Consider the following 61,674-nt stretch of genomic DNA (forward strand, 5'->3'; position numbering starts at 1 on the left):
GAGAATGAGAGTGAGAAATAAATAATGAGATGGTAATAAAGAGAGAAAGAAAGAGAGATGGTAGGAAAGAAAAGGGTAAGAAGAGCACACACATAGGATTAAATGCTATAGTATCAATGGAACCTAAATTACTCAATTGTTATACTGAGTAAAAGTAAAGATTCCTAAATAGAAAATGACTCAAGTAAAATGTGGTCACCAAGTAAAATACTACTTGAGTAAAAGTTTAAAAGTATTTGTTTTTAAATATATGTAAGTATCAAAAGTACAGGGAATTGCTAAAATGTAAAAGTATGAATCATTTCAAATTCCTTATATTAAGCAAACCAGACAGCACAATTTTCTTGTTTTTAGTTATTTACGGATAGCCAGGGGTACACTCCAACACTCAGGCCTAATTTACAAATTTGTGTTTAGTGAGTCCACCAGAACAGAGGATGACCAGGGATGTTCTCTTTATAAGTGTGTGATTTGGACCATTTTCCTGTCAAAATGTACTTTTGGGTGTCAGGGAAAATGTATGAAGTAAAAAGTACATTATTTTCTTTAGTAATGTAGTTAAGTAAAAGTTGGCAAAAATATAAATAGTAAAATAAAGTAGATATACCCCCCCCCCCCAAAAAAAAACTCTTAGGTAGTACTTTAAAGTATTTTTACTTAAGTACTTTACACCACTGTCAATAAGGCCAAGGTTATTCATAAGGGACATTGGCAACATCCAGAAATGACAAAACTCATATCATGCAACATGGTATACTATATTGTGTTAAGTTGATCAAACCTCACCACTCAGCTAATGCTGTAGGCTACGCATCTACAGTATCTCACAAAAGTGAGTACACCCCTCACATTTTTGTAAATATTTTAGTATATTTTTTTCATGTGACAACACTGAAGAAATTACACTTTGCTACAATGTAAAGTAGTGAGTGTACAGCTTGTAACAGTGTAAATTTGCTGTCCCCTCAAAATAACACAACACACAGCCGTTAATTTCTAAACCGCTGGCAACAAATTTGAGTACACCCCTAAGTGAAAATATCCAAATTGGGCCCAAAGTGTCAATATTTTGTGTGGCCACCATCATTTTCCAGCACTGCCTTAACCCTCTTGGGCATGGAGTTCACCAGAGCTTCACAGGTTGCCACTGGAGTCCTCTTCCACTCCTCCATGACGACATCACAGAGCTGGTGGATGTTAGAGACCTTGTGCTCCTCCACCTTCTGTTTGAGGATGCCCCACAGATGCTCAATAGGGTTTAGGTCTGGAGCCATGCTTGGCCAGTCCATCACCTTTACCCTCAGCTTCTTTAGCAAGGCAGTGGTCGTCTTGGAGGTGTGTTTGGAGTCGTTATCATGTTGGAATACTGCCCTGCAGCCCAGTCTCCGAAGGGAGGGGATCATGCTCTGCTTCAGTATGTCACAGTACATGTTGGCATTCATGGTTCCCTCAATGAACTGTAGCTCCCCAGTGCCGGCAGCACTCATGCAGCCCCAGACCATGACACTCCCACCACCATGCTTGACTGTAGGCAAGACACACTTGTCTTTGTACTCCTCACCTGGTTGACGCCACACTCGCTTGACACCATCTGAACCAAATAAGTTTATCTTGGTCTCATCAGACCACAGGACATGGTTCCAGTAATCCATGTCCTTAGTCTGCGGGCTTTCTTGTGCATCATCTTTAGAAGAGGCTTCCTTCTGGGACGACAGCCATGCAGACCAATATGATGCAGTGTGAGGTGTATGGTCTGAGCACTGACAGGCTGACCCCCCACCCCTTCAACCTCTGCAGCAATGCTGGCAGCACTCATACATCTATTTCCCAAACAGTTCTTGCCATTATATGAACTTGGTCTTTTACCAAATATACTAACCCTACCTTTATAGCAACCCTACCTTGTCACAACATAACTGATTGGCTTAAACACATTAAGAAGGAAAGAAATTCCACAATTGAACTTTTAACAAGGCAGACCTGTTAATTGAAATGCATTCCAGGTGACTTCCTCATGAAGCTAGTTGAGACAATGTCAAGAGTGTGCAAAGCTGTCATCGAGGCAAAGGGTGGCTACTTTGAATAATCTGTTTTCCATTTTTTTGGTTACTACATGATTCCATAAGTGTTATTTCATAGTTTTGATGTCTTCACTATTATTCTACAATGTAGAAAATACTAAAAATAAAGAAAACCCTTGAATGAGTAGGTGTGTCCAAACTTTTGACTGGTACTGTATGTTTAATGGATTTTCAACCTCTGACGTAATGTGGATTCAGAGCTATCTATCTAATAGAACTGAGAGGGTTTTTCTTTAATGGAAGCCTCTCTAATGTCAAACATGTAGGGTGTGGTGTACCACAGGGCAGCTCTCTACTCTTCTATTTTTACCAATGACCTGCCACTGGCATTAAACAAAGCGTTTCAGCAAACACAGCTAATGAAGTGACTGAAACCCTTAACAAGGAGTTGTAGCCAGTTTTGGAATGGGTGGCCAGTAGTAAACTAGAAATGAACATCTCCAAAACTAAGAGCATTGTATGGACCCCAGAAAGAGTAGCTCCTGCTTTTGCAACAGCAAATTTGGATCCTAGTAACATACCCCAAAATAACTTAATGTATGTCGACACTCTAATCAAACAAGGATGTGGTTTTTGGATGATCCCCTACTTTGCATGTCATTGATTCATGTCTTGCGTGACAGATCTTCATCATCATCATTGATCCACCATCAACATTACAATTCAGAAAACATCTCAGATAACCCCAAGGGATTGTTGTTAGTAATGAAACAGTGGTTTCGTTATGTTTATTTGTCAAAGAAAAATACATTTAATCTAATATAGTAATATATAACTCAACACACCTACTCAGTGCAGCCAGAAGATCAAACAAACAATTGTTAAAGTTATGGTAATTCTAAGGTAATTGTTTTTAAATCTAAACAGCAGTCAACAACATGGTAGACTCCTAAGTCTTGTACGTAGTGGTGTAGTGGAGGGTAAGCACTATTTCCTCACATTTTGTATTTTACACAAAAATGTAGCCACCAATCATGGGAAAATAATAAGGAAATATAGGGAGCGTTACTTTATTCCCAACGAATGGCGTTTAACCACCTATTTTTTTTAACCAGTACATCACTGGTTGTACGAATTACACCAGATGCTGAGGATGACGATGAAGCTGAAGGTGATGAAGATGCAGTAAGCGCCAAAAAGCAGCCGGTCGATGATGTAGCCCACCTGCATCCAGTCCTGGGAGATCTGGTTCCCGTCCACATGTTGGGCCACCTGGAGGCGGATGGACTGCAGCTCATTGCCCAGATTCTTCAGTTCCGCCAGGGTTGGATCGCCTGCCTCTGCCCACATCTCACCTGGTTCTCCTTTTTGAACATGTCTCTCCACCGTCACTGGAGGGCAGACTTTCAAGTCTGTTTCTTAGAGAAAAGAGGGAAGGAAGGGAGAAAGGTGAAATTATGAATATACCTCCTAAAGACAGAAAAGATTGACTTACATGGGAAGTACAATTCTGTCTAACGTCAGACCTAGTCAAGTGGCTGGAAAAATGTATCAGAGTGATTCCTGCATTTATGATACTGTTCAAGCCTGTGATTGAATGCTTTCACTATATTGCTTTGGGTTGGACAAAATAAGGTTCTGCTAATTGCATGAAAGTCTGTGTAATTGTAACTCCCTTGAGGGATCAGATCAGGGGTACCTCGTGCAACTGGATTGAGGATGATCTTGTCCTCTCTTGATTTCTGAGGCAGCCAGACGAGGTTGCCCATGAAGCGCAGGACGAGCACTCGGACCCAGCCAGGCACTGGGTGGAAGTTACTGGAGCCAACCAGGAGGTTGGTGATGAGAATAGTCTCCAGCAGGCTGGCCACCATCAGAGCCAAGCAGATGGCGAAGAACACATCTGCATGGGCGGGAGGAGGAGGAGGGAGGTGAAGAGAGGAACATATTCAGCCACACTTAGGAGGACAAAGGAAGTGGACTTCAAAATGATACTTGACCTAACCAGCTAATCCAATAACACAAAGTAAACATTTACCTATACATGTATTATTTACGACAAAAATGGTGCTTCCAGTACACATGTTTTCATACTCACTTATCAGTGGGATGGTGCTTCCTGTAACGGGCAGCAGGTCATTCACGATGAGCAGGAAGACCGAGTAGCCCAAAATTAGGGTCATCTTGAAGGAGGAGCGGTCCACGTTCTGGGGAGGCAGCAGGAAGCTGAAGAGATCCACAGTGATGAGGAAGCAGCTGGGGATCAGGAGGTTCACCACGTAGAGGGTTGCTCTGCGCCTCAGGACAATCTACAGTTTAGAGATACAACAGTGAATGACAACCTTGAAGTGTGATCTGGCTTGGTGCAGTAGATTCCCATATCAGACAAGACAATGCCATAAATAGCGGGGTTAGCATCCTATGTGTGAAACAGGAAGTACTCTCTGAAACAAAAGTAAAGCTAGAAATATAGAGAACTCAACGTTCGGTAGTAGTATAGCCAAATTACCGGCGTCTGAGTAATTGCAGTTCTTTGGGTTCTTACATAGAAGCAGAGCTCATCATAGGGGTTGCCTTCTCCCTGATTGAATGTTGATAACTTGAATTTGCTGGATTTGATGTCCATTAGCTCCCACTCCCCTTCAGTGGACAACACGCTCCTGGAGCGTTTCAGGATGTCCTCCACCTCCTTCCCTAAGATAATCTTTATGTCCGACACTGCAGGGGAGAAAAAGGAATGGGTCATACTGGGATGAATGGGCTGAACCTATATGGAAGCAAAACATGATCTGAACTGAGGGGATGGTAAACTTGGGCCTAATAGCAAACAGATCCCTTGGTTGACACCGAGTAATATATAAAAAACTTCAATGGACTCAGTGGACAACCCTGTCTCATACCTATCATTTAAGATTGCAAGGGAAAGTCAGGATGTTTTTTTGGGAGAGAAGGAGCGATGGGTTTGGTATAGGATCCTTATGTTCAAGTAAGTCCTAAAGCGTGGTTGCGTTGACGTCTTACCGTGGTGGATGTAGGATCTGAAGGTGAAGGTGCAGTTCTGGACGTCAAAGGGGAAGGTGTAGATCTCCAGGTTACAGGAGCTAACCACTCTGACAGGGTTGGCGTCTCGCACTTTACCAGTGTGCTTAATGACCACATAAGGGACGATGGGAGCTCTGTTTTCATCCATACTGTAAGACAGGGTGAAATAGGGGGACAATTTCAAACCATGGGCATGATATAAATCATATGTTTTATATTTCTTCATCTGGACTGAATCAGTCACTAGTGCAATAAAAAGTGACAGAGTTAGTGTTTGTTAAGATGTCCGCTCCTCTGCCGGAGTCTAATTAGAATAATACAAACATCCCTATCAAAATCTGTCTGTTTAAGCTATGGATTTATATGGCCTATGTCTCAATCCACCACATCTGCTAATGACGGCCTTCCGCATCTGCGGTGGAAGGTTGCTGAGCTACAGTTGTGTTTGTCAGACCATTAGACATCCAGAAAATCAGTCTTTTCTCGAAAACGTCTGTAGAGTCCAAACAAACTAAAATGACCACTCCATGGAAAGATGAGACTATCACAAATACTATGGTGTCCTCCATTTTGCTCCATGCACTCCATAAACATCACGAGACTCGTTTGAAGAAGTTACCAACCTCTGCCCAAAAGGCGAGACTATCACAAACACGTACATCTTTCTTCTTTTGCTCTAGGACAACCACAAGCCTCACAAGACTCGTCTGAAGGTAGCCTGGTATCAGTTAAAATAAATTATAGAAGTACATGCAGTTCCAGTCAAAAGTTTGGACACACCTACTCATTCCATGGTTTTTCTATTTTCTACATTGTAAAATAATAGCGAAGACATTAAAACTATGAAATAATACAGATGGAATCATGTAGTAACCAAACATTTGTATTTTATATATTATTTGATATTTGAGATTCTTCAAAGTAGCCACCCTTTGCCTTGACGTCAGCTTGCACAAATTCGTTTACATCCCTGTTAGTGAGCATTTCTCCTTTGCCAAGATAATCCATCCACCTGACAGGTGTGGCATATCAAGAAGCTGATTGAGGAGCATGATTAATACACAGGTGCACCTCATGCTGGGGACAAGAAAAAGGCCACTCTAAAATGTGCAGTTTTGTCACACAAAACAATGCCACAGATGTCTCAAGTTTTAAGGGAATGTGCAATTGGCATGCTGACTGCAGGAATGTCCACCAGAGCTGTTGCCAGAGAATTTAATGTTCATTTCTCTACCATAAGCTGCCGCCGACATAATTTTAGAGAATTTGGCAGTATGTCCAACGGGCCTCACAAGCGCAGACCATGTGTATGGCGTTATTTGGGTGAGCGGGTTGCTGATGAAAACACCGTGAACATTGTGAACAGAGTTGCCCATGGTGGCGGTGGGGTTCTGGTATGCTCAGCCATATGCTACGGACAATGAACACAATTGCATTTGATCAATTGTCAATTTCAATGTACAAAAATACCGCAACGAGATCCTGAGGTCCATTTCTTTTTAGGTATCTGTAACAAATAGATTCGTATCTGTATTCCCAATCATGTGAAATCCATAGATTAGGGCCTAATGCATTTATTTCAATTGACTGATTCCTCCTATGAACTGTAACTCAGTAAAATCGTTGAAATTGTTGCATGTTGCGTTTATATTTTTGTTCAGTGTATATTGAAGTAGTTTTAGTGCCAAAAAAAGTTGAAATATTGGTCAAAAAAATTATACATTTCCTGATCTTTCTTATAGCTCTCAGATATACTACAGATACTTTAAAGCAAACTTCCTTTTCATAAAGTTTTTGACTATGTGTTTTTCCATGTATTAATCTATTATTCAATGTGTTTCTATGGGCTAATAGCAGTAAGACCAAATTCAATGTTTCATCAAAAAAATAAGTATATGGTATCTATATAGACTATAGAGATGTTTAACTCACAATTCATTGATTACCACATCTGGTGACCAGAACCTTTCCCTGGGGAGAGAAATATTGGCAGAGCCGCATTGGACTGGGTCCCAGCTGAAAAATTCATTCTCCCATTCCTGAAACAACACATTAGCAACAATACAATATGTTTGGAAGAAGTCTGGAAGCAGCACTCAAAATGATAATATAATGTTTAGGATTGTTCTACAGTCAAAGATAAAATATATTTTTTTGTTTTAACCAAATATATATCACTATTGCTATTCAGTACATATTGGTGAATGGATGTTGTGTGCCCTAACAAATATGTAACATGAAGTAACATTCTGTAGGAGAATGAGAAACCAAAGAGCAAAAATGACGCCCATACACTGTGTACATATATTTGCAAAAATAATCCAATAGTAAGTTTACCTTCACCAGCCAAATGTATGTGTTCAACAGTTGTGCTTTTTCTTCCTGAGAAGAGAATTACTTTTTGTTGTAGGATACAAAGTAAAGGAAATAAAGCCACATTTTACATAGGTCTACAAAACATGATGTGGAGGAACATTCAGAACAATATAGCACATGTCAAACACATTGATGGATTTAATGGTATGTCTCTTCAGGTGAACTAGTTGAAAGGGATACCATGCTGTCCTACTACTCCTTACCACACCCAGGATGCCGTAGAGAGTGAAGTACATGCTGATGTTGGTGGGGGTTGAGAGGTTCATGACAGGTCGTATGGAGTACAACTTCATCATGTTCTCCAGGGCGGCCAGAAGGGATATGGTGTTGGGGTTGGTGCAGTTCACCACTATCTTACATCTCAGGCATGGTGCTGGGGGAACAATGGTAACCATGGTGCTTTATATTGTGGTTTTGATATGGTCCTGTGTTCCTCAGTTAGAAGAACATGGCAGTTGCAACACCAGCGTTGTGGGTTCAATTTACACGGGGGACCAGGATGAAAATGTATTCACTCACTACTGTATGTTACTCTGGATACGAGAATCTGATAAATTATGTCAAATATCTGAACATCTTAAGTGAAAAGGCTTTACTTTTGCCAACAAATGGGGATCTAGCATATTGTAGATATAATTATTAGAGTCTTGTTTGAATTATGAAGACCTTATGAAGACCCAGCACACCGACATAGAAATATGATAGTGAAATGAATTGACTGCAAACTACAAATACATTATGTTATGAACTTGATCGTTAAGGTATCAGATACCCCAAGTAATATCAAAAAGTAAACATAAAACTAAAGAATAAATGAAATCAAACTATTACGCAAATATAATATTTTAAGTTTACTTAAATTAGTTGACTTTACTCCTTTTTTCCCCGTGTACAAGCTGTACCTACCCTGTACCATCATGCAGCAGATGATGAACAGAATCTGGTGGGAACTGACCGACCATCGTTGAGACTGAAATAGTCATTAAAAGAAATCACTGTTAGGGTCAAAGGACAAATTGTATTTTAGATGTATGGTCCATTGTTAAGTGTATGTGTCACGCCCTTGGTTCTCTATGGTATAGTAGGTCAGGGCGTGACTATGGGGTGTTCTAGGTTTTTTATTTCTATGTCGGTGTGCTGGGTATGGTTCCCAATCAGAGGCAGCTGTTTAGCGTTGTCTCTGATTGGGGATCTTATTTAGGCAGCCATTTCCCCACTGTGTTTTGTGAGATGTTGTTTTATGTGTAGTTGCCTGTGAGCACGCCATAGCTTCACGTTTCGTTGGTTCTTAATTTTTTTTTTTTGAGAGTTTAATTTAATAAACATGTGGAACCCAGATCACGCTGCGCTTTGGTCCGAGTACGCTTCCAACGACGATCATGACAGTATGTTTGATAAATAACACAATGTGTATAACACCATGAATTACACTAAGAAATCACACCTTAATTTACCACAAAAGAGACCTAACAAAAGCTTTGAGCAGTTACAGTAATGCATTGAAGCACAACACACAGACACACAACTTAAGTAATGTAAAACCCCCAATTGTCACGAAAGGCATTAGAATGAAAGATATTTACCTCCATTTTGGAAAAATCCTTGGCTGCCATCAAACAGCAAGCTGCAAGTTTGGCTGAAGAACTGTCTAGAGCATAGCTTTGTTACCTCACTCCCATAACAATGGCATCTCTTCACCAGCTGGAACAAATTTTATATATACAGACTAATTTGCATAGTTAACCACTTATGTTGATGTAATGTCATGGCATAACAAATCAAAAGTTACTTGTTACATGCGCCGAATAAAACAGGTGAAGACCTTACAGTGAAATGCTTACGTACACGCCCTTAACCAACAACACAGTTTTAAGAAAAATACCTCACAAAAAAAGAATAGCGAGGCTATATACAGGGGTATAGAGTCAATGCGCGGGGGCACAGGTTAGTCGAGGTAGTTGAGATTAATATGTACATGTAGGTAGAGTTATTATTAAAGTAACTTTGCATAGATAATAACAGAGAGTAGCAGCAGCGTAAATGAGGGGAGGGTGGCTCAATGCAAATTGTTTGGGTAGCCATTTTATAAGATGTTCAGGAATCTTGTGGTTTGGGGGTAGAAGCTGTTTAGAAGCCTCTTTGACCTAGACTTGGCGCTCCGGTACCGCTTGCCGTGTGGTAGCAGAGAGAACAGTCTATGACTAGGGTGGCTGGAGTCCTTGACAATTGTTAGGGCCTTTCTCTGACACCGCCTGGTATAGAGGTCCTGGATGGCAGGAAGCTTGGTCCCAGTGATGTACTGGACCATACGCACTACCCTCTATAGTGCCTTGCGGTCGGAGGCAGAGCAGTTGCCATACCAGGCAGTGATGCAACCAGTCAGGATGCTCTCGATGGTGCAGCTGTAGAACCTTTTGAGGATCTGAGGACCCATGCCAAATCTTTTCAGTCTCCTGAGGGGGAATAGGTTTTGTTGTGCCCTCTTCACAACTGTCTTGGTGTGTTTGGACCATGTTAGTTTGTTGGTGATGTGGATACCAAGGAACTTGAAGCTGTCAACCTGCTCTACTACAGCCACTCCTTTTCTTGTAGTCCACAATCATCTCCTTTGTCCTAATCATGTTGAGGGAGAGGTTGTTGTCTGACCTCCTCCCTATAGGCTGTCTCATCATTGTCGGTGATCAGGCCCATCACTGTTTTGTCATCAGCAAACTTAACGATGGTGTTAGAGTCATGCCTGGCCGTGCAGTTATGAGTGAACAGGGAGTACAGGAGGGGACTGAGCACGCACCCCTGATGGGCCCCCGTGTTGAGGATGAGCGTGGCAGATGTGTTGTTCCCTACCCTTACCACCTGGGGGCGGCCCATCCGGAAGTCCAGGATCCAGTTGCAGAGGCAGGTGTTTAGTCTCAGGGTCCTTAGCTTAGTGATGAGCTTTGACGGCACTATGGTATTGAACGCTGAGCTGTAGTCAGTGAATAGCCTTCTCACATACTGTAGGTATTCCTCTTGTCCATGTGTGAAAGGGCAGTGTGGATCGCAATAGAGATTGCATCATCTGTGGATCTGTTGGGGCGGTATACAAATTGGAGTGAGTCTAGGGTTTCTGGGATAATGGTGTTGATTTGAGCCATGACCAGCCTTTCAAAGCACTTCATGGCTACAGACGTGAGTGCTACGGGTCGGTAGTCATTTAAGCAGGTTACCTTAGTGTTCTTGGGCTCAGGGACTATGGTGGTCTGCTTGAAACATGCTGGTATTACAGACTCGGACAGGGAGAGGTTGAAAATGTCAGTGAAGACACTTGTCAGTTGGTCAGCGCATGCTCGTAGTACATGTCCTGGTAATCCGTCTGATCCTGCGGCCTTGTGAATGTTGACCTGTTTAAAGGTCTTACTCACATCAGCTAATGAGAGCGTGGTCACACATTCATCCAGAACAGCTGATGCTCTCATGCATGTTTTAGTGTTGTTTGCCTCGAAGCGAGCGTAGAAGTAATTTAGCTCGTCTGGTAGGCTCGTGTCACCGGGCAGCTCGTGGCTGTGCTTCCCTTTGTAGTCTGTAATAGTTTGCAATTCCTGCCACATCCGAAGAGCGTCGAAGCCGGTTTAGTGCGATTCGGTCTTAGTCATGTATAGACGCTTTGCCTTTTTGATAGTTCGTCGGACAGCATAGTGGGATTTCTTATAATCTTCTGGGTTAAAGTCCTGCTCCTTGAAAGCGGTAGCTCTACCCTTTAGCTCAGTGCGGATGTTGCCTGTAATCCATATTTTCAGATTGGGGTATGTACGTACAGTCGCTGTGGGGACGACCTCATCGATGCACTTATTGATGAAGCCAGTGACTGAAAAACTGTCCTGTAGCTTAGCATCAGCTTCATCTGAACACAATTTTACTGACCGAGTCACTGGTGCTTCCTGCTTTAAATTTAGCTTCTAAGCGGGAATCAGGAGGATAGATTTATGGTCAGATTTGCCAAATGGAGGGTCGAGGGAGAGCTTTGTACTCGTCTCTGTGTGTGGAGTAAAGGTGGTCTAGAGTTGTTTTCCCTCTGGTTTGACATTTAACATGCTGGTAGAAATTAGGTAAAACAGATTTAAGTTTCCCTGCATTAAAGTCCCCGGCCAGTAGGAGCACCGCCTCTGGATGAGCATTTTCCTGTTTGCTTATGGCCCTATACAGCCCATTGAGTGCGGCCATAGTGCCAGCATCGGTTTGTGGTGGTAAACAGACAGCTACGAGGAATATAGATGAAGTTGCGTTTGGAGAATCCTCAGAAAATCACAGCTCCAGACTATTTTCAACTTTGAACACAATTCTCCAGTCACAAATATCTCTGATACCTTAGAAGTGACACAAGGATTCAATGATATTCTTGATTGTGCAATCAAACCAAAGTGTTGTAGAAATGTGGTAGAAATATTCCTAGCAACAGAGAAGACCATGAGTGAGATCCATAAACCTTGGGGCAAATGAGGTGGTCAGTAGAGCAGATGAACTCTTGTCGTACAGAGCTACTTTACCTGCAGGTGGTTGGATACAAAACAGGCGTGAGCCACAGTAAATGGCTGGGGTGGGGGGTGAAGTTGCCCATAGATGCTGATCCTGAGTCAGTTTATCATTTTCCACACTAATGGTTAAGGTTAGGAGTGGGGGAGGAGAAGCTGATCCTAGATCTGTACCTAGGGGACATTTCACCCCAGAGCTGTGGTGTACCAACCTATGCAACAAGTGCAACCAGTGGGCATCGGACGATAGTGTACCACAGCTCTGCAGACTACACGTACTGGGCTATGGAAATGAGCTGGGGGTTCACCTCAGCACACAAAGGAACAGGTGTCCCAACGTCCCCCCATTCAGCTCTCCCACCCAAATCATTTGTTGTATAAATTGAGTTATTTTTTAAATTGAACTTTTATTTCACTTTTATTTAACCAGGTAGGCTAGTTGAGAACAAGTTCTCATTTACAACTGGGACCTGGCCAAGATAAAGCAAAGCAGTTCGACACATACAACAACACAGAGTTACACATGGAAAAAACAAACATACAGTCAATAATACAGTAGAAAAAGTCTATATACAGTGTGTGCAAATGAGGTAGGATAAGGGAGGTAAGGCGATAAATAGGCCATGGTGGCGAAGTAATTACAATATAGCAATTAAACACTGGAATGGTAGATGTGCAGAAGATGAATGTGCAAGTAGAGATACTGGGGTGCAAAGGAGCAAGATAAATAAATAAATACAGTATGGGGATGAGGTAGTTGGATGGACAATTTACAGATGGGCTATGTACAGGTGCAGTGATCTGTGAGCTGCTCCGACAGCTGGTGCTTAAAGCTAGTGAGGGAGATATGAGTCTCCAGCTTCAGTGATCTTTGAAGTTCGTTCCAGTCATTGGCAGCAGAGAATTGAAAGGAAAGGCGGCCAAAGGAAGATTTGGCTTTGGGGATGACCAGTGAGATATACCTGCTAGAGGGCGTGCTACAGGTGGGTGCTGCTATGGTGAACAGTGAGCTGAGATAAGGCGGGTCTTTACCTAGCAGTGACTTGTAGATGACCTGGAGCCAGTGGGTTTGGCGGCGAGTATGAAGCGAGGGCCAGCCAACGAGAGCGTACAGGTTGCATGAAATGTATGGTAATGTTTATTCTCTGTCCCGCGTCTGATATAATATTTAGGCTGATCATTTAATTCTAGAATGGCGATATTTGAGCCCTGGAATTAGTTCATGACCTAAGGAAAGATGGATGGAGAAAGAGGGAGAGAGAGAGAGAGAGGGGGATGGAGAGCAAAGGAAGAGGGAGATAAAGAGTGAAAGAAAGAGAGAGAATGAGAGTGAGAAATAAATAATGAGATGGTAATAAAGAGAGAAAGAAAGAGAGATGGTAGGAAAGAAAAGGGTAAGAAGAGCACACGCATAGGATTAAATGCTATAGTATCAATGGAACCTAAATTACTCAATTGTCATACTGAGTAAAAGTAAAGATTCCTTAATAGAAAATGACTCAAGTAAAATGTGGTCACCAAGTAAAATACTACTTGAGTAAAAGTTTAAAAGTATTTGTTTTTAAATATATGTAAGTATCAAAAGTACAGGGAATTGCTAAAATGTAAAAGTATGAATCATTTCAAATTCCTTATATTAAGCAAACCAGACAGCACAATTTTCTTGTTTTTAGTTATTTACGGATAGCCAGGGGTACACTCCAACACTCAGGCCTAATTTACAAATTTGTGTTTAGTGAGTCCACCAGAACAGAGGATGACCAGGGATGTTCTCTTTATAAGTGTGTGATTTGGACCATTTTCCTGTCAAAATGTACTTTTGGGTGTCAGGGAAAATGTATGAAGTAAAAAGTACATTATTTTCTTTAGTAATGTAGTTAAGTAAAAGTTGGCAAAAATATAAATAGTAAAATAAAGTAGATATACCCCCCCCCCCCCCAAAAAAAAAACTCTTAGGTAGTACTTTAAAGTATTTTTACTTAAGTACTTTACACCACTGTCAATAAGGCCAAGGTTATTCATAAGGGACATTGGCAACATCCAGAAATGACAAAACTCATATCATGCAACATGGTATAGTATATTGTGTAAAGTTGATCAAACCTCACCACTCAGCTAATGCTGTAGGCTACGCATCTACAGTATCTCACAAAAGTGAGTACACCCCTCACATTTTTGTAAATATTTTAGTATATTTTTTTCATGTGACAACACTGAAGAAATTACACTCTGCTACAATGTAAAGTAGTGAGTGTACAGCTTGTAACAGTGTAAATTTGCTGTCCCCTCAAAATAACACAACACACAGCCGTTAATTTCTAAACCGCTGGCAACAAATTTGAGTACACCCCTAAGTGAAAATATCCAAATTGGGCCCAAAGTGTCAATATTTTGTGTGGCCACCATCATTTTCCATCACTGCCTTAACCCTCTTGGGCATGGAGTTCACCAGAGCTTCACAGGTTGCCACTGGAGTCCTCTTCCACTCCTCCATGACGACATCACAGAGCTGGTGGATGTTAGAGACCTTGTGCTCCTCCACCTTCCGTTTGAGGATGCCCCACAGATGCTCAATAGGGTTTAGGTCTGGAGCCATGCTTGGCCAGTCCATCACCTTTACCCTCAGCTTCTTTAGCAAGGCAGTGGTCGTCTTGGAGGTGTGTTTGGAGTCGTTATCATGTTGAAATACTGCCCTGCAGCCCAGTCTCCGAAGGGAGGGGATCATGCTCTGCTTCAGTATGTCACAGTACATGTTGGCATTCATGGTTCCCTCAATGAACTGTAGCTCCCCAGTGCCGGCAGCACTCATGCAGCCCCAGACCATGACACTCCCACCACCATGCTTGACTGTAGGCAAGACATACTTGTCTTTGTACTCCTCACCTGGTTGACGCCACACTCGCTTGACACCATCTGAACCAAATAAGTTTATCTTGGTCTCATCAGACCACAGGACATGGTTCCAGTAATCCATGTCCTTAGTCTGCGGGCTTTCTTGTGCATCATCTTTAGAAGAGGCTTCCTTCTGGGACGACAGCCATGCAGACCAATATAATGCAGTGTTAGGCGTATGGTCTGAGCACTGACAGGCTGACCCCCCACCCCTTCAACCTCTGCAACAATGCTGGCAGCACTCATACGTCTATTTCCCAAAGACAACCTCTGGATATGACGCTGAGCACGTGCACTCAACTTCTTTGGTCGACCATGGCGACATTTTCCAGATTGACTGAGCTTCATGTTTTAAAGTAATGATGGACTGTCGTTTCTCTTTGCTTGTTTGAGCTGTTCTTGCCATTATATGAAGTTGGTGTTTTACCAAATATACCAACCCTACCTGTATAGCAACCCTACCTTGTCACAACATAACTGATTGGCTTAAACACATTAAGAAGGAAAGAAATTCCACAAATGAACTTTTAACAAGGCAGACCTGTTAATTGAAATGCATTCCAGGTGACTTCCTCATGAAGCTAGTTGAGAGAATGTCAAGAGTGTGCAAAGCTTTTGATGTCTTCACTATTATTCTACAATGTAGAAAATACTAAAAATAAAGAAAAACCCTTGAATGAGTAGGTGTGTCCAAACTTTTGACTGGTACTGTATGTTTTATGGATTTTCAACCTCTGACATATTGTGGATTCAGAGCTATCTATCTAATAGAACTGAGAGGGTTTTTCTTTAATGGAAGCCTCTCTAATGTCAAACATGTAGGGTGTGGTGTACCACAGGGCAGCTCTCTACTCTTCTATTTTTACCAATGACCTGCCACTGGCATTAAACAAAGCGTTTCAGCAAACACAGCTAATGAAGTGACTGAAACCCTTAACAAGGAGTTGTAGCCAGTTTTGGAATGGGTGGCCAGTAGTAAACTAGAAATGAACATCTCCAAAACTAAGAGCATTGTATGGACCCCAGGAAGAGTAGCTGCTGCTTTTGTAACAGCTAATGGTGATCCTAATAACATACCCCAAAATAACTTCCTGTATGTCGACACTCTAATCAAACAAGGATGTGGTTTTTGGATGATCCACTACTTTGCATGTCATTGATCCTTGTCTTGCATGACAGATCTTCATCATCATTGATCCACCATCAACATTACAATTCAGAAAACATCTCAGATAACCCCAAGGGATTGTTGTTAGTAATGAAACAGTGGTTTTTGTGAAAGTATGTTTATTTGACAAAGTAAAACACCTTTCCTCTTATGTAGTAATATATAAGTCAACACACCTACTCAGTGCAGCCAGAAGATCAAATAAACAATTGTTAAAGTTATGGTAATTTGAAGGTAATTGTTTTTAAATCTAAACAGCAGTCAACAACATGGTAGACTCCTAAGTCTTGTACGCAGTGGTGTAGTGGAGGGTAAGCACTATTTCCTCACATTTTGTATTTTACACAAAAATGTAGCCACCTATCATGGAAAAATAATAAGGAAATATAGGGAGCGTTACTTTATTCCCAACGAATGGCGTTTAACCACCTATTTTTTTTAACCAGTACATCACTGGTTGTACGAATTACTCCAGATGCTGAGGATGACGATGAAGCTGAAGGTGACGAAAATGCAGTAGACAACAAAAAGCAGCCGGTCGAGGATGTAGCCCACCTGCATCCAGTCCTGGGAGATCTGGTTCCCGTCCACATGTTGGGCCACCTGGAGGCGGATGGACTGCAGCTCATTGCCCAGATTCCTCAGCTCCGCCAGGGTTGGATCGCCTGCCTCTGCCCACATCTTACCTGGTTCTCCTGTTTGAACCTGTCTCTCCACCGTCACTAGAGGACAGACTTTCAAGTCTGTTTCTTAGAGACAAGAGGGAAGGAAGGGAGAAAGGAGAAATGATGAATATACCTCCTAAAGACAAAGGGAATTGATTGTCTAACGTCAGACCTAGTCAAATGGCTGGAAAAATGTATCAGAGTGATTCCTACATTTATGTTACTGTTCAGGCCTGTGATTGAATGCATTCACTATATTGCTTTGGGTTGGACAAAATCAGGTTCTGCTAATTGCATGAAAGTCTGTGTAATTGTAACTCCCTGGAGGGATCAGATCAGGGGTACCTCCTGCAACTGGATTGAGGATGATCTTGTCCTCTCTTGATTTCTGAGGCAGCCAGATGAGGTTGCCCATGAAGCGCAGGACGAGCACTCGGACCCAGCCAGGCACTGGGTGGAAGTTACTGGAGCCAACCAGGAGGTTGGTGATGAGAATAGTCTCCAGCAGGCTGGCCACCATCAGAGCCAAGCAGATGGCGAAGAACACATCTGCATGGGCGGGAGGAGGAGGAGGGAGGTGAAGAGAGGAACATATTCAGCTACTCTTTGGAGGACAAAGGAAGTGGACTTCAAAAAAGACACTTCCCTTAACCAGCTAATCCAACAACACAAAGTAAACATCTACCTCTACATTTATGACTTACGACAAATATGGCATTCCCAGTACACATGTTTTCATACTCACTTATCAGTGGAATGGTGCTTCCTGTGACGGGCAGCAGGTTATTTATGATGAGCAGAAAGACCGAGTAGCCCAAAATAAGGGTCATCTTGAAGGAGGAGCGGTCCACGTTCTGGGGAGGCAACAGGAAGCTGAAGAGATCCACAGTGATGAGGAAGCAGCTGGGGATCAGGAGGTTCACCACGTAGAGGGTTGCTCTGCGCCTCAGGACAATCTACAGTTCAGAGACACAACAGTCAATGACAACCTTGAAGGGTGATCTGGCTTGGTGCAGTAGATTCCCTTATCATACAAGACAAAGTCATAAATAGCTGGGTTTGCATCCTATGCGTGAAACAGGAAGTACTCTCTGAAACAAAAGTAACGCTAGAAATATGGAGAACTCAACGTTCTGTAGTAGTTCAGCCAAATTTCTTGCGTCTGAGAAATTGCAGTGCTTTGGGTTCTTACATAGAAGCAGAGCTCATCATAGGGGTTGCTTTCTCCCTGATCAAATGATGATAACTTGAACTTGCTGGATTTGATGTCCATCAGCTCCCACTCCCCTTCAGTGGACAACACACTAATGGAGCGTTTCAGGATGTCCTCCACCTTCTTCCCTAAGGTAATCCTTATGTCCGACACTGCAGGGGAGATAAAGGAATGGGTCATACTGGGATAAATGTGCTGAACCTATATGGAAGCAGAACGCGATCTGTATTGAGGGGATGGTAAACTTGGGCCTAATAGGTTGACACTGAGTAATATATCAAAAACTTCAATGGACTCGGTGGACAACCCTGTCTCATACCTATCATTTAAGATCACAAGGGAGAGTCAGGATGTTTTTTGGGGAGAGAAGGAGCGATGGGTTTGGCATCAGACCCTTAACTTCAAAGACGTCCTAAAGCGTGGTGGTATTGACGTCTTACCGTGGTGGATGTAGGATCTGAAGGTGAAGGTGCAGTTCTGGACGTCAAAGGGGAAGGTGTAGATCTCCAGGTTACAGGAGCTAACCACTCTGACAGGGTTGGCGTCTCGCACTTTACCAGTGTGCTTAATGTACACATAAGGGACGATGGGAGCTCTGTTTTCATCCATACTGTGAGACAGGGTGAAATAGGGGGAGAATTTCAAACCATGGGCCTGATATAAATCATATGTTTTATATTTCTAAATCTTGACTGAATCAGTCACTAGTGCAATAAAAAGGGACAGAATTAATGTGTTTGTTAAGATGTCTTCACCCTCGCCAAATTCTAATTAGCATAATAAAAACATCCCTATCAAAATCTGTTTAAGCTGGAGTATGTATGTATGGCCTGTGTCTCAATCCACCACATCCGCCAATGACGGCCTTCCGCATCTGCGGTGGAAGGTGGCTGAGCTACAGCGGTGTTTGTCAGACATTTAGACATCCCGAAAATTGGTCTTCTCTCAAAAATGTCTGTATAGCCCAAACAAACTAATATGACTCTGACAAATACGATGGTGTTCTCCATTTTGCTCTACGACCCCCGTAAACGAGACTCGTTTGAAGTAGTTACCGCCGATCTCCCAACTTCATTTCTAACTTCACCTCAGGAATTTGTTTACATCCCTGTAAGTGAGCCTTTAACCTTTGACAAGGTAATCCATCCACCTGACAGGTGTGGCATATTAAGAAGCTGTTTAAGGAGCATGATTATTACACAGTTGCACCTTGTGCTCGGGACAATAAAAGGCCACTCTAAAATGTGCAGTTTTGTCACACAAAACAATGCCACAGATGTCTCAAGTTTTGAGGGAGCATGCAATTGGCATGCTGACTGCAGGAATGTCCTGTGTTCATTTCTCTACCATAAGCTGCCTCCAATGTCATTTTAGAGAATTTGGCAGTACAACCGGCCACACAAGCGCAGGCCATGTGTATGGCGTCGTGTGGGCTAGTGGTTTCCTGATGTCAACATTGTGAACATTGTGAACAGAGTTCCCCATGGTGACGGTGGGGTTATGGTATGCGCAGGCATAAGCTAATGAACACAATTGCATTTTATCAATTGTCAATTTGAATGCACAAAAGTACCGCAACGACATCCTGAGGTCCATTTTTTGTATTTTTTTGTATGTATCTGTAATCAACAGCCAGTCATGTGAAATCCATAGATTAGGGACGAATGAATTTATTTGATTTACTGATTTCCTCATATGAACTGTAACTCAGTAAAATCGTTGAAATTGTTGCATGTTGTGTTTATATATAGATATAAATGTCACGGGTATCGTCGGTGAAGGAGGACCAAAATGCAGCAGGACTGTGTTTGTTCATTTTGAACATTTATTAAATCAAAACGAACACGAAAACAACAAACAAGAGCACGAACGATCCACTGACAGTCTGGCAAGGCACAAGGCTAAACACAGAACAATTTCCCACAAACACACAGACAAACACACCCAACTAATATAGGACTTCCAATCAAAGGCAACACCGCACAGCTGCCTTCAATTGGAAGTCCACCCAAATTTACTCTACATAGAAACACACTTACTAGACTACACATAGAAATACATAAACATAGACCATAAACCAAAAACCCGGAAATACTAAATCAAATACCCTTTTACCAAAACACCACCCCGGACCACATAAAACAAATACCCTCTGCCACGTCCTGACCAAACTACAATAACAATCAACCCTTTTACTGGCCAGGACGTGACATTATAAGGAGTTTTAGTGCCCCAAAAAAAGAGTTTAAATGTGGGGGGGAAATAATTACACATTTTCTGATCTTTCTTAAATCTCTCAGATATATGACAGACACTTTAAAGCAAATTTCATTTACATGATTTTTTGACTATGTGTTTTTCCATGTATTAATCTGTTATTCACTGTGTTTCTATGGGCTAATAGCAGTAAGACCAAATCCAATGTTTCATTTAAAAAAATAAGTACATCGTATCTATATAGACTATAGAGATGTTTAACTCACAATTCATTAATTACCACATCTGGTGACCAGAACCTTTCCCTGGGGAGAGAAATATTGGCAGAGCCGCATTGGACTGGGTCCCAGCTGAAAAATTCATTCTCCCATTCCTGAAACAACACATTAGCAACAATACAATATGTTTGGAAGAAGTCTGGAAGCAGCACTCAAAATGATAATATGATATTTAGGATTGTTCTACAGTCAAAGATAAAATATATATATTTGGTTAAAACAAAAAAATATCACTATTGCTATCCAGTACATATTGGTGCCCTAACAAATATGAAGTAATGTGAAGTAACGTCCTTAACACAGGTGCTGTAGGAGAATGAGAAACCAAAGTGCACATTGAAAATGACACCCATGCACTATGTACGTATACTTCCAAAAATAATAAAATAATACGCTCACCTTCACCAGCCAAATGTAGGTGTTCAACAGTTGTGCTTTTTCTTCCTGAAAAGATCATTCATTACTTTTTGTTGTCGGATATAAATGAAAAGAAATAAAGTAACATTTTACATAGATCTACAAAACATGATGTGGAGGAACATTCAGAACAATATAGCACATGTCAAACACATTGATGGATTTAATGGTACGTCTCCTCAGGTGAACTAGTTGAAAGGGATACCATGCTGTCCTACTACTCCTTACCACACCCAGGATGCCGTAGAGAGTGAAGTACATGCTGATGTTGGTGGGGGTTGAGAGGTTCATGACAGGTCGTATGGAGTACAATGTCATCACGTTCTCCAGGGCGGCCAGAAGGGATATGGTGTTGGGGTTGGTGCAGTTCACCACTATCTTACATCTCAGGCCTGGTGCTGGGGGAACAATGGTAACCATGGTGCTTTATATTGTGGTTTTGATATGGTCCTGTGTTCCTCAGTTAGAAGAACATGGCAGTTGCAACACCAGCGTTGTGGGTTCAATTTCCACGGGGGATCAGGATGAAAATGTATTCACTCACTACTGTATGTTGCTCTGGATACGAGAATCTGGTAAATTATGTCAAATATCTGAACATCTTCAGTGAAAAGGCTTTACTTTTGAGGTTCTTGCATTTTGTAGATATCCTTATTAGAATCTTGTTTGAATTATGAAGACCTTGGTACTTTTTCATATGATAGTGAAATGAATTGACTGCAAACTACAAATACATTATGTTATGAACTTGATCGTTAAGGTATCAGATACCCCAAGTAATATCAAAAAGTAAACATAAAACTAAAGAATAAATGAAATCAAACTATTACTCAAATATAATATTTTAAGTTTACTTAAATTAGTTGACTTTACTCCTTTTTTCCCCGTGTAGAAGCTGTACCTACCCTGTACCATCATGCAGCAGATGATGAACAGAACCTGGTGGGAACTGACCGACCATCGTTGAGACTGAAATAGTCATAAAAAAAAATCACTGTTAGGGTCAAAGGTCAAATGGTTTATTAGATATACGGTCCGTTGTTAACTGTATGTTTGATAATTAACACAATGTGTATAACACCATGAATTACTTTATGAATTCACAACTTAATTTACCTCAAATGACACTTAACAAACGTTTTGAGAAATTACAGTATTGCAATGAAGCACATCAGACGGGCACAAAGCATGTGTTAGGTACATCCCCCAAATGTAACGAAAGGCATTAGAATGAACGATATTTACCTCCATTTTGGAAAAATCCTTGGCTGCCATCAAAAAGCAAGCTGCAAGTTTTTGCAAACTACTGTTGACTGTTTCAATCCTACAGTATGGCTGAAGAACTGTCTAAAGCAAAGCTTTGTTACCTCACTCCCATAACGATGGCATCTCTTCACCAGCTGGAACACATTTTATATATACAGACTAATTTGCATAGTTAAACACTTATGTTGATGTATTGTCATGTCATATCATAAGTTGCTGTTGGAGAATCCCCCGAAAATCTTACAGCTCCAGACAATTTTCAACTTTGAACACAATTCTCCTGACACAAAGATCTCTGATACCTTAGAAGTGACACAAAGATTTAGTGATTTCTTGATTCTACAATAAACTAAACATAGGACTTGTAAAAACCAAAAAAACAATATTCCTAGCAATATTCCTAGCAACAGAGAAGACCATGAGTGAGATCCATAAACCTTGGGGCAAATGAGGTGGTCAGTAGAGCAGGTGAACTCTTGTGGTACAGAGCTACTTTACCTGCAGGTGGTTGGATACAAAACAGGCGTGAGCCACAGTAAATGGCTGTGGTGGAGGGTGAAGTTGCCCATAGATGCTGATCCTGAGTCAGTTTATCATTTTCCACGAATGATTACGTTTAGGATTGGGGGAGGAGAAGCTGATCCTAGATCTGTACCTAGGGGACATTTCACCCCAGAGCTGTGGTGTACCAACCAATGCAACAAGTGCAACCAGTGGGCATCGGACGATAGTGTACCAGAGCTCTGCAGACTACACGTACTGGGCTATGGAAATGAGCTGGGGGTTCACCTCAGCACACAAAGGAACAGGTGTCCCAACGTCCCCCCATTCAGCTCTCCCACCCAAATCATTTGTTACATAACTTGTGTTATGAAATGTTTGGTAATGTTTATTCTCTATCTCGTGTCTGATACAACATAGAGGCTGATAATTTAATTCTAGACGGGCGATAATATGAGTCCTGGAATTAGTTCATGACCTAAGGAAAGATGGATGGAGAGAGAGAGAAAGAGAGAGACAGACAGGGAGAGAGAGAGAGGCATGGAGAGCAAAGGAAGAGTGGAGATAAAGAAAGAAAGAAATAATGAGAAATAAAGAGAGAAAGAAAGAGAGATGGTACGAAAGACAAGGGTAAGAAGAGCACACACATAGGATTAAATGCTATAGTATCAATGGAACCTAAATTACTCAATTGTCATACTGAGTAAAAGTAAAGATTACGATTCAAGTAAAATGGGGTCACCCAGTAAAATTCTACTTGAGTAAAAGTTTAAAAGTATTTGTTTTTAAATATGTTTCAGAATCATAGTACATGGAATTGCTAAAATCTAAAACTATAAATCATTTCAAATTCCTCATAATAAGCAAACCAGATGGCACAATTTTCTTGTTTTTATTTATTTACGGATAGCCAGGGGCACAATCCAACACGCAGACCTAATTTACACATTTTGTATATGTGTTTATTGAGTCCGCCAGATCAAAGGCAGTAGGGATGACCAAGGATGTTGTCTTGACAAGTGTGTGAGTTGGATCATTTTCCTGTCAAAATTTACTTTTGGGTGTCAGGGAAAATGTATGAAGAAAAAGTACATGATTTTCTTTAGTAATGTAGTTAAGTAAAACTTGGCAAAAATAGAAACAGTAAAATGTAGAACATATACCCAAAAACCTCTTAAGTAGTACTTTAAAGTATTTTTACATAAGTACTTTACACCACTGTCAATAAGGCTAAGGTTATTCATAAGGGACATTGGCAACATCCAAAAATGACAAAACTCATATCCTGCAACATGGTATACTATATTGTGTGAAGTTGATCAAACCTCACCATTCAGCTAATGCTGTAGGCTACGCACCTATTTGTCAAAATGGATCATTCTCAGTAATATAATAACATTCAAGTTCTCTAAATGTCGCCATTCACGCTTGTAATAAGGTATTTTTAGAGGGACATTTTTATTTAAAAAAACATTGGCAGATTAACACCTTCCTGTTTACACTGAACAAAACTTTATACCATGTTCTTACTGCAGTACGACTGCAGACATGGAGGAGATCTCCTTGTTCTTACTGCAGTACCACTGTAGACATCAAATCACATTTTATTTGTCACATGCGCCGAATACAACAGCCGACATTTGGAAGGTTAGTCCAAATGAGGACTAAAAGACTTCCAAATAAAATCAAATCCACATCGAAGGGACAGCGTGGAGAAAGTGGAAGGTTTTAAGTTCCTCTGCGTACACATCATCGACAAATTGAAATGGTCCACCCACACAGACAATGTGGTCAAGAAGGCGCAACAGTGCCTCTTCAACATAAGGAGGCTGAAGAAATTTGGCTTGTCACCCAAAACCCTGACTAACTTCTACAGATCCACAATCGATAGCATCCTGTCGGGCTGTTTCACAGCCTGGTACGGCAACTGCTCCACCCTCAACCGCAAGGCTCTCCAGAGGGTAGTGAGGTCTGCACAACGCATCACTGGGGGCAAACTACCTGCCCTCCATGACACAAACACCAATCGATAGCACAGGAAGGCCAAAAAGATCCTCAAGGACAACAACCACCCGAGCCACTGCCTGTTCACACCGCTACCATCCAGAAGGCGAGGTCAGTCCAGGTGCATCAAAGCTGGGACCGAGAGACTGAAGAACAGCTTCTATCTCAAGGCCATCAGACTGCTAAACAGCAGTCACTAACTCAGAGAGGCTGCTGCCTACATGGAGACCCAATCACTGGCCACTTAAACAAATGGATCACTAGTCACTTTAAACAATGCCACTTTAATAATGTTTACATATCTTACATTACTCATGTCATATGTACAGTCGTGGCCAAAAGTTTTGAGAATGACACAAATATACATTTTCACAAAGTCTGCTGCCTCAGTTTGTATGATGGCAATTTGCACATACTCCAGAATGTTATGAAGAGTGATCAGATGAATTGAAATTAATTGCAAAGTCCCTCTTTGACATGCAAATTAACTGAATCCCCCAAAAACATTTCCACTGCATTTCAGCCCTGCCACAAAAGGACCAGCTGACATCATGTCAGTGATTCTCTCGTTAACACAGGTGTGAGTGTTGACGAGGACAAGGCTGGAGATCACTCTGTCATACTGATTGAGTTCGAGTAACAGACTGGAAGCTTCAAAAGGAGGGTGGTGCTTGGAATCATTGTTCTTCCTCTGTCATCCATGGTTACCTGCAAGGAAACACGTGCTGTCATCATTGCTTTGCACAAAAAGGGCTTCACAGTCAAGGATATTGCTGCCATTAAGATTGTACCTCAATCAATTTATCAGATCATCAAGAACTTCAAGGAGAGCGGTTCAATTGTTGTGAAGAAGGCTTCAGGGTGCCCAAGAAAGTCCAGCAAGCGCCAGGACCATCTCCTAAAGTTGATTCAGCTGTGGGATCGGGGCACCACCAGTACAGAGCTTACTCAGGAATGGCAGCAGGCAGGTGTGAGTGCATCTGCACGCACAGTGAGGCGAAGACTTTTGGAGGATGGCCTGTTGTCAAGAAGGGCAGCAAAGAAGACACTTCTCGCCAGGAAAAACATCCCTGATATTCTGCAAAAGGTACAGGGATTGGACTGCTGAGGACTGGGGTAAAGTCATTTTCTCTGATGAATCCCCTTTCCGATTGTTTGGGGCATCCGGAAAAAAGCTTGTCTGGAGAAGACAAGGTGAGTGCTACCATCAGTCCTGTGTCATGCCAACAGTAAAGCATCCTGAGACCATTCATGTGTGGGGTTGCTTCTCAGCCAAGGGAGTGGGCTCACTCACAATTTTGCCTAAGAACACAGCCATGAATAAAGAATGGTACCAACACATCCTCCGAGAGCAACTTCTCCCAACCATCCAGGAACAGTTTGGTGACGAACAATGCCTTTTCCAGCATGATGGAGCACCTTGCTATAAGGAAAAAGTGATAACTAAGTGGCTCGGGGAACAAAACATCGATATGTTGGGTCCATGGCCAGGAAACTCCCCAGACCTTAATCCCATTGAGAACTTGTGGTCAATCCTCAAGAGGCGGGTGGACAAACAAAAACCCACAAATTCTGACAAACTCCAAGCATTGATTATGCAAGAATGGGCTGCCATCAGTCAGGATGTGGCCCAGAAGTTAATTGACAGCATGCCAGGGCGGATTGCAGAGGTCTTGAAAAACAAGGGTCAACACTGCAAATATTGACTCTTTGCATCAACTTCATGTAATTGTCAATAAAAGCCTTTGACACTTATGAAATGCTTGTAACTATACTTCAGTATTCCATAGTAACATCTGACAAAAATATCTAAAGACACTGAAGCGGCAAACTTTGTAAAAATTCATTTTTGTGTCATTCTCATACCTTTTGGCCACGACTGTATAAATCTTAATTTTATACCATCTAGTGCACCTTGCCTATGCTGCTCGGCCATCGCTCATCCATATATTTATATGTACATATTCTCATTCACCCCTTTTAGATTTGTGTGTATTAGGTAGTTGTTGTGGAATTGTTAGATTACTTGATAGATATTACTGCACTGTTGGAACTAGATGCACAAGCATTTTGCTGCACTTTCATTAACATCTGCTAACCATGTGTATGTGACCAAAACAATTTGATTTGATTTGATTTGCGTAGACCTTATTGTGAAATGCTTGCTTACAAGCCCTGAACCAACAATGCTTTAATTAAGAAGTGAAGAAAAAAATTTAAATAATGAAAATAAGTGTTAAGTAAAAAATAGAAAATAGAAAATAAAAGTAACAAATAATTAAACAGCAGCAGAAAAACAACAAGCAAGACTATATACAGTGGGTACTGGTACAGAGTCAATGTGCGGGGGCATCGGTTAGTTAAGCTAATATGTACATGTAGGTAGAGTTAAAGTGACTATACATAGATTATAAACAGAGAGTAGCAGCAGCGTAAAAGAGGGGTCTGGGTAGCCGTTTGATTAGCTGTTCAGGAGTCTTATAGCTTGGGGGTAGAAGCTGTTAAGATTCCTTTTGGTCCTCTACTTGGCGATCCGGTACTGCTTGCCATGTGGTAACAGAGAGAACAGTCTATGACTAGGGTGGCTGGAGTCTTTGACAATTTTTAGGGCCTTCCTCTGACACCGTCTGGTATAGAGGTCCTGGATGGCAGGAAGCTTGGTCCCAGTAATGTACTGGGCCGTACGCACTACTCTCTGTAGTGCCTTGCAATCGGAGGCCAAGCAGCTGCCATACCAGGCAGTGATGCAACCAGTCAGGATGCTCTCGATGGTGCAGCAGTAGAACCTTTTGAGGATCTGAGGACCCATGCCAAATCTTTTTAGTCTCCTGAAAGGGAATAGACTTTGTCGTGCCTCTTCACGACTGTCTCAGTGTGTTTGGACCATGTTAGTTTGTTGGTGATGTGGACACCAAGAAACTTGAAGCGCTCAACCTCTTCTACTACAGCCCTTTCGATGAGAAGGGGAGTGCTCGGTCCTCCTCTTCCTGTAGTCCACAATCATCTCCTTTGTCTTGATCACATTGAGGGAGAGGTTCTTGTCCTGGCACCACCGGACCAGGTCTCTGACCTCCTCCTTATAGTCTGTCTCATTCTTGTCGGTGATCAGGCCTACAATTGTTGTGTCATTGGCAAACTTGATGATGGTGTTGGAGTCGTGCCTGGCCATGCAGTCATGAGTGAACAGGATGTACAGGAGGGGATAGAGCACGCACCCCTGAGGGGCCCCGTGTTGAGGATCAGAGTGGCGGATATGTTGTTCCCTACCCTTACCACCTGGGGGCGGCCCGTCAGGAAGTCTAGGATCCAGTTGCACAGGGAGGTGTTTATTCCCAGGGTCCTTAGCTTAGTGATGACATTTGAGGGCAACATGGTGTTGATTGCTGAGCTGTAGTCAGTGAATAGCATTCTCACATAGATGTTCCTTTTATCCAGGTGGGAAAGTGCAGTCTTGAGTGCAATAGAGATTGCATCATCTGTGGATCTATTGGGGCAGTATGCAAATTGGAGTGGGTCTAGAAACATGTTGGTATTACAGATATCAGTCAGGGAGAGGTTGAAAATGTCAGTGAAGACATTTGCCAGTTGGTCAGCGCATGCTCGTAGTACATGTCCTGGTAATGCGTCTGGCCCTGCGGCCTTGTGAATGTTGACCTGTTTAAAGGTCTTACTCACATCGGCTACTGAAAAAGTTGATTACACAGTCGTCCGGAGCAGCTGGTGAACTCATGCATGTTTTAGTGTTACTTGCCTCGAAGTGAGCATAGACGTAATTTAGCTCATCTGGTAGGTTCATGTCACTGGGCAGCTCGTGGCTGTGCTTCTCTTTGTAGTCTGTAATAGTTTGCAAGCCCTGCCACATCCGACGATCGTTGTAGCCGGTGTAGTACGATTTAATCTTAGTACTGTATTGACAGTTTGCCTGTTTGATGGTTTGTCGGAGGGCTTAGCGGGATTTCTTATAAGCTTCCAGGTTAGAGTCCCGCTCCTTGAAAGTGGCAGCTCTATCCTTTAGCTCAGTGTGGATGTTGCCTGTAATCCATGGATTCTAGTTGGGGTATGTACATACTGTCATTGTGGGAACGACATCATCTATGCATTTATTGATGAAGCCAGTGACTGATGAGGTGTACTCCTCAATGCCATCGGAAGAATCCCGGAACATATTCCAGTCTGTGCTAGCAAAACAGTCCTGTAGCTTAGCATCTGCTTCATCTGACCACTTTCTTATTGACCGAGTCAGTGGTGCTTCCTGCTTTAGTTTTTCTCTTCTAAGCAGGAATCAGGAGGAAAGAATTATGGTCAGATTTGCCAAATGGATGGCGAGGGAGAGCTTTGTACACATCTCTGTGTGTGGAGTAAAGGTGGTCTAGAGTTTTTTTCCTCTGGTTGCACATTTAACATGCTGGTAGAAATTAGGTAAAACTTATTTGAGTTTCCCTGCATTAAAGTCCCCGGCGACTAGGAGCGCCGCCTCTGGATGAGCGTTTTCCTGTTTGATTATGGCCGTATACAGCTCATTGAGTGCGGTCTTAGTACCAGCATCGGTCTGCGATGATATATAGACAGCTACAAAAAATATAGATGTAAACTCTTGGTAAATAGTGTGGTCTACAGCTTATCATGAGATACTCATCCTCAGGCGAGCAAATCCTCGAGACTTCCTTAGATTTCGTGCACCAGCTGTTGTATACAAATATACATAGGCTGGCGCCCCTTGTCTTACCAGAGGCCGCTGTTCTATCCTGCCGAAAAAGCTTAAAACCCGCCAGCTGTATGTTAATCATGTCGTCATTCAGCCACGACTCGGTGAAACATAAGATATCACAGTTTTTATTGTCCCCTTGGTAGGATATACGTGCTTGTAGTTTGTATATTTTTTTATCGATTGATTGAACATTGGCTAATAGGACCGATGGTAAAGGTAGATTACCCTCTCGGTGACGGATCCTTACAAGGCTCCCGGACCGTCGTCCACAATATCTCAGTCTTTTCCTCCTGTGAATGACAGGGTGAGGGCCTTGTCGGGTGTCTGGAGTAAATCCTTCCCGTCCTACTCGTTGAAAGATAATTCCTCCAGTATGGGGTGACAAATTGCTGCCCTAATATCAAGAAGCTCTTTTCGGTCATAAGATCCGGTCGCAGAAATATTATGTACGATAAAACATACACAATTGCACTGTAGACATGGAGGAGAAGATCTCCTTGTTCTTACTGCAGTACCACTGTAGACATGGAGGAGAAAATATCCTTGTTATTACTGCAGTACCATTGTAGACATGGAGGAGAAAATATATTTGTTCTTACTGCAGTACCACAGCAGACACGGAGGAGAAAATATCCTTGTTCTTATTGCAGTACAACTGTAGACATGCAGGAGACCTCCTTGTTCTTACTGCAGTACCACTGTAGACATGGAGGAGAAAATGTCCTTGTTCTTACTGCAGTACCACTGTAGACATGAGGAGAAACTATCCTTGTAGTTACTGCAGTACCAGTGTAGATATGGAGGAGAATATATCCTTGTTCTTACTGCAGTACCACTGTGGACATGGAGGAGGAGACCCACCCATAGCATGCGCTCCAGCAGGTATATTTCACTGGTCATCCCCAAAGCCAACAACTCATTTGGCCACCTTTCCTTCCAGTGCTCTGTTGCCAATGACTGGAACGAATTTCAAAAATCACTGAAGCTGGAGACTTCTATCTCCCTCTCTAACTTTAAGCACCGTACAGAACCAGTACCACTGTAGACATTGAGGGAAGCTGTACTGTTAGATTTCAGTGCAGCCATTGATATTATTGACCATAACCTGTTTTTATGAAAACGTACAGAACCAGTCAAAAGCTTGGACATACCTACTCTTTCAAGGGTTTGTCTTTATTTTCACTATTTTCTACATTGTAGCAATATGTCAGAGGTTGACTCACATTAAGCATCTCCAATCCACAATGAAATCTAGAATCGGCTTCCTATTTCGCAACAAAGCCTCGTTCACTCATGCTGCCAAACATACCCTTGTAAAACTGATTATCCTGCCGATCTTTGACTTCGGCGATGTCATTTACAAAATAGCCTCCAACACTACTCAGCAAATTGGATGCAGTATATCACAGTGCCACCCGTTTTGTAACTAAAGCCTCATATTCTACCCACCACTGCGACCTGTATGCTCTCGTTGGCTGGCCCTCGCTACATATTCATCGCCAAACCCACTGGCTCCAGGTCATCTATAAGTCTTTGCTAGTTAACGCCCCACTTTATCTCAGCGCACTGGTCACCAAAGCAACACCCACCCATAGCATGCGCTCCAGCAGGTATATTTCACTGGTCATCCCCAAAGCCAACAACTCATTTGGCCACCTTTCCTTCCAGTGCTCTGTTGCCAATGACTGGAACGAATTTCAAAAATCACTGAAGCTGGAGACTTCTATCTCCCTCTCTAACTTTAAGCATCAGCTGTCAGAGCAGCTTACTGATTACTGCACCTGTTCACAGCCCATCTGTAAATAGCCCACCCAACTAAGCATTTATTTGGGCTGCAATTTCTGAGGCTGGTAACTCTAATGAATGTATCCTCTACTGCAGAAGTAACTCTGCGTTCTCCTTGAGAGCCAATTTCATCATAGCGCTTGATGGTTTTTGCGACTGCACTTGAAGAAACTTTCAAAGTTCTTGACATTTTCCATATTGCCTAAGCTTCATGTCTTAAAGTAACGATGGACTGTCATTTCTCTTTGCTTGTTTGAGCTGTTCTTGCCATAATATGAACTTGGTATTTTACCAAATATACCAACCCTACCTGTATACCAACCCTACCTTCTCACAACACAACTGATTGGCTTAAACACATTAAGAAGGAAATAAATACCACAAATTAACTTTTAACAAGGCACACCTGTTAATTGAAATGCATTCCAGGTGACTACCTCATGAAGCTTGTTGAGAGAATGCCAAGAGTGTGCAAAGCTGTCATCAAGGAAAAGGATGGCTATTTCAAATAATCTCAAATATAACTTATATTTTGATTTGTTTAACACTCTTTTGCTTAGTACATGATTCTTTATGTGTTATTTCATACTTTTGATGTCTTCACTATTATTCTACAATGTAGAAAATACTAAAAATAAAGAAAAACCCTTGAATGAGTAGGTGTGTCCAAACTTTTGACTGGTACTGTATGTTTTATGGATTTTCAACCTCTGACATATTGTGGATTCAGAGCTATCTATCTAATAGAACTGAGAGGGTTTTTCTTTAATGGAAGCCTCTCTAATGTCAAACATGTAGGGTGTGGTGTACCACAGGGCAGCTCTCTACTCTTCTATTTTTACCAATGACCTGCCACTGGCATTAAACAAAGTGTCAGGTCCTGACCATAGAGAGCTCTCTATGGTCAGGGCGTGACTGTTTTTTTTCTAGTTATTATTTTCTATGTGGAGTTCTAGTTTAGTTTTTCTATGTTTGGGTGTTTGGTATGGTTCCCAATTAGAGGCAGCTGGCAATCGTTGTCTCTAATTGGGGATCATACTTAAGTAGCATTTGTTTCACCTGTGTGTGATGGGATATTGTTTTGAGTTAGTGCACATAGCATTCTCTGTAGTCACGGTTCGTTATTAGTTTATTGTGTGTTTGTCTTTGCTAAGTTTCACTTTCTTTAATAAATTATGTGGAACTCAACGTACGCTGCGCCTTGGTCCTATCATTACGACGAACGTGACAGAATATCCCATCACCCTAGGACCAAGCAGCGGGTTCACCAGGTGAAGGATTTATGGACATGGGAAGGAGATAATGGAGGACAGTGACGACAGGGTTCACGGCTACAGAAAGCCCAAGGGCAACCCCAAGTTTTTTTGGGGCGGGGGCACATGGAGCTGGCGACTGAGCAGAGGAAGGAGCCAGAGACTGTTAGGGAGGCAATGGCGAAGTTGGGAGAGAGTGAGATGAGAGAGATGTTGTGCAAGTGTGTTCTGCTCAACATCCGACCAGAGGATCCGGTTAGCAGTCTGGTGCAACCTGTGCCGGTTCCACGTTTCTGGCCTCAAGGGCGCCTCTCCAGTCCGGTATGTCATGTCCCTGCTCCTCGCACTCTCCCTCAAGTGCGCCTTCCCAGTCCGGTGCATCCTGTGCCTGCTCCTCGCACTCTCCCTCAAGTGCGCCTCCACAGCCCAGTACGTTCTGTGCCTGCTCCTCGCACTCTCCCTCAAGTGCGCCTTCCCAATCCGGTACGTCCTGTGCCAGCTCCTCGCACTCACCGTACGAAGTGTGTCATCGAACCGGTACCATTGATACCGGTTCTACGCACCATGTCTCCAGTGCGCCTTCACAACCCAGTGCGTCCTGTGCCAGCCCCCCGCACTTGTCGTGTGAGGGTGGTCATCTGTCCAGGACACGTTGTGCCAGCTCTACGCACCAGGTCTCCAGAGCGCCTTCACAGCCCAGTGCGTCCTGTTCCAGCTCCACACACCAGGCCTCCAGTGCGCCTTTCCAGTCCAGAGCTTCCGGCGACAGTTCCCAGTCCAGAGCTTCTGGCGACAGTTCCAGGTCCAGAGCTTCCGGCGACAGTTCTTGGTCCAGAGCTTCCGGCGACAGTTCCCGGTCCAGAGCTTCTGGTGACAGTTCCCAGTCCGGAGCTTCCGGCGACAGTTCCCGGTCCGGAGCTTCCGGCGACAGTTCCCGGTCCGGAGCTTCCGGCGACAGGTCCCGGTCCAGAGCTTCCGGCGACGGTCTACGGTCCGGAACCTCCTGAGATGGTCTGGAACCTCTTGAGACGATCCACGGTCCGGAACCTCCTGAGACGGTCAATGGTTTGGGACCTCCAGCTTCAAGGTCAGAGTCTTCTTCTGCATTGGTGCCCAGTCCAGGCATAGCGTCCAGTCCCGCTCCATGGCCGGAGCCTTCCCCTGGGCCGATGCCCAGTCTAAGCACGGCATCCAATCCAGCTCCAAGGCCAGAGTCTTCTTCTGTGCTGGTGCCCAGTCCAGGCACAGTGTTCAGCCTGGGTACATGGCTGGACCCGCAGGATGAGTGGGTTCTTCGCCCCGCACCAGAGCCGCCACCAAAGCTGGCGGATCCGTGGGATGAGAGGGTTCTTTGTCCCACACCAGAGCCGCCCCAGATGCTGGTGGATCTGCGGGATGAGCGTTTTTTTTATCCTGCACCAGAGCCGCCACCGATGCTGGCGGATGAGCGGGTATTTCGCCCCACACCAGAGCTGCCACTGACACTAGACACCCCCCCAACCCTCCCTTTTTGTTCCAGGTTTTGCGGTCGGAGTCCGCACCTTTGGGGGGGTACTGTCACTCTCTGACCATAGAGAGCTCTTATTTTCTATGGTAGAGTAGGTCAGGGTGTGACTGGGGGTTTTTCTAGTTATTATTTTCTATGTGGGGTTCCAGTTTAGTTTTTCTATGTTTGGGTGTTTGGTATGATTCCCAATTACAGGCAGCTGGTTATCGTTGTCTCTAATTGGAGATCATACTTAAGTAGCATTTGTTTCACCTGTGTGAAGGGATATTATTTTGAGTTAGTGCACGTAGCATTCTCTGTAGTCACAGTTCGTTATTAGTTTATTGTTTATTTGTTTTTGTCTTTGCTAAGTTACACTTTCTTTAATAAATGATGTGGAACTCAACATACGCTGCGCCTTGGTCCAATCATTACAACGAACGTGACACAAAGCCTGTGTGTCAATGTATGCTGATGATTCAACCATGTGCGTTTCAGCAAACACAGCTAATGAAGTGACTGAAATCCTTAACAAGGAGTTGTAGTCAGATTTGGAATGGGCTGCCAGTAACAAACGAACTGAACATCTTTAAAACTAAGAGCATTGTATTTGGTACAAATTCAAATTTCATATTTATTTTTATATAGCCCTTCGTACATCAGCTGATATTCTCATAGTGCTGTACAGAAACCCAGCCTAAAACCCCAAACAGCAAGCAAAGCATGTGAAAGAAGCACGGTGGCTAGGAAAAACTCCCTAGGAAAAACTCCCTAGAAAGGACAAAAACCTAGGAAGAAACCTAGAGAGGAACCAGGCTATAAGGGGTGGCCAGTCCTCTTCTGGCTGTGCAGGGTGGATATTAAAACAGAACATGGTCAAGATGTTAAAATGTTAAAATGTTCATAAATGACCAGCATGGTCAAATAATAATAATCATAGTAGTTGTCGAGGGTGCAACAAGCACGTCCGGTGAACAGGTCAGGGTTCCATAGCCGCAGGCAGAACAGTTGAAACTGGAGCAGCAGCACGGCCAGGTGGACTGGGGACAGCAAGGATTCATCATACCAGGTAGTCCTGAGGCATGGTCCTAGGGCTCAGGTCCTCCGAGAGAAAGACAGAAAGAGAGAAAGAGAGAATTAGAGAGAGCATATTTAAATACACACAGGACACCGGATAAGACAAGAGAAATACTCCAGATGTAACAGACTGACCCTAGCCCCCCGACACATAAACTACTGCAGCATAAATAATGGAGGCTGAGACAGGAGGGATCAGAAGACACTGTGGCCCCATCCGATGATACCCCCGGACAGGGCCAAACAGGCAGGATATAACCCCACCCACTTTGCCAAAGCACAGCCCCCACACCACTAGAGGGATGTCTCCAACCACCAACTTACCGTCCTAAGACAAGGCCGAGTATAGCCCACAACGATCTCCGCCATGGCACAACCCAAGGGGGGGGGCGCCAACCCAGACAGGAAGACCACGTCAGTGACTCAACCCACTCAAGTGACGCACCCCTCCCATGGACGGCATGGAAGAACACCAGTAGGCCAGTGACTCAGCCCCTGTAAAAGGGTTAGAGGCAGAGAATCCCAGTGGAAAGAGGGGAACCGGCAAGGCAGAGACAGCAAGGGCGGTTCGTTGCTCCAGCCTTTCCGTTCACCTTCACACTCCTGGGCCAGACTATACTTAATCATAGGACCTACTGAAGAGATAAGTCTTCAGTAAAGACTTAAAGGTTGAGACTGAGTCTGCGTCTCTCACATTGGTAGGCAGACCATTCCATAAAAATGGAGCTCTATAGGAGAAAGCCCTACCTCCAGCCGTTTGCTTAGAAATTCTAGGGACAATTAGGAGGCCTGCTTTTGTGACCGTAGCGTACGTGTAGGTATGTACGGCAGGACCAAATCGGAAAGATAGGTAGGAGCAAGCCCATGTAATGCTTTGTAGGTTAGCAGTAAAACCTTGAAATCAGCCCTTGCCTTAACAGGAAGCCAGTGTAGGGAGGCTAGCACTGGAGTAATATGATCAAATTTTTTGGTTCTAGTCAGGATTCTAGCAGCCGTATTTAGCACTAACTGAAGTTTATTTAGTGCTTTATCCGGGTAGCCGGAAAGTAGAGCATTGCAGTAGTCCAGCCTAGAAGTAACAAAAGCATGGATAAATTTTTCTGCGTCATTTTTGGATAGACAATTTCAGATTTTTGCAATGTTACGTAGATGGAAAAAAGCTGTCCTTGAAACAGTCTTGATATGTTCTTCAAAAGAGAGATCAGGGTCCAGAGTAACGCCGAGGTCCTTCACAGTTTTATTTGAGACGACTGTACAACCATCCAGATTAATTGTCAGATTCAACAGAAGATCTCTTTGTTTCTTGGGACCTAGAACAAGCATCTCTGTTTTGTCCGAGTTTAAAAGTAGAAAGTTTGCAGCCATCAACTTCTTTATGTCTGAAACACAGGCTTCTAGCGAGGGCAATTTTGGGGCTTCACCATGTTTCATTGAAATGAACAGCTGTGTGTCGTCCGCATAGCAGTGAAATTTAACATTATGTTTTCGAATGACATCCCCAAGAGGTAAAATATATAGTGAAAACAATAGTGGTCCTAAAACGGAACCTTGAGGAACACCGAAATTTACAATTGATTTGTCAGAGGACAAACCATTCACAGAGACAAACTGATATCTTTCCGACAGATAAGATCTAAAACAGGCCAGCACTTGTCCATGTAGACCAATTTGGGTTTCCAATCTCTCCAAAAGAATGTGGTGATCGATGGTATCAAAAGCGGCACTAAGCTCTAGGAGCACGAGGACAGATGCAGAGCCTCGGTCTGACGTCATTAAAAGGTCATTTACCACCTTCACAAGTGCAGTCTCAGTTCTATGATGGGGTCTAAAACCAGACTGAAGCGTTTCGTATACATTGTTTGTCTTCAGGAAGGCAGTGAGTTGCTGTGCAACAGCTTTTTCTAAAATTTTTGAGAGGAATGGAAGATTCGATATAGGCCGATAGTTTTTTATAATTTCTGGATCAAGATTCAGCTTTTTCAAGAGAGGCTTTATTACTGCCACTTTTAGTGAGCTTGGTACACATCCGGTGGATAGAGAGCCGTTTATTATGTTCAACATGGGACAGCCAAGCACAGGAAGCAGCTCTTTCAGTAGTTTAGTTGGAATAGGGTCCAGTATGCAGCTTGAGGGTTTGGAGGCCATGATTATTTTCATCATTGCGTCAAGAGATATAGTACTAAAACACTTTAGTATCTCCCTTGATCCTAGGTCCTGGCAGAGTTGTGTAGACTCAGGACAATGGAGCTTTGGAGGAATACCCAGATTTAAAGAGGAGTCTGTAATTTGCTTTCTAATGATCATGATCTTTTCCTCAAAGAAGTTCATAAATGTATTACTGCTGAAGTGAAAGCCATCCTCCATTTGCGAAGGCTGCTTTTTAGTTAGCTTTGCAACAGTATCAAAAAGAAATTTCGGATTGTTCTTATTTTCCTCAATTAAGTTGGAAAAATAGGATGATCGAGCAGCAGTAAGGGCTCTTCGATACTGCACGGTACTGTCTTTCCAAGCTAGTCGGAAGACTTCCAGTTTGGTGTGGCGCCATTTCCGTTCCAATTTTCTGGAAGCTTGCTTCAGAGCTCGTGTATTTTCTGTATACCAGGGAGCTAGTTTCTTATGACAGATGTTTTTAGATTTAGGGGTGCAACTGCATCTAGGGTATTGCGCAAGGTTAAATTGAGTTCCTCGGTTAGGTGGTTAACTGATTTTTGTCCTCTGACGTCCTTGGGTAGGCAGAGGCAGTCTGGAAGGGCATCAAGGAATCTTTGGGTTGTCTGAGAATTTATAGCACGACTTTTAATGCTCCTTGGTTGGGGTCTGAGCAGATTATTTGTTGCAATTGCAAACGTAATAAAATGGTGGTCCGATAGTCCAGGATTATGAGGAAAAACATTTAGATCCACAACATTTATTCCATGGGACAAAACTAGGTCCAGAGTATGACTGTGGCAGTGAGTAGGTCCAGAGACATGTTGGACAAAACCCACTGAGTCGATGATGGCTCCGAAAGCCTTTTGGAGTGGGTCTGTGGACTTTTCCATGTGAATGTTAAAGTCACCAAAAATTAGAATATTATCTGCTATGACTACAAGATCCGATAAGAATTCAGGGAACTCAGTGAGGAACACTGCATATGGCCCAGGAGGCCTGTAAACAGTAGCTATAAAAAGTGAGTGAGTAGGCTGCATAGATTTCATGACTAGAAGCTCAAAAGACGAAAACGTCATTGTTTTTTTTTTTTGTAAATTGAAATTTGCTATCGTAAATGTTAGCAACACCTCCGCCTTTGCCGGATGCACGGGGGGTATGGTCACTAGTGTAACCAGGGGGTGAGGCCTCATTTAACACAGTAAATTCATCAGGCTTAAGCCATGTTTCAGTCAGGCCAATCACATCAAGATTATTATCAGTGATTAGTTCATTGACTATAACTGCCTTGGAAGTGAGGGATCTAACATTAAGTAACCCAATTTTGAGATGTGAGGTATCACAATCTCTTTCAATAATGGCAGGAATGGAGGAGGTCTTTATACTAGTGAGATTGCTAAAGCGAACACCGCCATTTTTAATTTTGCCCAACCTAGATCGAGGCACAGACACGGTCTCAATGGGGAAAGCTGAGCTGACTACGCTGACTGTGCTAGTGGCAGACTCCACTAAGCTGGCAGGCTGGCTAACAGCCTGCTGCCTGGCCTGCACCCTATTTCATTGTGGAGCTAGAGGAGTTAGAGCCCTGTCTATGTTCGTAGATAAGATGAGAGCACCCCTCCAGCTAGGATGGAGTCCGTCACTCCTCAACAGGCCAGGCTTGGTCCTGTTTGTGGGTGAGTCCCAGAAAGAGGGCCAATTATCTACAAATTCTATCTTTTGGGAGGGGCAGAAAACAGTTTTCAACCAGCGATTGAGTTGTGAGACTCTGCTGTTGTGAGACTCTGCTGAGACTCTGCCAGAGACAATTAATCGATGCCGACACATCTTTCTAGCTGATTTACACGCTGAAGCTATGTTGCGCTTGGTGACCTCTGACTGTTTCATCCTAACATCGTTGGTGCCGACGTGGATAACAATATCTCTCTACACTCGCCAGTTTTAGCTTTAGCCAGCACCGTCTTTAGATTAGCCTTAACGTCGGTTGCCCTGCCCCCTGGTAAACAGTGTATGATCGCTGGATGATTAGTTTTAAGTCTAATACTGCGGGTAATGGAGTCGCCAATGACTAGGGTTTTCAATTTGTCAGAGCTAATGGTGGGAGCCATCGGCGTCTCAGACCCCACAACGGGAGGAGTAGAGACCAGAGAAGTCTCGGCCTCCGACTCCGACTCGCTTAATGGGGAGAACCGGTTGAAAGTTTCTGTCGGCTGAATAAGCGACACCGGTTGAGCATTCCTACAGCGTTTCCCTCCAGAAGCCATGAGAAAGATGTCCGGCTGCGGGGACCGTGCGAGGGGGTTTATACTAACGTTACTATCTGTACTTACTGGTGGCACAGACGCTGTTTCATCCTTTCCTACACTGAAATTACACTTGCCTAACGATCGCGTCTGAAGCTGGGCTTGCAGCACAGCTATCCTTGCCGTAAGGCGATCGTTCTCCTGTATATTATAAGTACAACGACTGCAATTAGAAGGCATCATGTTAATGTTACTTAGCTTCGGCTGTTTGAAGTCCTGACGAACCATGTCCAGATAAAACCTCCGGGGTGAAAAAGTTGAATGAAAAAAGTTGAGTGAGGGAAAAAGTAAAAATATACGGTAATGAAAAAGTAAAAAACCATCAGGTAGCAAAGTAAGATCGGCAACAAAACGCACAGCAGCGTAAACAAGTCTGCAAGTTGTGACCGGAAACAGGAAACCATCCTTACCTAAGTTCGAGACCTCAGCTGAATCTTGTAATGAAAGTGTGGCTGTTGAACAATTTGAGGAGACTAAATAACTTGGTGTTACCTTAGATTGTAAACTGGTATGGTCAAAACACATAGATTCAATGGTTATAAAGATTTTTTATTATTTTTATTTCACCTTTATTTAACCAGGTAGGCTAGTTGAGAACAAGTTCTCATTTACAACTGCGACCTGGCCAAGATAAAGCAAAGCAGTGCGACACAAACAACACAGAGTTACACATGGAATAAACAAGCGTACAGTCAATAACACAATAGAAACAAAGAAAGTCTATATATAGTGTGTGCAAATGGCGTGAGCAGGTAAGGCAATAAATACGCCATGGTAGCGAAGTAATTACAATTTAGAAAATTAACACTGGAGAGATAAATGTGCAGATGATGATGTGCAAGTAGAAATACTGGTGTGCAAAAGAGCAGAAAAGTAAATAAAAACAATTTGGGGATGAGGTAGGTAGATTGGATGGGCTATATACAGATGGGCTATGTACAGCTGCATCGATCACTAAGCTGCTCAGATAGCTGATGTGTAAAGTTAGTGAGGGAAATATAAGATGGCGAGAGGTATGTCCATAATAAAGAGATGCTCTGCTTTTCGACACCACACTCCAAACAGTCCTGCAGACTCTAATTTTGTCTTGATTATTGTCCAATCATGTGGTCAAGTGCTGCAAAGAAAGACCTAGTTAAGCTGCAGCTGGCCCAGAACAGAGCGGCACGTCTTACTCTTCATTGTATTCAGAGGGCTGATATAAATGCTATGCATGCCAGTCTCTCTTGGCTAAGAGTTGAGGAGAGTCTGACTGCATCACTTCTTCTTTTTAGAAGAAACATTCATATGTTGCAAATTCTAAATGGTTTCCATAGTCAACTTACACAGCTTTGACGCACACACTTACCCTACCAGACATGCTACCAGGGGTCTTTTCACAGTCCCCAAATCCAAAACAAAATCAAGAAAGCATACAGTATTATATAGTGCCATTATTGCATGAAACTCACTTCCATCTCATTTTTCTCAAATGAACAGCAAACCTGTTTTCAAAAACAAGTAAAGCAACGCCTCGCCCCTATCTTGACCTAGATTTTTTTTGTGCATATATTGACATGTAGGCTATGTGTGACGTTTTTAAATTAATTAGTTCTGTCCTTGAGCTGTTCTTGTCTATTAATGTTCTGTATTATGTAATATTACATGTTTTGTGTGGACCACAGGAAGAGTAGCTGCTGCTTTTGTTAACAGCAAATGGGGATCCTAATAAAATACAAAAAAATAACTTCCTTTATGTCGACACTCTAATCAAAAAAAGGATGTGGTTTTTGGATGATCCCCTACTTTGCATGTCATTGATCCATGTCTTGCGTGACAGATCATCATCATCATCATTGATCCACTATCAACACTACAATTAAAAAAATGTCTCAGATAACCCCAAGGGATTGTTGTTAGAATGAAACAGTGGTTTTTGTGAAAGTCTGTTTATTTGTCAAATAAAAATATATTTCCTCTAATATAGTAATATCTAAGTCAACATTTTTTACATTTTAGTCATTTAGCAGACGCTCTTTTCCAGAGCGACTTACAGTAGTGATTGCATACATTTCATTTAATTTCATGCATTATTTTTTTTGTTGTACTAGTCAACACACCTACTCAGTGCAGCCAGAAGATCAAACAAACGATTGTTAAAGTTATGGTAATTTTAAGGTAATTGTTTTTAAATCTAAACAGCAGTCAACAACATGGTAGACTCCTAAGTCTTGTACGCAGTGGAGGGTAAGCACTATTTCCTCACATTTTGTATTTTTCACAAAAATGTAGCCACCAATCATGGGAAAATAATAAGGAAATATAGGGAGCGTTACTGTATTCCCAACGAATGGCGTTTAACCACCTATTTTTTTTTATTACATCACTGGTTGTATGAATTACTCCAGATAATGAGGATGACGATGAAGCTGAAGGTGATGAAGATGCAGTAGATGCCAAACAGCAGCCGGTCGAGGATGTAGCCCACCTGCATCCAGTCCTGGGAGATCTGGTTCCCGTCCACATGCTGGGCCACATGGAGGCGGATGGACTGCAGGTCATTGCCCAGATTCCTCAGCTCCTCCAGGGCTGGATCGCCTGCCTCTGCCCACATCTTACCTGGTTCTCCTGTTTGAACCTGTCTCTCCACTGGCACTAGAGGGTAGAAAGGGAGAAAGTAGAATTTTTTTATCTACCTACTAAAGACGGAAATTATTAATGTACCTGGATAGTACAATACTGTCTTATCAAATGGCTGCAAACATTTCTCAAGGTGATACCTGCATTTATATTACTGTTCAGGCCTGTGATTGAATGCTTTCACTATATTGCTTTGGGTTTGGCAAGACAAGACAAGGTTCTGCTAATTGCATGAAAGTCTGTGTAATTGTAACTCCCTGGAAGGATCAGATCAGGGGTACCTCCTGCAACTGGATTGCGGATGATCTTGTCCTCTCTGGATTTCTGAGGCAGCCAGACAAGGTTGCCCATGAAGCGCAGGACGAGCACTCGGACCCAGCCAGGCACTGGGTGGAAGTTACTGGAGCCAACCAGAAGGTTGGTGATGAGAATAGTCTCCAGCAGGCTGGCCACCATCAGAGCCAAGCAGATGGCGAAGAACACATCTGCATGGGTGGGAGGGGGAGGAGGTGAAGAGAGGAACATATTCAGCCACTCTTAGGAGGACAAAGGAAGAGGACTTCAAAAAAGACACTTCCCCCTAACCAGCTAATCCAATAACACAAGTAAACATCTACCTCTACATTTATGACTCACGACAAAAATGGTGCTTCCAGTACACATGTTTTCATACTTATCAATGGTATGGTGCTTCCTGTAACGGGCAGCAGGTCATTCACGATGAGCAGGAAGACGGAGTAGCCAAAAATAAGACTCATCTTGAAGGAGGAGCGGTCCACGTTCTGGGGAGGCAGCAGGAAGCTGAAGAGATCCACAGTGATGAGGAAGAAGCTGGGGATCAGGAGGTTCACCACGTAGAGGGTTGCTCTGCGCCTCAGGACAATCTACAGTTCAGAGACACAACAGTCAATGACAACCTTCAAGGGTGATCTGGAGTTTTGCAATATATTCCCATTTCAGACAAGACAAAGCCATAATTAGCTGGGTTAGCATCCTATGTGTGAAACATGAAGTACTCTCTGAAACAATAGTTATGCTAGAAATATGGAGAACTCAACGTTCCGTGGTAGTAGAGCCAAATTAATGGCATCTGAGAAATTGCGGTGCTTTGGATTCATACGTAGAAGTAGAGCTCATCAAAGGGGTTGCTTTCTCCCTGATCGAGTGCTGATAAATTGAACTTGCTGGATTTGATGTCCATCAGCTCCCACTCCCCTTCAGTGGACAACACGCTAATGGAGCGTTTCAGGATGTCCTCCACCTTCTTCCCTAAGATAATCCTTATGTCCGACACTGCAGGGGAGATAAAGGAATGGGACATCCTGGGATGAATGGGCTGAACCTATATGGAAGCAGAACATGATCTGTACTGAGGGATTGGTAAACTTGGGCCTAATACCAAACAGGTACTTGGTTGACACTGAGTAATATATCAAAAACTTCAATGGACTCGGTGGACAACCCTGTTTCATACCTATCATTAAGATTTCAAGAGAGAGTCAGGATGTTTTTTTGGGAGAGAAGGAGCGATGGGTTTGGCATAGGATCATTATGTTCAAGTAAGTCCTAAAGCGTGGTGGCATTGACATCTTACTGTGATGGATGTAGGAGTTGAAGGTGAAGGTGCAGTTCTGGATGTCAAAGGGGAAGGTGTAGATCTCCAGGTTACAGGAGCTAACCACTCTAACAGGTTCGGCGTCTCGCACTTTACCAGTATGCTTAATGTACACATAAGGGACGATGGGAGCTCTGTTTTCATCCATACTGTAAGACAGGGTGAAATAGGGGGACAATTTCAAACCATGGGCCTGATATAAATCATATGTTTTATATTTTTTAATAGTGACTGAATCAGTTACAAGTGCAATCAAAAGGGACAGAATTAATATGTTTGTAAGGATATCCTTCCCCCCCACAATTATAATAAGCATAATACAAACATCCCTATCAAAACTTGTCTGTTTTAGAGAGATATATGATTTTTTGCAAGGGCTATTTTATATCCTATGCGTAAAACATGAAGTACTCTCTGAAACAATAGTAATGCTAGAAATATAGAGATCTCAACGTTCGGTGTAGTAGAGCCAAATGAATGGCGTCTGAGTAATTGCAGTGCTTTGTTTCATGCATGTTAACATTAGAAGCCTCCTCCCTAAGTTTGTTTTATTCGCTGCCTTAGCACACTCTGCCAACCCGGATGTCCAAGCCGTGTCTGAATCCTGGCTTAGGAAGACCACCAAAACCCCTGAAATTTCCATCGTTAACTATAACATTTTCTGACAAGATAGAACTGCCAAAGGGGACGGAGTTGCAATCTACTGCAGAGCTAGCCTGCAGAGTTCTGTCTTACTATCCAGGTCTGTGCCCAAACAATGAGCTTCTACTTTTAAAAATCCACCTTTCCAGAAATAAGTCTCTCAACGTTGCCGCTTGCTATAGACCACCTTCTGCTCCCAGCTGTGCCCTGGACACCAAATGTGAATTTATTGCCCCCCAACTATCTTCAGAGCTTGTGCTGTTAGGTGACCTAAACTGGGACATGCTTAAAACCCCGGCCATCCTACAATCTAAGCTTGATGCCCTCAATCTCACACAAATTATCAATGAACCTACTAGGTACAACCCCAAATCCGTAAACACGGGCACCCTCATAGATATCATCCTAACCAACCTGCCCTCCAAATACACCTCTGCTGTCTTCAACCAGGATCTCAGCGATCACTGCCTCATTGCCTGCGTCTGTAATGGGTCTGCGGTCAAATGACCACCCCTCATCACTGTCAAGCGCTCCCTAAAACACTTCAGCGAGCTTCCTATTTCGCAACAAAGCCTCATTCACTCATGCTGCCAAACATACCCTCGTAAAACTGATTTGCCGATTTCATATACAAAATAGCCTCCAACACTCTACTCAGCAAATTGGATGCAGTCTATCACAGTGCCATCCGTTTTGTCACCAAAGCCCCATACACTACCCACCACTGCGACCTATATGCTCTCGTTGGCTGGCCCTCGCTTCATATTCGTCGCCAAACCCACTGGCTCCAGGTCATCTATAAGTCTTTGCTAGGTAAAGCCCCGCCTTATCTCAGCTCACTGGTCACCATAGCAGCACCCACCCGTAGCACACTCTCCAGCACGTATATTTCACTGGTCATCCCCAAAGCCAGTTCCTACTTTGGCCGCCTTTCCTTCCAGTTCTCTGCTGCCAATGACTGGAACGAACTGCAAAAATCATATCTCCCTCACTAGCTTTCAGCACCAGCTGTCAGAACAGCTCACAGATCACTGCACCTGTACATAGCTCATCTGTAAATAGCCCATCCAACTACCTCATCCCCATATTGCTATTTTTTTTGTTGCTCTTTTGCACCCCAGTATCTCTACTTGCACATCATCATCTGCACATCTATCACTCCTGTGTTTAATTGCTATATTGTAATTATTTTGCCACTATGGCCTATTTATTGCCTTACCTCCCTTATCCTACCTAATTTGCACACATTGAATATAGACTTTTTCTGTTGAATTTTTGACTGTATGTTTGTTTATTCCATGTGTAACTGTGTTGTTGTTTGTGTCGCACTGCTTTGTTTAATCTTGGCCAGGTCGAAGTTGTAGATGAGAACTTGTTCTCAACTAGCCTACCTGGTTAAATAAAAATATATATATAAAAAATACATATATATTTGAGATTCTTCAATGTAGCCACCCTTTGCCTTGACAGCTTTGCAGAAAGTTGTTAAAACATCCCTGTTAGTGAGCATTTATCCTTTGACTAGGTAATCCATCCACCTGACACATGTGGCATATCAAGAAGCTGATTATACAGCATGATTATTACACAGGTGCACCTTGTGCTGGGGACAATAAAGGGCCACTGTAAAATGTGCAGTTTTGTCACAAGACAAATTTCAAATCTCTCAATTTTTGAGGGAGCGTGCAATTGGCATGCTGACTGCAGGAATGTCCACCAGAGCTGTTGGCAGAGAATTTAATGTTAATTTCTCTACCATAAGCTGCCTCCAACGTCATTTTAGAGAATTTGGCAGTACGTCCAACCGGCCACACAAGCGCAGACCATGTGTATGGCGTTGTGAGGGCTAGTGGTTTCCTGATGTCAACATTGTGAACAGAGTGCCCTATGGTGACGGTGCGGTTAAGGTATGCGCAGGCATAACCTACAGAAAACGAACACAACTGCATTTGATCATTTATCAATTTGAATGCACAAAAGTACCGCAACAACATCCTGAGACCCATTTTGTATGTTTTTTTTAATATATACATATCTGTATTCCCAATCTTGTGAAATCCATAGATTAGGGCCTAATGAAATTATTTAAATTGACTGATTTCCTCATATGAACTGTAACTCAGTAAAATCGTTGCAATTATATTTCTGTTCAGTGTATATTGAATCAGTTTTTGTGCCAAAAAAAAAAAAAAAAAAGTTCAATGTGGGTCAAAAAAATGATACATTGCCTGATCTTTCTTTTGTCTCTCAGATATAGGAAAGAGACTAAAACTAACTTCCTTTTCATAAATGTTTTGCTATGTGTTTTTTCATGTATTCATCTGTTACTCACTGTGTTTCTATGGGCTAATAGCAGTAAGACCAAATCCAATGTTTCATCCAAAAAATAAGTATATGGTATCTATATAGACTATAGAGATGTTTAACTCACAATTCATTGATTACCACATCTGGTGACCAGAACCTTTCCCTGGGGAGAGAAATATTGGCAGAGCCGCATTGGACTGGGTCCCAGATGAAAAATTCATTCTCCCATTCCTGAAACAACACATTAGCAACAATACAATATGTTTGGAAGAAGTCTGGAAGCAGCACTCAAAATGATAATATGATGTTTAGGATTGTTCTACAGTCAAAGATAAAATATATATATTTGGTTAAAACTAAAAAATATCACTATTGCTATCCAGTACATATTGGTGCCCTAACAAATATGAAGTAATGTGAAGTAACGTCCTTAACACAGGTGCTGTAGGAGAATGAGAAACCAAAGAGCACATTGAAAATGACGCCCATACACTATGTACGTATACTTCCAAAAATAATAAAATAATACGCTCACCTTCACCAGCCAAATGTAGGTGTACAACAGTTGTGCTTTTTCTTCCTGAAAAGAGAATTACTTTTTGTTGTCGGATATAAAGTAAAGGAAATAAAGCCACATTTTACATAGATCTACGAAACATGATGTGGAGGAACATTCAGAACAATATAGCTGTAACAACTGTCTTCAAAAATGGACCAAGGCGCAGCAGGTATGTGGATACTCATATTTTAATTCCAAAAAGGAGTAAAGCATCCACCAGACAAAAACAATACACAAGACAGGCACAGTCTTACAGGCACACAAAACGCAATGCAAGAACAACTACCCACAACCCCAAAGAAAAAAACACACACTCCTATATAGGACTCCCAATCAAAGGCAACTCAACACACCTGCCTTCAATTGGGAGTCCCAATCACCAACACAACACTTAACACACAAAAAACCTGCCACGTCCTGACCAAAACTAATACAATACCTCCCTCTGCTGGTCAGGATGTGACAATAGCACATGTCAAATACCTTGATGGATTTAATGGTATGTCTCTTCAGGTGAACTAGTTGAAAGGGATACCATGCTGTCCTACTACTCCTTACCACACCCAGGATGCCGTAGAGAGTGAAGTGCATGCTGATGTTGGTGGGGGTTGAGAGGTTCATGACAGGTCGTATGGAGTACAACTTCATGACGTTCTCCAGGGCGGCCAGAAGGGATATGGTGTTGGGGTTGGTGCAGTTCACCACTATCTTACATCTCAGGCCTGGTGCTGGGGGAACAATGGCAACCATGGTGCTTTATATTGTGGTTTTGATATGGTCCTGTGTTCCTCAGTTAGTAGAACATGGCAGTTGCAACACCAGGGTTGTGGGTTCAATTTCCACTGGGGACCCGTATGGAAATGTATTCACTCACTACTGAATGTTGCTCTGGATACGAGAATCTGATAAATTATGTCAAATATCTGAACATCTTCAGTGAAAAGTCTTTCATTTCGCCAACTAATGGGGATCTAGCATATTGTGATATAATTATTAGAGTCTTGTTTGAATTATGAAGACCTTGCTACTTTTTCATATGATAGTCAAATGAATTGACTGCAAACCCACAAATAAATGATGTTATGAACTTGATCGTTAAGGTATCAGATACCCCAAGTAATATCAAAAAGTAAACATAAAACTAAAGAATAAATTAACTCAAACTATTACTCAAATATAGTATTTTAAGTTGACTTAAATTAGTTGACTTTACTCCTTTTTTCCACGTGTAGAAGCTGTACCTACCCTGTACCATCATGCAGCAGATGATGAACAGAACCTGGTGGAAACTGACCGACCATCGTTGAGACTGAAAAAGTAATTACAAAAAAAATCACTGTTAGGTTCAAAGGTCAAATTGTATTTTAGATGTACAGTCTATTGTTAACTGTATGTTTGATAATTAACACAATGTGTATAACACCATGAATTACTTTAGGAATTCACAACTTAATTTACCTCAAATGACACCGAACAATTGTTTTGACCAATTACAGTAATGCATTGAAGCACAACACACAGACACACAACTTAAGTAATGTAAAACCCCCAGATATTTACCTCCATTTCTGAAAAATCCTTGGCTGCCATCAAACAGCAAGCTGAAAGTTCTTGACCGTTTCGATCCTATGGCTGAAGAACTGTTTAGAGCAACACTTTGTTTCCTAACACCCATCGATGGCACCTCTTCACCAGCTGGAACACATTTTATATATACAGACTAATTTGCATAGTTCAACACTTATGTTGATGTATTGTCATGTCATATCATAAGTTGCTGTTGGAGAATCCACCGAAAATCTTACAGCTCCAGACAATTTTCAACTTTGAACACAATTCTGACACAAATATCTCTGATACCTTAGAAGTGACACAAGGATTCAATGATATTCTTGATTGTGCAATCAAACTAAAGTGTTGTAGAAATGTGGTAGAAATATGACTAGCAACAGAGAAGACCATGAGTGAGATCCATAAACCTTGGGGCAAATGAGGTGGTCAGTAGAGCAGATGAACTCTTGTGGTACAGAGCTACTTTACCTGCAGGTGGTTGGATACAAAACAGGCGTGAGCCACAGTAAATGGCTGTGGTGAAGGGTGAAATTGCCCATAGATGCTGATCCTAAGTCAGTCTATCATTTTCCACTAATGATTACGTTTAGGATTGGGGGAGGAGAAGCTGATCCTAGATCTGTACCTAGGGGACATTTCACCCCAGAGCTGTGGTGTACCAACCTATGCAACAAGTGCAACCAGTGGGCATCGGACGATAGTGTACCACAGCTCTGCAGACTACACGTACTGGGCTATGGAAATGAGCTGGGGGTTCACCTCAGCACACAAAGGAACAGGTGTCCCAATGTCCCCCCATTCAGCTCTCCCACCCAAATAATTTGTTGTATAAATTGAGTTATTTTTTAAATGTAATTTTTATTTCACCTTTATTTAACCAGGTAGGCTAGTTGAGAACAAGTTCTCATTTACAACTGGGAGCAAAGCAGTTCGACACATACAACAACACAGAGTTACACATGGAAAAAACAAACATACAGTCAATAATACAGTAGAAAAAGTATATATACGGTGTGTGCAAATGAGGTAGGATAAGGGAGGTAAGGCGATAAATAGGCCATGGTGGCGAAGTAATTACAATATAGCAATTAAACACTGGAATGGTAGATGTGCAGAAGATGAATGTGCAAGTAGAGATACTGGGGTGCAAAGGAGCACATTTACAGATGGGCTATGTACAGGTGCAGTGATCTGTGAGCTGCTCCGACAGCTGGTGCTTAAAGCTAGTGAGGGAGATAATAGTCTCCAGCTTCAGTGATTTTTGAAGTTCGTTCCAGTCATTGGCAGCAGAGAATTGAAAGGAAAGGCAGCCAAAGGAAGATTTGGCTTTGGGGGTGACCCGTGAGATATACCTGCTAGAGGGCGTGCTACAGGTGGGTGCTGCTATGGTGAACAGTGAGCTGAGATAAGGCGGGGCTTTACCTACCAGAGACTTGTAGATGACCTGGAGCCAGTGGGTTTGACGGCGAGTATGAAGCGAGGGCCAGCCAACGAGAGCGTACAGGTTGCATGAAATGTATGGTAATGTTTATTCTCTGTCCAGCGTCTGATATAATATTTAGGCTGATCATTTAATTCTAGACGGGCGATATTTGAGCCCTGGAATTAGTTCATGACCTAAGGAAAGATGGATGGAGAAAGAGAGAGAGAGAGAGAGAGGGGGATGGAGAGCAAAGGAAGAGGGAGATAAAGAGAGAAAGAAAGAGAGAGAATGAGAGTGAGAAATAAATAATGAGATGGTAATAAAGAGAGAAAGAAAGAGAGATGGTAGGAAAGAAAAGGGTAAGAAGAGCACACACATAGGATTAAATGCTATAGTATCAATGGAACCTAAATTACTCAATTGTTATACTGAGTTAAAGTAAAGATTCCTAAATAGAAAATGACTCAAGTAAAATGTGGTCACCAAGTAAAATACTACTTGAGTAAAAGTTTAAAAGTATTTGTTTTTAAATATATGTAAGTATCAAAAGTACAGGGAATTGCTAAAATGTAAAAGTATGAATCATTTCAAATTCCTTATATTAAGCAAACCAGACAGCACAATTTTCTTGTTTTTAGTTATTTACGGATAGCCAGGGGTACACTCCAACACTCAGGCCTAATTTACAAATTTGTGTTTAGTGAGTCCACCAGAACAGAGGATGACCAGGGATGTTCTCTTTATAAGTGTGTGATTTGGACCATTTTCCTGTCAAAATGTACTTTTGGGTGTCAGGGAAAATGTATGAAGTAAAAAGTACATTATTTTCTTTAGTAATGTAGTTAAGTAAAAGTTGGCAAAAATATAAATAGTAAAATAAAGTAGATACACCCCCCCCCCCAAAAAAACTCTTAGGAAGTACTTTAAAGTATTTTTACTTAAGTACTTTACACCACTGTCAATAAGGCCAAGGTTATTCATAAGGGACATTGGCAACATCCAGAAATGACAAAACTCATACCATGCAACATGGTATACTATATTGTGTTAAGTTGATCAAACCTCACCACTCAGCTAATGCTGTAGGCTACGCATCTACAGTATCTCACAAAAGTGAGTACACCCCTCACATTTTTGTAAATATTTTAGTATATTTTTTTCATGTGACAACACTGAAGAAATTACACTTTGCAACAATGTAAAGTAGTGAGTGTACAGCTTGTAACAGTGTAAATTTGCTGTCCCCTCAAAATAACACAACACACAGCCGTTAATTTCTAAACCGCTGGCAACAAATTTGAGTACACCCCTAAGTGAAAATATCCAAATTGGGCCCAAAGTGTCAATATTTTGTGTGGCCACCATCATTTTCCAGCACTGCCTTAACCCTCTTGGGCATGGAGTTCACCAGAGCTTCACAGGTTGCCACTGGAGTCCTCTTCCACTCCTCCATGACGACATCACAGAGCTGGTGGATGTTAGAGACCTTGTGCTCCTCCACCTTCTGTTTGAGGATGCCCCACAGATGCTCAATAGGGTTTAGGTCTGGAGCCATGCTTGGCCAGTCCATCACCTTTACCCTCAGCTTCTTTAGCAAGGCAGTGGTCGTCTTGGAGGTGTGTTTGGAGTCGTTATCATGTTGAAATACTGCCCTGCAGCCCAGTCTCCGAAGGGAGGGGATCATGCTCTGCTTCAGTATGTCACAGTACATGTTGGCATTCATGGTTCCCTCAATGAACTGTAGCTCCCCAGTGCCGGCAGCACTCATGCAGCCCCAGACCATGACACTCCCACCACCATGCTTGACTGTAGGCAAGACACACTTGTCTTTGTACTCCTCACCTGGTTGACGCCACACTCGCTTGACACCATCTGAACCAAATAAGTTTATCTTGGTCTCATCAGACCACAGGACATGGTTCCAGTAATCCATGTCCTTAGTCTGCGGGCTTTCTTGTGCATCATCTTTAGAAGAGGCTTCCTTCTGGGATGACAGCCATGCAGACCAATATGATGCAGTGTGAGGCGTATGGTCTGAGCACTGACAGGCTGACCCCCCACCCCTTCAACCTCTGCAGCAATGCTGGCAGCACTCATACATCTATTTCCCAAAGACAACCTTTGGATATGACGCTGAGCACGTGCACTCAACTTCTTTGGTCGACCATGGCGACATTTTCCAGATTGACTGAGCTTCATGTCTTAAAGTAATGATGGACTGTCGTTTCTCTTTGCTTGTTTGAGCTGTTCTTGCCATTATATGAACTTGGTCTTTTACCAAATATACCAACCCTACCTGTATAGCAACCCTACCTTGTCACAACATAACTGATTGGCTTAAACACATTAAGAAGGAAAGAAATTCCACAAATGAACTTTTAACAAGGCAGACCTGTTAATTGAAATGCATTCCAGGTGACTTCCTCATGAAGCTAGTTGAGACAATGTCAAGAGTGTGCAAAGCTGTCATCGAGGCATAGGGTGGCTACTTTGAATAATCTGTTTTCCATTTTTTTGGTTACTACATGATTCCATAAGTGTTATTTCATAGTTTTGATGTCTTCACTATTATTCTACAATGTAGAAAATACTAAAAATAAAGAAAAAATCTTGATTTAGTAGGTGTGTCCAAACTTTTGACTAGTACTGTATGTTTTATGGCTTTCAACCTCTGACATATTGTGGATTCAGAGCTATCAATCTAATATAACTTAGAGGGTTTTTCTTTAATGGAAGCCTCTCTAATGTCAAACATGTAGGGTGTGGTGTACCACAGGGCAGCTCTCTACTCTTCTATTTTTACCAATGACCTGCCACTGGCATTAAACAAAGCGTTTCAGCAAACACAGCTAATGAAGTGACTGAAACCCTTAACAAGGAGTTGTAGCCAGTTTTGGAATGGGTGGCCAGTAGTAAACTAGAAATGAACATCTCCAAAACTAAGAGCATTGTATGGACCCCAGGAAGATTAGCTGCTTCTTTTGTAACAGCTAATGGTGATCCTAATAACATACCCCAAAATAACTTCCTGTATGTAAACACTCTAATCAAACAAGGATGTGGTTTTTGGATGATCCCCTACTTTGCATGTCATTGATTCATGTCTTGCATGACAGATCTTCATCATCATCATCATTGATCCACCATCAACATTACAATTCAGAAAACATCTCAGATAACCCCAAGGGATTGTTGTTAGTAATGAAACAGTGGTTTCGTGATAGTATGTTTATTTGTCAAAGAAAAATACATTTAATCTAATATAGTAATATATAACTCAACACACCTACTCAGTGCAGCCAGAAAATCAAACAAACAATTGTTAAAGTTATGGTAATTCAAAGGTAATTGTTTTTAAATCTAAACAGCAGTCAACAACATGGTAGACTCCTAAGTCTTGTACGCAGTGGTGTAGTGGAGGGTAACCACTATTACCTCACATTTTGTATTTTACACAAAAATGTAGCCACCTATCATGGGAAAATAATAAGGAAATATAGGGAGCGTTACTTTATTCCCAACGAATGGCGTTTAACCACCTATTTTTTTTAACCAGTACATCACTGGTTGTACGAATTACTCCAGATGCTGAGGATGACGATGAAGCTGAAGGTGATGAAGATGCAGTAAGCGCCAAAAAGCAGCCGGTCGATGATGTAGCCCACCTGCATCCAGTCCTGGGAGATCTGGTTCCCGTCCACATGTTGGGCAACCTGGAGGCAGATGGACTGCAGCTCATTGCCCAGATTCTTCAGTTCCGCCAGGGCTGGATCGCCTGCCTCTGCCCACATCTCACCTGGTTCTCCTTTTTGAACCTGTCTCTCCACCGTCACTGGAGGGCAGACTTTCAAGTCTGTTTCTTAGAGAAAAGAGGGAAGGAAGGGAGAAAGGTGAAATTATGAATATTCCTCCTAAAGACAGAAATTATTGACTTACATGGGAAGTACAATTCTGTCTAAGGTCGGACCTAGTCAAGTGGCTGGAAAAATGTATCAGAGTGATTCCTGCATTTATGATACTGTTCAAGCCTGTGATTGAATGCATTCACTATATTGCTTTGGGTTGGACAAAATAAGGTTCTGAAAGTCTGTGTAATTGTAACTCCCTGGAGGGATCAGATCAGGGGTACCTCCTGCAACTGGATTGAGGATGATCTTGTCCTCTCTTGATTTCTGAGGCAGCCCGACGAGGTTGCCCATGAAGCGCAGGACGAGCACTCGGACCCAGCCAGGCACTGGGTGGAAGTTACTGGAGCCAACCAGGAGGTTGGTGATAAGAATAGTCTCCAGCAGGCTGGCCACCATCAGAGCCAAGCAGATGGCGAAGAACACATCTGCATGGGCGGGAGGAGGAGGAGGGAGGTGAAGAGAGGAACATATTCAGCCACACTTAGGAGGACAAAGGAAGTGGACTTCAAAATGATACTTGACCTAACCAGCTAATCCAATAACACAAAGTAAACATTTACCTATACATGTATTATTTACGACAAAAATGGTGCTTCCAGTACACATGTTTTCATACTCACTTATCAGTGGGATGGTGCTTCCTGTAACGGGCAGCAGGTCATTCACGATGAGCAGGAAGACCGAGTAGCCCAAAATTAGGGTCATCTTGAAGGAGGAGCGGTCCACGTTCTGGGGAGGCAGCAGGAAGCTGAAGAGATCCACAGTGATGAGGAAGCAGCTGGGGATCAGGAGGTTCACCACGTAGAGGGTTGCTCTGCGCCTCAGGACAATCTACAGTTTAGAGATACAACAGTGAATGACAACCTTGAAGTGTGATCTGGCTTGGTGCAGTAGATTCCCATATCAGACAAGACAATGCCATAAATAGCGGGGTTAGCATCCTATGTGTGAAACAGGAAGTACTCTCTGAAACAAAAGTAATGCTAGAAATATAGAGAACTCAACGTTCGGTAGTAGTATAGCCAAATTACTGGCGTCTGAGTAATTGCAGTGCTATGCGGACGACACACAGGTGTACATTTCAATGAAACATGGTGAAGCCCCAAAATTGCCCTCGCTAGAAGCCTGTGTTTCAGACATAAAGAAGTGGATGGCTGCAAACTTTCTACTTTTAAACTCGGACAAAACAGAGATGCTTGTTCTAGGTCCCAAGAAACAAAGAGATCTTCTGTTGAATCTGACAATTAATCTGGATGGTTGTACAGTCGTCTCAAATAAAACTGTGAAGGACCTCGGCGTTACTCTGGACCCTGATGTCTCTTTTAAAGAACATATCAAGACTGTTTCAAGGACAGCTTTTTTCCATCTACGTAACATTGCAAAAATCAGAAACTTTCTGTCCAAAAATGACGCAGAAAAATTATTCCATGCTTTTGTTACTTCTAGGCTGGACTACTGCAATGCTCTACTTTCCGGCTACCCGGATAAAGCACTAAACAAACTTCAGTTAGTGCTAAATACGGCTGCTAGAATCCTGACTAGAACCAAAAAATTTGATCATATTACTCCAGTGCTAGCCTCCCTACACTGGCTTCCTGTTAAGGCAAGGGCTGATTTCAAGGTTTTACTGCTAACCTACAAAGCATTACATGGGTTTGCTCCTACCTATCTTTCCGATTTGGTCCTGCCGTACATACCTACACGTACGCTACGGTCACAAGACGCAGGCCTCCTAATTGTCCCTAGAATTTCTAAGCAAACGGCTGGAGGTAGGGCTTTCTCCTATAGAGCTCCATTTTTATGGAATGGTCTGCCTACCAATGTGAGAGACGCAGACTCAGTCTCAACCTTTAAGTCTTTACTGAAGACTTATCTCTTCAGTAGGTCCTATGATTAAGTATAGTCTGGCCCACGAGTGTGAAGGTGAACGGAAAGGCTGGAGCAACGAACCGCCCTTGCTGTCTCTGCCTTGCCGGTTCCCCTCTTTCCACGGGGATTCTCTGCCTCTAACCCTTTTACAGGGGCTGAGTCACTGGCTTACTGGTGTTCTTCCATGCTGTCCATAGGAGGGGTGCGTCACTTGAGTGGGTTGAGTCACTGACGTGGTCTTCCTGTCTGGGTTGGCGCCCCCCCTTGGGTTGTGCCATGGCGGAGATCGTTGTGGGCTATACTCGGCCTTGTCTTAGGACGGTAAGTTGGTGGTTGGAGACATCCCTCTAGTGGTGTGGGGGCTGTGCTTTGGCAAAGTGGGTGGGGTTATATCCTGCCTGTTTGGCCCTGTCCGGGGGTATCATCGGATGGGGCCACAGTGTCTTCTGATCCCTCCTGTCTCAGCCTCCAGCCTCCAGCCCTAGGACCATGCCTCAGGACTACCTGGTATGATGACTCCTTGCTGTCCCCAGTCCACCTGGCCGTGCTGCTGCTCCAGTTTCAACTGTTCTGCCTGCGGCTATGGAACCCTGACCTGTTCACCGGACGTGCTTGTTGCACCCTCGACAACTACTATGATTATTATTATTTGACCATGCTGGTCATTTATGAACATTTTAACATCTTGACCATGTTCTGTTTTAATATCCACCCTGCACAGCCAGAAGAGGACTGGCCACCCCTCATAGCCTGGTTCCTCTCTAGGTTTCTTCCTAGGTTTTTGGCCTTTCTAGGGAGTTTTTCCTAGGGAGTTTTTCCTAGCCACCGTGCTTCTTTCACATGCTTTGCTTGCTGTTTGGGGTTTTAGGCTGGGTTTCTGTACAGCACTTTGAGATATCAGCTGATGTACGAAGGGCTATATAAATACATTTGATTTGATTTGATTTGGGTTCTTACATAGAAGCAGAGCTCATCATAGGGGTTGCCTTCTCCCTGATTGAATGTTGATAACTTGAATTTGCTGGATTTGATGTCCATTAGCTCCCACTCCCCTTCAGTGGACAACACGCTCCTGGAGCATTTCAGGATGTCCTCCACCTCCTTCCCTAAGATAATCTTTATGTCCGACACTGCAGGGGAGAAAAAGGAATGGGTCATACTGGGATGAATGGGCTGAACCTATATGGAAGCAAAACATGATCTGAACTGAGGGGATGGTAAACTTGGGCCTAATAGCAAACAGATCCCTTGGTTGACACCGAGTAATATATAAAAAACTTCAATGGACTCAGTGGACAACCCTGTCTCATACCTATCATTTAAGATTGCAAGGGAAAGTCAGGATGTTTTTTTGGGAGAGAAGGAGCGATGGGTTTGGTATAGGATCCTTATGTTCAAGTAAGTCCTAAAGCGTGGTTGCGTTGACGTCTTACCGTGGTGGATGTAGGATCTGAAGGTGAAGGTGCAGTTCTGGACGTCAAAGGGGAAGGTGTAGATCTCCAGGTTACAGGAGCTAACCACTCTAACAGGTTCGGCGTCTCGCACTTTACCAGTATGCTTAATGACCACATAAGGGACGATGGGAGCTCTGTTTTCATCCATACTGTAAGACAGGGTGAAATAGGGGGACAATTTCAAACCATGGGCATGATATAAATCATATGTTTTCTATTTCTTCATCTGGACTGAATCAGTCACTAGTGCAATAAAAAGTGACAGAGTTAGTGTTTGTTAAGATGTCCGCTCCTCTGCCGGAGTCTAATTAGAATAATACAAACATCCCTATCAAAATCTGTCTGTTTAAGCTATGGATTTATATGGCCTATGTCTCAATCCACCACATCTGCTAATGACGGCCTTCCGCATCTGCGGTGGAAGGTTGCTGAGCTACAGTTGTGTTTGTCAGACCATTAGACATCCAGAAAATCAGTCTTTTCGCGAAAACGTCTGTAGAGTCCAAACAAACTAAAATGACCACTCCATGGAAAGATGAGACTCTCACAAATACTATGGTGTCCTCCATTTTGCTCCATGCACTCCATAAACATCACGAGACTCGTTTGAAGAAGTTACCAACCTCTGCCCAAAAGGCGAGACTCTCACAAACACTTACATCTTTCTTGTTTTGCTCTAGGACAACCACAAGCCTCTCAAGACTCGTCTGAAGGTAGCCTGGTATCAGTTAAAATAAATTATAGAAGTACATGCAGTACCAGTCAAAAGTTTGGACACACCTACTCATTCCATGGTTTTTCTATTTTCTACATTGTAAAATAATAGCGAAGACATTAAAACTATGAAATAATACAGATGGAATCATGTAGTAACCAAACATTTGTATTTTATATATTATTTGATATTTGAGATTCTTCAAAGTAGCCACCCTTTGCCTTGACGTCAGCTTGCACAAATTCGTTTACATCCCTGTTAGTGAGCATTTCTCCTTTGCCAAGATAATCCATCCACCTGACAGGTGTGGCATATCAAGAAGCTGTTTGAGGAGCATGATTAATACACAGGTGCACCTCATGCTGGGGACAAGAAAAGGCCACTCTAAAATGTGCAGTTTTGTCACACAAAACAATGCCACAGATGTCTCAAGTTTTAAGGGAATGTGCAATTGGCATGCTGACTGCAGGAATGTCCACCAGAGCTGTTGCCAGAGAATTTAATGTTCATTTCTCTACCATAAGCTGCCGCCGACATAATTTTTGAGAATTTGGCAGTATGTCCAACGGGCCTCACAAGCGCAGACCATGTGTATGGCGTTATTTGGGTGAGCGGGTTGCTGATGTAAACACCGTGAACATTGTGAACAGAGTTGCCCATGGTGGCGGTGGGGTTCTGATATTCTCAGCCATATGCTACGGACAACGAACACAATTGCATTTGATCAATTGTCAATTTCAATGTACAAAAATACCGCAACGAGATCCTGAGGTCCATTTCTTTTTAGGTATCTTTAACAAATAGATGCGTATCTGTATTCCCAATCATGTGAAATCCATAGATTAGGGCCTAATGCATTTATTTCAATTGACTGATTCCTCCTATGAACTGTAACTCAGTAAAATCGTTGAAATTGTTGCATGTTGCGTTTATATTTTTGTTCAGTGTATATTGAAGTAGTTTTAGTGCCAAAAAAAGTGAAATATTGGTCAAAAAAATTATAAATTTCCTGATCTTTCTTATAGCTCTCAGATATACTACAGATACTTTAAAGCAAACTTCCTTTTCATAAAGTTTTTGACTGTGTTTTTCCATGTATTAATCTATTACTCACTGTGTTTCTATGGGCTAATAGCAGTAAGACCAAATCCAATGTTTCATCAAAAAAATAAGTATATGGTATCTATATAGACTATAGAGATGTTTAACTCACAATTCATTGATTACCACATCTGGTGACCAGAACCTTTCCCTGGGGAGAGAAATATTGGCAGAGCCGCATTGGACTGGGTCCCAGCTGAAAAATTCATTCTCCCATTCCTGAAACAACACATTAGCAACAATACAATATGTTTGGAAGAAGTCTGGAAGCAGCACTCAAAATGATAATATGATGTTTAGGATTGATCTTCAGTCAAAGATAAAATATATATTTTTGTTTTAACCAAATATATATCCCTATTGCTATTCAGTACATATTGGTGAATGGATGTTGTGTGCCCTAACAAATATGTAACATGAAGTAACATTCTGTAGGAGAATGAGAAACCAAAGAGCAAAAATGACGCCCATACACTGTGTACATATATTTGCAAAAATAATCCAATAATAAGTTTACCTTCACCAGCCAAATGTATGTGTTCAACAGTTGTGCTTTTTCTTCCTGAGAAGAGAATTACTTTTTGTTGTAGGATACAAAGTAAAGGAAATAAAGCCACATTTTACATAGGTCTACAAAACATGATGTGGAGGAACATTCAGAACAATATAGCACATGTCAAATACATTGATGGATTTAATAGTATGTCTCTTCAGGTGAACTAGTTGAAAGGGATACCATGCTGTCCTACTACTCCTTACCACACCCAGGATGCCGTAGAGAGTGAAGTACATGCTGATGTTGGTGGGGGTTGAGAGGTTCATGACAGGTCGTATGGAGTACAACTTCATGACGTTCTCCAGGGCGGCCAGAAGGGATATGGTGTTGGGGTTGGTGCAGTTCACCACTATCTTACATCTCAGGCATGGTGCTGGGGGAACAATGGTAACCATGGTGCTTTATATTGTGGTTTTGATATGGTCCTGTGTTCCTCAGTTAGTAGAACATGGCTGTTGCAACACCAGGGTTGTGGGTTCAATTTCCACTGGGGACCCGTATGGAAATGTATTCACTCACTACTGAATGTTGCTCTGGATACGAGAATCTGGTAAATTATGTCAAATATCTGAACATCTTCAGTGAAAAGGCTTTACTTTTGAGGTTCTTGCATTTTGTAGATATCCTTATTAGAATCTTGTTTGAATTATGAAGACCTTGGTACTTTTTCATATGATAGTGAAATGAATTGACTGCAAACCCACAAATAAATGATGTTATGAACTTGATCGTTAAGGTATCAGATACCCCAAGTAATATCAAAAAGTAAACATAAAACTAAAGAATAAATTAAAACAAACTATTACTCAAATATAATATTTTAAGTTTACTTAAATTAGTTGACTTTACTCCTTTTTTCCCCGTGTACAAGCTGTACCTACCCTGTACCATCATGCAGCAGATGATGAACAGAACCTGGTGGGAACTGACCGACCATCGTTGAGACTGAAATAGTCATTTAAAAAAAATCACTGTTAGGGTCAAAGGTCAAATTGTATTTTAGATGTACAGTCCATTGTTTACTGTATGTTTGATAATTAACACAATATGTATAACACCATGAATTACTTTATGAATTCACAACTTAATTTACCTTAAATTAAATTTACCTCTCTCATTACTTGAAAGACACCGAACAAATGTTTTGACCAATTACAGTAATCCATTGAAGCACAACACACAGACACACAACAGTAATGTAAAACCCCCAATCGTCACAAAAGGCATTAGAATGAAAGATATTTACCTCCATTTCTGAAAAATCCTTGGCTGCCATCAAACAGCAAGCTGCAAGTTCTTGACCGTTTCGATCCTATGGCTGAAGAACTGTTTAGAGCAAAGCTTTGTTTCCTAACACCCATCGATGGCACCTCTTCACCAGCTGGAACAAATTGTATATATACAGACTAATTTGCATAGTTAAACACTTATGTTGATGTATTGTCATGTCATATCATAAGTTGCTGTTGGAGAATCCACCGAAAATCTTACAGCTCCAGACAATTTTCAACTTTGAACACAATTCTCCTGACACAAATATCTCTGATACCTTAGAAGTGACACAAGGATTCAATGATATTCTTGATTGTGCAATCAAACTAGTGTTGTAGAAATGTGGTAGAAATATGCCTAGCAACAGAGAAGACCATGAGTGAGATCCATAAACCTTGGGGCAAATGAGGTGGTCAGTAGAGCAGGTGAACTCTTGTGGTACAGAGCTACTTTACCTGCAGGTGGTTGGATACAAAACAGGCGTGAGCCACAGTAAATGGCTGTGGTGAAGGGTGAAGTTGCCCATAGATGCTGATCCTGAGTCAGTTTATCATTTTCCACACTAATTATTACGTTTAGGATTGGGGGAGGAGAAGCTGATCCTAGATCTGTACCTAGGGGACATTTCACCCCAGAGCTGTGGTGTACCAACCTATGCAACAAGTGCAACCAGTGGGCATCGGACGATAGTGTACCACAGCTCTGCAGACTACACGTACTGGGCTATGGAAATG

At 42.4% G+C, this 61,674-nt stretch overlaps 4 protein-coding genes across 4 annotated transcripts; all 4 read right to left on the reverse strand.

Moving 5' to 3' along the window:
- Positions 1–3,140: 3,140 nt before the first annotated feature.
- LOC123727714 (5-hydroxytryptamine receptor 3A-like) lies at positions 3,141–5,211 on the reverse strand. Its single transcript, XM_045696686.2, has 5 exons — positions 5,043–5,211; positions 4,567–4,739; positions 4,120–4,330; positions 3,721–3,924; positions 3,141–3,439 (listed from the first exon to the last, which is right to left on the reverse strand). Exons 1-5 carry the CDS (start codon positions 5,209–5,211, stop codon positions 3,141–3,143), a joined length of 1,056 nt encoding a protein of 351 aa, XP_045552642.1.
- An 11,246-nt stretch (positions 5,212–16,457) lies between these two features.
- LOC123727715 (5-hydroxytryptamine receptor 3A-like) lies at positions 16,458–21,217 on the reverse strand. The gene is made up of 6 exons (XM_045696687.2): positions 21,003–21,217; positions 18,326–18,495; positions 17,865–18,037; positions 17,418–17,628; positions 17,018–17,221; positions 16,458–16,756 (listed from the first exon to the last, which is right to left on the reverse strand). The coding sequence occupies exons 1-6, from the start codon at positions 21,215–21,217 to the stop codon at positions 16,458–16,460; spliced, it is 1,272 nt and encodes a 423-aa protein (XP_045552643.2).
- A 20,473-nt stretch (positions 21,218–41,690) lies between these two features.
- Positions 41,691–43,710, reverse strand: LOC106574175 (5-hydroxytryptamine receptor 3A-like). Its single transcript, XM_082962402.1, has 5 exons — positions 43,542–43,710; positions 43,068–43,240; positions 42,621–42,831; positions 42,229–42,432; positions 41,691–41,962 (listed from the first exon to the last, which is right to left on the reverse strand). Exons 1-5 carry the CDS (start codon positions 43,708–43,710, stop codon positions 41,691–41,693), a joined length of 1,029 nt encoding a protein of 342 aa, XP_082818528.1.
- A 9,915-nt stretch (positions 43,711–53,625) lies between these two features.
- Positions 53,626–60,063, reverse strand: LOC106574176 (5-hydroxytryptamine receptor 3A). The gene is made up of 6 exons (XM_082962403.1): positions 59,849–60,063; positions 57,276–57,445; positions 56,800–56,972; positions 54,594–54,804; positions 54,195–54,398; positions 53,626–53,924 (listed from the first exon to the last, which is right to left on the reverse strand). Exons 1-6 carry the CDS (start codon positions 60,061–60,063, stop codon positions 53,626–53,628), a joined length of 1,272 nt encoding a protein of 423 aa, XP_082818529.1.
- Positions 60,064–61,674: the final 1,611 nt, after the last annotated feature.

The sequence above is a fragment of the Salmo salar genome, chromosome 16, assembly GCF_965601325.2.
Source record: "Salmo salar chromosome 16, fSalSal1, whole genome shotgun sequence".
In the NCBI taxonomy this organism is placed as follows: Eukaryota; Metazoa; Chordata; class Actinopteri; order Salmoniformes; family Salmonidae; genus Salmo; species Salmo salar.

Coding starts and splice junctions, on each gene's coding strand:
- LOC123727714 (XM_045696686.2), bottom strand. CDS start 5,211: ATGGATGAAAACAGAGCTCCCATCGTCCCTTATGTGGTCATTAAGCAC. Junction 4,740..5,042: donor CAGATCCTACATCCACCACG/GTAAGACGTCAA, acceptor TCTCCCCTGCAG/TGTCGGACATAAAGATTATC. Junction 3,925..4,119: donor AAGCACCATCCCACTGATAA/GTGAGTATGAAA, acceptor CCGCCCATGCAG/ATGTGTTCTTCGCCATCTGC.
- LOC123727715 (XM_045696687.2), bottom strand. CDS start 21,217: ATGGTTACCATTGTTCCCCCAGCACCAGGCCTGAGATGTAAGATAGTG. Junction 18,496..21,002: donor AGGAGTAGTAGGACAGCATG/GTATCCCTTTCA, acceptor CCTGTCTCACAG/TATGGATGAAAACAGAGCTC. Junction 17,222..17,417: donor AAGCACCATTCCACTGATAA/GTGAGTATGAAA, acceptor CCGCCCATGCAG/ATGTGTTCTTCGCCATCTGC.
- LOC106574175 (XM_082962402.1), bottom strand. CDS start 43,710: ATGGATGAAAACAGAGCTCCCATCGTCCCTTATGTGTACATTAAGCAT. Junction 43,241..43,541: donor CAACTCCTACATCCATCACA/GTAAGATGTCAA, acceptor TCTCCCCTGCAG/TGTCGGACATAAGGATTATC. Junction 42,433..42,620: donor AAGCACCATACCATTGATAA/GTATGAAAACAT, acceptor CCACCCATGCAG/ATGTGTTCTTCGCCATCTGC.
- LOC106574176 (XM_082962403.1), bottom strand. CDS start 60,063: ATGGTTACCATTGTTCCCCCAGCACCATGCCTGAGATGTAAGATAGTG. Junction 57,446..59,848: donor AGGAGTAGTAGGACAGCATG/GTATCCCTTTCA, acceptor CCTGTCTTACAG/TATGGATGAAAACAGAGCTC. Junction 54,805..56,799: donor ATGATGAGCTCTGCTTCTAT/GTAAGAACCCAA, acceptor TCTAAACTGTAG/ATTGTCCTGAGGCGCAGAGC.